The sequence below is a fragment of the Drosophila innubila genome (genome assembly GCF_004354385.1).
Source record: "Drosophila innubila isolate TH190305 chromosome 3L unlocalized genomic scaffold, UK_Dinn_1.0 0_D_3L, whole genome shotgun sequence".
Taxonomy (NCBI): domain Eukaryota; kingdom Metazoa; phylum Arthropoda; class Insecta; order Diptera; family Drosophilidae; genus Drosophila; species Drosophila innubila.
In genome coordinates, this window is record NW_022995376.1 from 8,577,628 (window position 1) to 8,649,716 (window position 72,089).

A 72,089-nucleotide genomic window follows, 5' to 3' on the forward strand; every position below is an offset into this window, starting at 1 on the left:
CCTCTTTTTCTCTCTCTCTCTCTCTCTCTCTCTCTCTCTATGTAACTCGCTCTGCTTTTAATTTTAATTAAATTGTTAGCTGGATCACCGCTTGCTGCTTGTTTGTGTGTGTGCAACACTCGGCAAAGGTTAACTGAATGCAAATTGCTAAATAAACAAAACCACAACGCACAGAGTCTAACAAATGAGGTTCTCTAAAGTTCACCTGCGTCTGTCACTGTCAAACAAGAAAAAAATTTAAAAAAAAAAAAGGAAAAAAAAAAAACAGCGAAAAACGGGATGGGCGACCCTTTTTAGGGCTTCGCATATTTCAGAGTTGCTTTTGAAAAACTGCAGCTGCCAATAAATTGCTGGACACCATAACTCAGAGTCCCTCAGTTTTTACCAACGCTTTTCATTTATTTGTTGGGCAGCGGCCAAAACAAGAATTTTCTTTCAATTCGTTGCGAATTTACCGACCGTTTTTCTACATAATTTTCACGCAGTCCAAAACGGTAATAGTTAGCACCAGTTCTTTCAATCTGTAAGTGTGTTTGTAATGGGAGCTGTGTGTGTGAGTTGTGGGAGGACTGCATGAAATTTGGAGCACAAATTTATGCGCCATGAATGACCATTTTGTGGTCGTGTTTAGTGGGCTTAGTCTGTGTGTGTGTGTGTGTGTGTTTTGGAACTAACCATAACATTTATGGGACTTGCATATGATGCAGCAACAACAAAAGGGCAAACTATGGGAACAAGTGCGCGTAATATGCGCTTTAAATTATGTTTCACTGCAAATTGAGCTGCAATCTGTGATTCCATTTGCGTCTCCATCGAAGCGTGAACACATGTAGCTAATCCATTTGTTTAATGGACAACGCTGATTATGTTACATTAATTTGTCGTGTCGTTTAAAGCATTTAATTGATAACAATAATTGTTATATTGCTGTGATAATATTTATTTATTGCATTCAGTTACATTTTGCTTAATTGAAGACAAATTAATTTAGCATACTTTTAGGCTTAACATAGAATTAAAAACCTTTATTCTTTGCGGCTTTAAAATATATGTAGCATACTTTTAAGCTTTAAATGTTTCTTTATTTTTAGCCTAGCCAAAATGTTTGCTCTTAAAATTTATTTTAGTTTAAATTGAACTTGACATTTGATTTGTAGCGCTGACATTCAAATTTTAAAACTGCTGAATGCACTCATTATTCAATATTACCTTTTGTTCTCATTCCGCATGTCACGTTGCTATCAACCACAATGCAATTTGCCCACTTTATTGCACGATTCCCCTCGAGATTCATACCCGCTGGCATTCACATATCAGAAAGTTACAGCTGCGCCCTGTGCAATAACTGTTTACAGAGAGAGAGAGAGAGAGAGAGAGCGTGAGTGAGACGGGTTGTGAGCGGGTTAACCATGGCCAGACAGAGGCAGCTCAGAGTCAAAACGATTTGTCAGTGCTGTCCAAGTTGCAGCAGTTGTCGTTTCCTGTCCGTTGCCGTTGCCGCATCCTAAACGTGGCCAACGTCACGTGAGCTGCAACTTTTGCACTGTTGGCCCAACACAGACCATGGAGCATGGGGCCAACTGGGCATGCTAGCCATGACAAGTGAATGTCACGTCACATCACATCACATCACGCACACACATCCATTTCCTGCCGATGGCCGTCATAAATAACAATGGAAACTGGAAGGGCCAGGCCAGGATCATATCGAGTAAACGACAGCCAAGGACATCAGTTCCAACTCAATATCCAACGAGATAAATGAAAAACGCTTCGAGTTCACCTCACTGCAAGTACGTTTGACCTTTGCTGAATGCATTTTTGTGGCACGCGCCAAAACTTTGAGGCCATTACAAAATAATCGGCAAGCACTTTGCCACGCATATTTCATAGTTTTAAGCCTAAAAGTAGGCAACAACTGTCAGCAAGGCAGCCAACTAAAATGCATTGCCAACAATTGAGCCATCCAACTTTATGGCAACAAATCTTACCCACAGCCGCCCCTCCCCTACCCCACCACCCCACTCACCACTGTTCCAACTCTGTTCACACCTTTGCTGTCAGCAGTTTTGCTCAAGTGCCAGGTATGCAGGATTAAAACGCAACACTTTATCATTAAAAAATGATAAACGTTGACAGGCAACGAAATAAGTTTCGACGTCAGCAGCAGTTGCCACATGGACTGCGACAAGGACGAAGACGAGGACGAGTTCGAGGCTAAGTACCATGCGGCACCAAAAATTGCGCAACATTATGTTGCGTGTGTGGGCGTGACAACACTGAGCATCTATTAATTCAATTTACAAAGTCTGCAAAACGTGCCAAGAATTATGTGTAATATAGTTTTCTTGGAATCTTCATTTTATAATTATCTATAATTTACACTGATCCTAGAGGGGGTTGTGCTTTTAAAATATTAATACAATTCTATTGTATAATACCAAATGAGGAATAATACCAAATTTGAGAATATCCAAAATATTATGCTAAATACAATTAAATTATACCCGAAATATTCTAAAATTCAGTATGATTCTTATTCAATTGGAAAACTCAATTTATTGTTAAGTTTAAAAGCTGTCATAGCTTTTCCATAACTTAACCGACTTTTAAATCATTTTGATCATATTTTGGCCTCAAAATTGATTCAGCATCAAAACTTTTTTTTTTTTGAAAATTAAATTTTTTGGTCATCACTGACAAATTTTTCCACACACCCCTTGACACTTTATCTCAAACTTCAAACAGTCATAACTTTGCCAAAACTTAGCCGATTTTCATGCGGAATATCATTTTGATCATTATTTGGCCTCTAAATTGATTCTGCATCAAAATAATATACATTTAGAAAATTCAATTTTTTGGTCATCACTGTCAAATTTTTCTATACTTACCCCTTGTCAATTTTCCAAAAACTTCCAACTGTCATAACTTTCCTAAAAATGGACCGATTTTCAAGCGGAATATCGTTTTGATCATTATTTGGCCTCTAAATTGATTCTGCATCAAAATAATATACATTTAGAAAATTCAATTTTTTGGTCATCACTGTCAAATTTTTCTATACTTACCCCTTGTCAATTTTCCAAAAACTTCCAACTGTCATAACTTTCCTAAAAATGGACCGATTTTCAAGCGGAATATCGTTTTGATCATTATTTGGCCTCTAAATTGATTCTGCATCAAAATATTATTCATTTAAAAAATTTAATTTTTTGGTCATCACTGTCAAATTTTTCTATACTTACCCCTTGTCAATTTTTCAAAAACTTCCAACTGTCATAACTTTCCTAAAAATGGACCGATATTCAAGCGGAATATCGTTTTGATCATTATTTGGCCTCAAAATTGATTCTGCATCAAAATATTATTCATTTAAAAAATTCAATTTTGGTCATCACTGTCAAATTTTTCTATACTTACCTTGTCAATTTTCAAAACTTCCAACTGTCATAACTTTCCTAAAATGGACCGATTTTCAAGCGGAATATCGTTTTGATCATTATTTGGTCTCTAAATTGATTCTGCATCAAAATATTATTCATTTAAAAAATTCAATTTTTTGGTCATCACTGTCAAATTTTTCTATACTTACCCCTTGTCAATTTTCCAAAAACTTCCAACTGTCATAACTTTCCTAAAAATGGACCGATTTTCAAGCGGAATATCGTTTTAATCATTATTTGGCCTCAAAATTGATTCTGCATCAAAATATTATTCATTTAAAAAATTCAATTTTTTGGTCATCACTGTCAAATTTTTCTATACTTACCCCTTGTCAATTTTCCAAAAACTTCCAACTGTCATAACTTTCCTAAAAATGGACCGATTTTCAAGCGGAATATCGTTTTGATCATTATTTGGCGTCAAAATTGATTCTGCATCAAAATATTATTCATTTAAAAAATTCAATTTTTTGGTCATCACTGTCAAATTTTTCTATACTTACCCCTTGTCAATTTTTCAAAAACTTCCAACTGTCATAACTTTCCTAAAAATGGACCGATTTTCAAGCGGAATATCGTTTTGATCATTATTTGGCCTCTAAATTGATTCTGCATCAAAATATTATTCATTTAGAAAATTCAATTTTTTGGTCATCACTGTCAAATTTTTCTATACTTACCCCTTGCCAATTTTCAAAAAACTTTCAACTGTCATAACTTTACTAAAAATGGACCGATTTTAAAGCGGAATATGGTTTTGATCATTATTTGACCTCTAATTTGATTCTGCATCAAAATATTATTCATTTAGAAAATTCAATTTTTTGGTCATCATTGTCAAATTTTTCTATACTTACCCCTTGTCAATTTTCCAAAAACTTCCAATTGTCATAACTTCTCTAAAAATGGACCGATTTTCAAGCGGAATATCGTTTTGATCATTATTTGGCCTCTAAATTGATTCTGCATCAAAATATTATTCATTTAAAAAATTCAATTTTTTGGTCATCACTGTCAATTTTTGTCATAACTTTGCTGAAAATGGACCGATTTTCAAGCGGAATATCGTTTTGATCATTATTTGACCTACGTGCCAAGAATTATGTGTAATACATAAAAGCTACGCATATAAAAATCAAAGCAAATGAAAATGGAAAACACACGCATACATTCAAAATAAATTCAATTAAGTTTACTGCAAATTTATGAAGTGTCAACGTTGGTGCTTTAAACTTTCGCCCCAAAACTTTGCCATTTGCTTAATTACAAATGATTTTTGCAGAGTGCAAAGTAATGTATATAAATTCAAGCTGTTATAATGATAAATGATCAATGTCGTTTGCAGCAAATTGTGGAATGGGTTAATGTTGGAGCTGACTTCCGTTTCCTGTATACATTTATGATAAATTAACACAGCGATTAAAATAAATCAGTTAACTATTGACAGCTGGCTCATTGAATTTCCCAAAAATAATCTACATAATGTTTCAATTTTCAATTTTCAGTCGGTTGTCAACTTCAGGCTGTTACGTGACAGGATTTTCGTGGAGCAACTTAGCAACGTGCTGAAAACTTGGCCAATGGCTCAATACTTATGCCTTATTGATATGCCAAAACTGTGGAGCATCAGAGCAGTTTCAAGTGCAGTGCAGCTACGTGGAATGTAACAGCATGTGGCATGTAGCTTGTAGCATGTGGCATATCGTATGTGATGCTTTATGACCGACATTGACTGCGAACAATTGCCATTGTCAATGCACTTTGGACGCCTGCGGTTTATTAGCTATGAGTTATCTGCTGTTCAATCATCAGTTTCAAGCCACCCGCAGTTTCAACTTCCACCTGATTGCAGCTCCTTCATGGCAAAAGGTCGAGCACGTACATTGAGTGTGTGTGCCTAATATTTGTTTGGTCTCTTACAGGTTTCAGAGCATTCCAAAGTTATTAGAAAACACTTTAATGTCGTTACTATGAAGATTTGAATCAAATTCGTATCATTTGATAATCATTATATGAGCTCCACATTCCAATTTTTATTTTTACTAAATTATTCCCAGAATTCATCTGAAACTATATTAAATTAGAAATTAAATCTGATTAAAATTAATAACTAAAAAAAAGTTAATGCTTCATTATTCCTTGTATTTTGAACAATTTGACATGATTTGAAAACAATACATTTACAGATTAAAATCTTATGCGCTTACAACTAAATTTGGTTTACACGTTTGTTCGAAAAATTTGATCTTGTAAACCAGAAGATACAGATACTCTCAAGTAATACCGTAACATCTGTAGGTCGTGAACTCTTTTTCTCTGTTCTTACTTCACTTCTCACTTCTGGTTTCTGGTCGTATTTGAGCTATGAGTATGCACGTTTGGAAAAGCGAAACAATTCTACATTGTGTATACCGTGTGTACAGTTGTGTACTCTGTTTCAGTGTTAGTGAGTGTGTGTGTGTGTGTGTAATATTTGATTGAATCCAAAAATAAATGCAAAAAACTAATAGTCGAAAACCAAGTAAACAAGTCCCTACTTGGGTTCGGGACAGGCCATTTGGTATAGAAATTGGACCAGAGTGCGTGTGGGTCGTCCAGTCATCCGTCCGGCTGCCAGATAAGGAACAAGACCAAATTTACTAATTAATCCTGTGCCACAGGTGTCCAGATGCGCCCAGTCACTGCATGGGACCAATTCATGGAGTACAGCTGCCGCCAGGCACGATGAAGCATGTCCATCTCCATCGTTGGCCAGATCATAGCTAAGATTCTCGGCTACACGATCCTTGTAGAATCTCCAGAGAGGGAAGCGCCACAAACGATCGCCAGTGAGCGATCCGGCTCTTTGGAACTGTTTCCAGATATAATGCGAGTTGGACCATATGCCGGTGGCCCCGCCGCCAACGGCTTTCCGGATTCCAATGCACATTGAGCCGACATCGACCACAAGTCTGGGTTTATACGTCAACTGACCGTACAGCATGGGATCGGCAATGACCACGACACCAGTTCGACTGACATTCCGCACAGCCATCGATTTGGCATTGAGAAGAGTCACCACATCACCCGGCTTGCAGGACATGCCCGAGGGAAGATTCTCGCAGAGCGGCAGGATGGCTGTAATGTTAATGGGCAGCGACAATGCGGCTGCAGCTCGCATGGCTGCCAGGATAACAGCTGCTCCACTTAAATCCCCACGGAACTCATCCATGCCACTGCAGGGACGCAGATTGATGCCGCCGGAGTTGAAGGTGATGCCTTGACCCACCAATAGGATTGGTTTGTCCTCCGGCGAAGTGCCACAGTAAGCGATCTCCAGGAGCACAGGTGGCTCACAAGATCCCTTGGCGATCATGAGGAAGGAGTTGAGACGCTGCTGCTCTATCCATTCCATGGTGCGCACCTCAACAGTGATGCCGCAAGGACACAGTGCATCCACCGCGGCCTGGGCGAAGATCGTTGGCGTCATACAATTGGCAGGTGCATCGGCCAAACGTCTAGCCAGGTTCTGGGCTTCCGCTTTGAACAGACCGCGTGTCCAGGAATCCATATCGGGCGAGGCATGCAGTTCCAGTTTGGGCACCACATCACGCAGTTTCTTATTCAAATTCTCCTCATAGCGCCAAACAGCCAGGGCAGCTCCCTCAGCTGCCTGCTCCGGATAGTCCATGTGATCCACATGCACCTCGATGCACTTGAGCGACTGCAGAGATCGAGCACCAATGCCGGCCGCAATACGAACATTCTCCATGCCCTCATCCAACATCTCGAGCTCGTTGAAGCCAATGCCCTCGAGTCCCACACCGACGACGCATATTGAACGGAAATCGTTGTCCACATTGTTGAATACTTTGCCACGCCCTAATCGTCCCGTGATTTTCGTTTCACAAATCAACTCCGACAATTTACCCTGCACTCGATCGTCGAACTTCTCGCCAGCTGGCGTCAGTCTTGGTCCCTTGCCACTCTCCTTCTCGTAGAGTCCAAGAATGATGCCCTTTCCACCCTGCTTATTGGCCTCACAGGATGCGTACCGCAGTCCAAATCTCTGGGTGTATGGTAAGCGGTCTGTAAATCTCAGGATTCTGCCCAGACTCTGTCCACGCAGCAGACGGATTTGACTACGCATATACATCTTGAAGATGGGTTTTGATCGTTGTGCAAAGAGCTTTAAGAAATTTAATATAGACTTTTAGATTTAAATCGATTAAATTTCGACCGCTGATTGATCACGAATATTTCACGCTATTTGCACAAAATAATAAATATAGAAATATATAAACTAAATAAAGAATTTATGCGATCTCGTCACTGGGTAATATACATAAAAAAAAATAAATTCTGGTTGCCGGAATATTAATAACTTGTGTACTGTCGATGTCGAGAACTAAAAAACGAATGAAAAGAAGATCCATATAATTTCTTTAAAACTGTTTTACTTTTTCAAAGCCTACTGAGCAAAAAACGAATATTTGATGTATTTTGAAATTTTTATCAAATTGTTAATTTTGATTAATTTTGATTTTCTTTTAAGAATTCAAGTCAAGTCATCCATACCACTTTTAAATAATTAAAATATAGAGTATTTATTATAGCATTATCAAACAATAATACCTTTACTACAATATTAGTTCTTATATTGGTATAATACATTGTAGAAGATTTTGTCTTTGATAATAAAATTAAGCTAAACATAATTTATTAACTTGAGTCTGAAATGTGCTACTTTAAAATAATGATTAATTAGGCTTAAGATTGAGTTCATCCATTAAATGAACTGAAAAACTCCGAAAAGGATTAAAAAAGCTTACATATTCCTATAGAAGAAAATTCGTGTCCATTGCACATACTAAATGGAATACTTTAATGAGAGTATTACTGGTAAACGTAAGTGAATTCTTTAAGACCTGGCTAATCTCTAAGGATGCGCACTGCTTTGTCCTCTACTAGGATATTTTTAAGCCTACTTCTATGCAAAAGTGGTCAAAAGTGAAACAACACATAAATTGCAAACTTACCAGAAACTTGAAACGGAAAACTCTAAACAGTGTTTGCGCAAAGAAGCGCTTAAAGTTCTTATACAATTGATAATCCCTTGATTCTTTAAATAAGCCGTATCAGTTGAACGGGTTTATGTAATCACAGCAGAAGTCTTCAGTAATATGTTGTTTTAGTTATGTTTATATTTTGTGTGAAATAATATCGAATATTTGCTGTGATAAATGTGTTGACATTTAGATGAATAAGTTTGTTTGGATTGCTATGTCGAAAAAGTTTTTAAAAGAGCTGAAATCAGAAAATAATCTTATTTATAAAATATTGGGTCATAAGATATATATATATATATATATAGACCTCCAAACTAGTTTTTATACTGATAAAGAAGACAAATTTTACAAATTGCGACTGTTGTTTTAGTTGAAAATAACTGCCAAAATTCTGCGGCAAAAGTTTTTCCAATGCGGTCGAGGGAAAAAAATGCATATTTCCCACGTGACCAAGAAAGTTTTCCTTAGCATCAACTGGCCTTGTGAACTGGCATGTGAAAGCAAAGTAAAGTTAATGGGAAAGTTGTTTTATTATTTTTCAATTCATGACAAATGCAGTTTTATTCCTCAAAACATAATATAATCAAAATAAAGACAAATTTCCAAAGAAAATACGATTTTAAGATTGTTGTAATCTGGGCCCAAACTATTCACCTCCGGCCATCACATCAGTCTGATAGGTAATGAAGTTCGTATGCGTTGCAAATAGAAACTCAAAAGCGCCGTTAAATTGTGACAGATAGTGACCAAAACCTTGAGGCATCCAGTTTTGTAAATAGAGCAGCTGAATGCGGAGATAGAGATTGAGAACATCCAATTGAGAGGCACAAAAGTGTCGCATGACAAGATTAACTGTGGAATATCCGAAGAATGCGTTCATTAGGAACGTCAACAACCATGGCACAGTGAACAAGGCAAAGACACGATGTGGAAACAGTTGCCAGCTGGAGGCAATCTTGCTCCTGTTCCGCAGCCAATTCAATTTGACCTCAGTCGCTGGAGAGATATAGGAGTTACCGGTGCATTTATTATCGATAAGAGAATTCTGCTTTCGCCGATCAACTTCGCGTTCACAACGCCAGAATCCATAGATCACGATCAATGAATTGACTACAGCTTGCCAAAGCAGCCGACAATTATATTCATAGCCCACGCGGAGTTTCAGCTCTCTGGTGTACTCCAAATTGATGGTTTTGATGCTGGCACTGGCCTTAATGATGGGACTCAAGTGGGAGCATATATGCAACGCTGTCAATACCAGAAGAAGGACAGCGTACACAAATTTTGGCAACATTTTTTATCTGAATTTTGTACACAAAATTTAAAGTAATTTACAAATTTTTATAATTTTTATCAAGTGTTGACTTGCCGACTAATATTGAGAGAAGTTAGTTAAGTGCAGTGATTTAAAAATATGATCTGCAATTTCGTTAACCAAAGAATCTCGATTGCCTTTTGTCACCTGGTAAAGTGTTGCGCCAGGCAAACATTTAAGCCGTTCCACCAGCGGAATGGGTTGACGGGTCTGTGAAGGAATCGTTGCCAGCAGGAGTTGCTTTTGTTGTAGCAACTCATTCACGGCAGCCTCAAAACGTTTGCTAAGCAGCTCCATTTTGCCAATCTCGTCCAGAATCATCAGCTGTTGCGCTTGGCCAGGTAATTTAAGCAGTGGCTGCGTCAGCTTCTCAAAATCCTCTACGTAAACCGAGTACTTGCCAACCTTGGGGCGACGTACATTATCTATGGACTTCTCGCGGGCTAATATACCACGTGTGCCACAAATAGTAACCACATCAAATCCAACTCGCTGTCCATTTTCTCGCACTTCTTCGGTATAAAAGCCTTGTAGTTTGTGCTGTTCTCTCAATTTGGCGCATATTTTACGAACCAAAGTTGTCTTGCCAACTCCTACGGGCGAGTCATTAGTTGACAATGTTATATTAATTCAAATTTTTGCTCACCTGGTTGTCCAGTAATCAAAAAAGTCGTTATTTTATGTTTTTCCATGATTTGGTTCAATCAAAACAGCGCTGGTATCGATTTATTTGGCTGCAACAAACAATACTCTATCGATATATCGATATTGTAACAATCGAGTGCCTGCCATATTTTACAGCACTAGCGAAGTAGCATAATCGAACATTTGCCCTGATTTGTGGCGGCAGGTCGATTGCTGTCATATGTTGTAAAACCAAGCAACGCTTCGCGGCTTTTTGACAACGTGAATATTCTTTTTTGGTGATAAAATTTAATTAATATTTGCACATAAATAGCTGAAACGAGCATAAACATGGAGGGCGCCATCGCTCATGTTGTAGCAAGTGGGGAGCAGCGTACAAGTGATGTGGCTGCCGGTTCAACCAGCTTCGAAGATCTCCATGTCAACCGGAACATTTTGAATGGTTTGCAAGAGCACAAATTTCTGACACCAACCAAAATTCAAGCGGCCGCTATTCCAATAGCATTTGCTGGAATGGGTAAGATACTGTATATATTTATGTTTGTTATGTTAACATTGTATGTTATTTATAGATCTGCTGGTGCAGTCCAAGAGTGGAACTGGTAAAACATTGATTTATTTGCTAGCAGCATTTCAGTTGTTGCAAAAGTCAGTGCATAAGCCACAGGTATTAATAATTGTGCCAACTCGAGAATTGGCCATACAGGTTGAAGACACAGCACACTGTCTGACAAGACGTGTGAAAGATAGACGGGACTATAAGACCGCCAGCTCCATTGGCGGCACAGATGTGAAGAAGGATCGCCTCAACATGGCTCATGCCCGCATTGTGGTGGGTACGCCGGGCAGACTGTTGCACCTCATGCGCAACCGGGTTTTCAATTCGTCGTGCATCAAGCTGCTTGTGCTGGACGAGGCAGATCAGTTGTATGCCACTCAATCGCTGCAGAAGGATGTGCAGGCGCTGTTGGAGCCGATTCTACCAGAATGCCAGGTCATTGCCTGCAGCGCGACCTATCCCAATGGCCTGGATGATCGTCTGGCCAAGCTAATGCGCAATCCCATTCTGGTGTCCAACAGTGAGCGTGCAACAGTCTTGCTGGGAATACGCCAATTTGTCTACGAGTTGCCAGAACAACCCAACAGCATGCAGGAGATGGTCGTCAAGCTGGGTGCACTGCGCAAAATCTTTGATCAGTTGCTCTACGAGCAGGCCATACTCTTTGCCAGTTCGCAGAGCCGAGCTGACTCTTTTTGCAACTATTTGATACGCAACAACGTCGAATGTAATCTAATGTCTGGTGCGATGAAGCAGGAAGATCGCCTGGCGAACTTTAAGGTAAGCATTTCTATTAAATACATAACAAAGTCGTTTCCAAATATTTGCCACTCTTTTTCAGGCCTATCGCAATTTCCAAACGCGTACTATGGTCGCCACAGATTTGATGGCACGTGGCGTAGACTCGTCGCATGCTAATCTGGTCGTCAATTTGGATCCGCCCAAGGATCTGGTTACCTATTTGCATCGCATTGGACGCGCGGGTCGCTTTGGATCCAAGGGCATAGCCATTACTTTTATATCCTCGCCGCAACAGTGCCAACATTTTAAACGCATTATCGCTGAAGCTGGCACTGGTATGTCAGTGCTGCAGTTTCCCGACGAACAGCGGGCTGGCTTTGATTTTTGGAATTTTGATTCCTACGATTTTCCATATTTCCAAAAAATTGAGGCCCATGAGCAGGAGGAGGCCGAGCTAAAACGAATTAAGCAACGCTGGAAGGGAAAAGCAGAGCTGACAAGTCCCACAGTCGAATCTCCTATTGAACATTTGGAAAATGAAGTAGTTCAAAAACCTGCTGAGCAGGTAGAAAACTCTGCTGAGCAGGAACCAAAACAAAATGATGAACTCATATCCGCACAGGTTGTAGATATTGCTGATGTGGAACTCGAAAATAAAAAAGATGCATGCCAGTTGGAGGAAATAATGATAAATCCTGAGAAAGACGAGTCACAACGACCCACAGAACTACAGTTGGATGTAATTTTAGCTCAAGAAATGCTATGTGATCTAGAATTTTTACAGAAAGATGAGGTTGACCCTAAGGAATTAGACAACGACAAACCGACACAGCAAGATAATCCGGACAATTTCAAGAGTCCACTAGAAACAAGGACGGAAGAAATCGGGAAGCGTCAAGAATCTTTAAATCAACCCATGGAGCTGACACTTGAAATAATGGAAGATGTCAGCATCTATTTAGAGAGTCCTAACAATATCAAAAGTACGCTAAAATCAAAAACGGAACAAATCGAAAAGCATCAAGAATCTTCAATAGAACCCATGGAGCTGACACCGTCTACCGATATTCCTGCGGCAGCTCCAAATTCAATAAATTCTAAAACCTATTGCCTGATGTTTCCCACTGACCGTAGCTCAACAACATTGCTTCCCTTAGGTATATCAAACACTGTCGATGATGCGAGCAGCATCATTTCGGATAGCACGGATAATAATTACGACAGTGACGCTTCCTACAGCAGCTTCTATTCAATAAGCGATGCACGTCTCATCTGGCGCCGTGCATTGTCCCAGCGAAAGCTGCAAAAACGTCGTCAATTTGCCAAACGGCGCGTATGTCGGTTGAATTTGCGACGTTGGTCGATACAGAAAGGTGTAAAGAAACCGAAGACACCTAGCAAGCGAAGGATTAAAGCTGATTTGGATGGCGAGGAGGACGCCGACGTTTCTACTTTAACCGTAAGTTTATATATCTATCAACTACAAACTGTATTTCAAGGAAAAATTATGTTTCATTTAGGAATGGCAGAATAAGAAGTATAAACAGCTGGAAAATGAAATACATCCCAAGTTGAGCGAAGATCAAATCTATTTCAAAACAACCGTAAGTAATTTTCAGCAATTTTATTTATATAGATCCCTTACAGTGATTTTATTTCAGGATCGCCATCTGTTGGTATACAAGACATTTAATTGTGTGCGTTTGCTGAAAAAGTTTGATAGCTCAACGGAACAGCGTCTAAAAGTCTATTTCGAAAGAACCCATTTGAGTCTTAAGAAAGTTGACCAGTGGATGATTCATCTGTACGATGCAATGCAGCACTTTTATTATGTGGATCATAGCAAGCCAAAGGCACTGCCCAAACCAATCTTGCCTGTATTGTATCCCCATAATTACAATAACCTAATGAAGCTCTTAAATCTCCAACCATGTGCATATGCTCGGCATGAGAAGATTCAAAGAGAGCAGCCAAAACAGAAGCCACAAATCAAATTGACTATACATGTTAATCCACCAGTAAACATAATGCCCATAATTGCTGTAGATGGATATGATAATGCTGAGGATATACAATCAGGTACTTCAAGTTCTGACATGAACAGTGAGAATGAGAGTGTTGGCGCTGATAGCGAGGAACCATACTCTTCCAGCGGATTTGTAGAATCCACTGAGAGCGCATCATCGGGCATTGACACCTCACAGTATGGCAGTAATTCTTCGACAGAAACTTCAGACGATGGAGAAACTTCAGATGATAAAGAAACTTCCTATAATGAAACTGATGATGATGATACTGAGAGTTCGGAAGTCTCTCTCACCCTCACAGCAGATACCGATGAAAGTGATACAGAAGAGGAAGATTGTGATGATGATACTGATACTGATAACACTGTGCAAAATGCTGCCGGTGGTGATCTGGTCTTGGCTCAAGCCCGCTGGCAGCATTTATTTGAGCAACAGTATCAATTTATTGCCAGCTACGTGGATAATTATATGGCAAGCTATGGACACCAAAATTAAACATTTTATCAGGAGTGCCACAGAGATCAAAACCAACAAAACACCATACATTTTTATTTTCTTTTTCAGTTGGTTTGATATTTGTGTGTAACACCCCCTTGTATAATTAAAGATTCCAGCGCTATGGAAGCGCAATTCCTAGTCTTGAAAGTCTGAAAACGATAGAAACTCAGGCATTATATTTTCTTTTTTATTAACGAAATAAAACAAGTTCCAGAAAGGCTGCATCAGCTTTGATATAGTTATTAATGTGAGCATTTCATATATATTCAATATGAAATGTCAGGTACAAACAGAAAAACTCATATTCTAAAAAATTCTTTGAATACTGAAAAAAAAATACGAACTGCATTGTTACTACTTAAAGATTGCAAATGAATTGCATATATGTTTCTCTTTTTAAATCATATAAAATATTGATCTATAAAACAAAGAAACAAAATAAAAACTAAAAAGATACATTTATTTTGTTTGTTGTAAAATCACTTTGTCGCTGCAAGATCTAAAGACTAGCAACAGTGTTGCCAATGTGTCTCCTGCTGCTTTTACAGATGCTATTACAATTTGATTTATCTCTAAGATGTACAGCTTATTTGATAGTTTAGCAAGAGAAATCTCATGAACATACTCGAACTACTGCAGCAGGAACTAACAAATGATGGCGCCAGTGCAATTGGACAACATAAATCATATGTAGACGCATCAGCGACAACATTGTTGCAACTTTGCTGTCTTTGGGGAGACTTTAGAGTGCAGCTGTGGAACTTGCCGGAGTAGAAGCTGGCCTGGCCACATGCCAAGGCGGTTGCGTCGGTGGCAAAGTCAAAACATTCGCCCTACGGTTATTATGCACGCAAAGCGCCAATGCCGACGCCGATGCTGATGCTGATGCCGACGTTGATGTTGATTCCGATGGCAAAGCCGAAACGACGCTCGATCTCCGCTCGCGTGCACTTGCGTTCCAAATCCAATAAGGAGCGTGAGAAACTGACGGCATGAATGCAAAGTGAGCTGCAAGCAGTTGGCAACGACAAAATTTTATAGATGCTAGTTTCAAATGTTGCTGTTGTTGTTGCTGCCGCTGTTGCCCTGACCAAACACAGTTCGATTAGCGATAAACCCAAGATGCGAAAATATGTGCTGTGTGTAGGTATTTGTTGTTATTGGTCGGTCAGCTGGCCTGGCCGACTGCTTGGCTGGCCATTCGGTTGCAGGTGTTAAGCTTTATAATGATGTTAACATTTTTATGGCCCACAACAAAATAAACTACAAAATTTGTTCAGCGCAATCATTTTTTTGCGGTTAACATCTAACCATATATGGGGCCAAGCTATTTAACGCTCATAAGTGCGCCGCGTCCGTAAAACTGGGCCGTGGTCGGGGCCGGGGCCGGGGCACTTCAACAAATAGTCATATTTGTAAAACTAATTAAAATTGCTGAGAGTCGTTTATAATTATAGGCGAATAGCTTTAAAATTAAATAAATATAAAAGTTTTATAATATACACGTGTGGAAAGGAATAGCTAGGAATGTTAATCTATTATTTATACATGAAATAATTTTAATATAAATTGAATTAAGATTCAGGAGGAAGGAAAGAAAATCTATAGAGCATTAAAGATCAAAATATACTTATCTTACAATCATTTTAATGAGAATACTATAATGGAAAATCCATATTTTAATGAGCGTTGTCAGCATGAAGAACTCACTCAGTTTGCCGAACGCCTTCATCTTTATTGGGCGTGGTCAGCCCATATTTATGTGACCAACTGGGTGACGCCTGGGCATGCATACATAAATAAAAGTCATCATTAATTAAATTTAGTATGTATAAACAACATGGCTTGCCTGCAATTATTCACTCATTCTGCGAGCCAAGCCGAGACGAGAGTGTTGAAAACGAATGTGAATGCAAAGGAAAAAAACGCCAGCAAAACGCACGCGACGCTAAGAAATCAACAAAAAAACGCGTGAAAAAAAAATAACAAAACAGAGAAAAACATAAAAAAGCGTTGACAAAAATGATCTGTGGGCAATTATAATGAATTATTTTGACACTTAGGGTTTGCAATGCACAACTAAAAATGCATAAACTTAATTTATGCGCTGCTGTCGACATGAAACGCATTTTATTGCATTTTAAATATGATAAATAAACATGCCTTTTGGGCCAACTACACGTATATTTCGCATTTTGGCCTTTTATTTATGCAATTTATGAAAAATACTTAAAGAAACAACCATTACAAGCAACATAAATTGTAGCCTACGCAAATCTTTGCGTCTAGCTGCAGTGCGGTGAGTGCAACATGCAACAAAGCAAATTGCATTTTTCACTTAACTGCAGCAGCAACAGCAACAACGTCAACAACAACATCAACAACAACGTTTATGCATACAGCTGGGAGCGCCCAGGTCGCCATGGCAATGCCATGAAGAATTGCAGGGAGAATCCGTTTTTAATTGGTGAAAAATAGCTGAAATTGTCTACGCTGATTTTTGCGCTGTCTTCGTTGTTATTATTGTTGCTGTTGTCGGTTGCCCCAAAGGGTATTGCAAGTAGCCACGCTCTGACCATGTATAACTAGCAACAACAACAACAACAAAACCAACAGCACATGAATGGCAAACAATAAAAGCAGCTAGCGACTTGTACGCGATTAACATCGCCCCAAAGATTTGTAATGCTAATAAATTGTGCACATTATAGAGCAAAGCGAAGCAGGAAGAGAGAAAGACTGAGAGAAATGAAGACAGTGAACGAGAAAAATAAAAAAAAGGGGGGAGGGAGTTGGGGGACATCTGGGAGTTAACTTGCAACCGAGACAAAACGGCAGTTGCATGCGTAATTCAATACACTGTGCAAAATCAATACTAGATGTTAATATGATGATCTAGGAGAACTTTAAGAAATTTTTGGTAGAAGAAAGATGCCAAAAAGAAATTAAACTATTGCCTTAATTTACAATACTTGAAACAATCTTCAGGCTGCATCAATTTATATGCGGAATACAATTTAAAGCTCATCAGTTTGATCTTTACGTTGATTAAGGCAATTGGCAATATAAATCAGTGAATGCATGATTAATGCAGGATTAGAATAGATAATCATTGGGGAATTGAGTGGCTTACAAGGTAAAACAATTGCTCATCTAATGATAATTCACAATGGGAATTTAAAACAACTAAGGCTGCACTGTGCGAAATTTTTTGAGCTAAAACTGTTTTGTTGGCAGATATGCTTTAAAAAAAAAAAGAGCAAAGATAATGTGCATATAAAATATAAGATTAATTTTTAATTGCACTTAAGCGAATTTGGCTTAAACCTTAAATTTTAGATTTTATCCGGCTGCCCTTTGCCATTTGTTAACGTGTCAGTTCGCACAGTGCAGGCCGCAATCAAAATGCCGCGTGACTTTTAGAACGTCAAAGCCAGCGAATGTGCAGCTTCGAATGGAGGCTCGAACTCGAGCTCGGAGTCGGTGTCGAAGTCGAACTCGAATCGAGTCGTAAGCTGAAAGTGCGGCTTTTGTGGTTCCCATGCGACTTAGAGCGAAAAACATGCGAGTCGCTTTAATTGTTGCCGCTGCTGCCAACTGATTTTTCTAATGCAATTTTTAAAGGCTTACGCAACAGCAGCAAAACAGTCACCGCAGCAGCAGCAACAGCAACAACAGCAACAACAATGGCAACATGTTGCAATGGGGCAACCTACCGCCGCCTTGAACGTGTTGCGCGCATAATTACCCAACACAGTCGCTGTTATGGCCAAGTCTGCATCTGTTGGCCAGTTGGTAACGTTCTCTCTGTTACCTCTTCACATGCAGTCTCCATTCTCTTTCTCCTCCTCCTTCAATTGCCGCTCAGTGGTAATCATTCCAAGCATACGCGCATATTTTGCATTTTTAAATTGTTGCATTTTGCGCATTTTTATGACAAGCAAAACTTTTGCAGTGACATTCGCCACCACCGAAGCACAGGCGAACCACTACTAGCTACCAGGTGAACCACTCAGAGGAGTCCATTCAAGAGACAGGAATGTCATGCAGCTGGATGCTGCTGACCTGACCAGCTGTCTCCTCTTTCCCTCTCTCTTTCTGTCTGTCTGTCTGCTTATTGATAATTAAAATACATTTTGTAAATCACACTAAATATTTTATGTTGTTGCTAGTGAATATTTTTTTTTAAAGAAATGATTGTGGGAAACAAGGTAACAAAAGCTGAATGGAAAGATGTCTCTTATGCTGAAGAAATAGTTGTTTTTAAATTTCAAAATTATTTATATACATATTTTACTTAAAGTATCTTATATCTATTTTTAAATCAATAATAACAGTTACAACTATATATGAATTTTTTTAAGTCAACATTAAAAAAAAATAATAATATTTTAGATATGATGAATTAAAAATAATTTCTGTCTTTTCGTATACACTATAGCTAAGTGCCACTGTATTTCATATTACAGTTCTACTTCTCAATCTCATAAGCTGTTAAGCTTAAATTTGATTCGTTATTTTAATCGTTATGGCAATCTGTTATTAAAGCAGTCTGATTGCAAATGTTATGCATTATTAAAACTGCAGGTAGAACCCATGCTGTTTCCTGTTAACTCCCACTTATATCAAGTGCCAAATGAACTCGAAATGCTTTAATGATTCAGCATTGCGCCAATTATAGCCCAAAGGCAATTCAATTGCATTGTAATAGTTAAAATGTAAATTGGAGTTTGATGTATATTTTTGCGAAACCTACGTCAATTATATAATTTAAGCGTGAATTAGCAGTAACAACTACAACAAAAAAGAGAAAAAAAAAATAACAAATAAGAAACAACAGCAACAACCTTAGATAGGTACATACATAGATAGATAGTTAGAAAAAGGTGAATTACAAGACGGCAACAACAACAACAACAACAGCAACAACAACATGAGGCGAAAAAGCGAAAACATGTTAAGTGCAGGCGCATTATGTTGCAAAATGTCACTTTTAATTGGGCAACCTTGAAACATCAATGCGAAAAACGAGCGAAAGAACCGCAACAGCAACATGTTGCTGAAGGCCACAACAGCAACAGCAACGGCAATAGCAACGGCAACAGCAACAATGACAAACGGTTAACGAGTGGAGCGGCAGATTTAGATACGAGCGCAAACAGACACATCAAAAGGCCAGGCAAGAGGCGGGAAAGGGACAGACAGACGGATGGACGGACGGACGAGCGGTTAGACGTTGTCGTTTGCCGTTATGTGTTACAATTAGCAAATTGCACATTTATGCTCACATGGCGTTGAGCCACGCCTCTTGACCGCCATCGCCCTCCCTCTACCAGGCTAACTGACATTATAAATCAATCATAGGTACACACAAAAACACGCAAACACACACACACACACACACACACATACATATGTGTGCGCGAGTTCTTATTGGAAAGTTACAGCAACAACCTTGAGAACAGCCGCAAAATGCTTTTGATTGGCGCAACTCGAAGGCTTGCGGCAAGTACGCGTGCTTCTAATGAATATGGCTGAATGTTTCAAACGAGGCAGCATGCAGCATGCAACAAGCGGCTGGCTGGCAGCGTGGTAATAAATGTTAAAGTATAAAATATGGCACATCATTTATAATTTCCGGCGCAGCTTGCATAATTCAATTAATGGGCATTTCCCGTGTTTGCAATTTCCTAAGACTGGCAACAGGAAACCTCTACAAAATGTGGCTGCTTCAAAAAATCGCCACTGGCTGTTGCATAAACGCAAAAGGCAAATCGCAGTGCAAATAATGCAAGTTGCACACACATACACTCACTCACATAATGTGTATATTATGTATGCCCCAATTTATTGCATATTTACTCGTCCAAGTTTTTGGATTTTTAAAGTGTTGCCATGAATGATACGCCCGCTTGTCCAATTGGATTTGCTGTTGCACGTTGCACGTTTGTTTATATTATGCACGCCCCATACCAACAATTGTTGCCTTGTGTTGTGTTGTGTTGCATATTTAGTTCGGCCTCATGAAAAATGCATTCAAACACGATAAACATGATAGCTTTTCAGGCATTTTCCATTTCCAACTCAACGTATATGTTGGTACTTATTTCCAGCTATCATTGCGGTTTGCTCTGTGTGCTTTTGCTTTTGCTTTTAGAAGTGTGACGTGTAGTAAGTATAAGTAGTAGCTACTGTACTACTGAGTACGTCATGTTCGCAGTCAATCGCAAGAGTTCCAGTTGTTTCACGCTGTGTCTGTTTCTCATGTCTAATTGATCTTTAGCGTGTTATTTGTTTTGTACAACACCTTCCACGTCTCCAATGTCTCGAGCTCTCTGCATCTGTGGGTGGTAACTTGGCAAAAAAAAATTAAAAGCCGCAAGCTAAAATTGCTAGCTAATTAATGCCAAATGGCCGACGGCAATTGGCAACAAGGCAAAGCAGGCACCAAGCAGCATAAAATGTGGGCGCAACGGCAACTTTTAACTATATTATTATTATTATTATTGGCTTTGGCTTTGCTGGCATTTGCATGTGACATAAAAGTGATTGGAGTAATTGATAATTGAGCAGAGACACGAAACCAAATGGCCAATTACAGACGCCCCAGACCCAGCCTCAGAGTTAGTCTCAGTCCCGGCATCAGACGGACGGATTTGGTGTGAACCAAAAGGTGGTGACAACAAGTTCGTTGCCTAAGTCTTTTGTTTTTACACTAAACACTACACACTAAAAATGCAAATGATGTAAAACAATGTTCTTTATTAATTTTTAACGGTCAAAAATAATTACTATACTTGTATGTGTATGTAGTTATTTAAAAAAAAAAAAAAGTAATAATATTTATGCTGTAAAGTTGCGGGCAAAATGGGATTGAAAAATGTTTGTACAATTGCAAATGCGAGTTGTTTGCTAGCTTTTTGGCCAATCTCTTGCCATAAATCAAGCCGCACAATATGACCGCAGGCGCCTTGTAAGCGAGTCCCAGTCACCGACCCGACTCTGACTTGCCAGTGACTGTGACTGACAGCCGTACGAGTCAAGATCTTGACCAACAGACCAACAGACCAGCGGACCAAAAAGACCCGAGCTGTGAGAGACAGATAGACCCACGCTAACTTTAACTTTAGCAAATCAAATACAAATTCAAATCTAGCTAATTTCAAAGCCGAAACTCATTTAACTGGACAACTGGACCAATGGACAATCAACTGGACGATTGGCCTCCTCGGCCCCGGCACAAATAGAGCAACAAATCCAAAACCGCAAAGTTAATTTTATTTTCCACCTACTGGCAAAATCAATTTGCTTCGTGTGGCACGTGCGCCAAATAGAATGAAAATTGGGTAGAACGGAGCAGCAGGGGGGTCTCTCTCTCCCTCCCTCTCACTCACTACCTATCTATCTCTATTTCTCCTAAACGTGCGCCCCCACAAACGAAAAACCGAATGGAATTGGTCAGCCTGTACTGTCAGGCAGTCAGTCAGTCAGTCAGTTGGTCAATTCGTGTGCGTCACTCCAGACAAGATGGAGATCAGGCGATCCAACGATTGTCATTCATCGTGGCCCCGATTGGAACATAACGGTAGCCCAGAGTCGAGATCCGAAACACAAAACTTTTTTGGTTTTTATTTGGGTTTTTTTCTGGGCGCCTTTTAAAAGTACATTTCGATGTTGTGGCAACAATTGCAATTACGATTGTTAAAAAATTGCCTCGAGTGTTTGGCTGCTGATGCCAAATTATCAAAGGGGAAGGAAGAGAGCGTAGGAATTAAATTATCCAAAATAAAAATAGTGGAGGAGGAAATGGCTTGATTATTAAATACCCTGTGAATGATTGACTGAAAGTAATTACTACAATTATAAAACTGAGCAGAAATAAGTAGAATAAAATATTTTAAAAAATTATAACTTTATTTTAAATGCTTTTCCACTTTGCAAACTTTTATTGCAGTACACACTGCCGATCGACAGTCTTCGCATTCACAGGATAGGGTATGCAAGTCCCACAAAAAATTGCTCAATTGAAATATGGACGAGGCTGCACGCCTGCAAGAGTGCAACAAATGGGAAATGGCTTCTTGCAACACATAACAAATGCGTATTTAATGTGTCGAGGGGGCGAAGGGGTACCGGGGGGTCGGTGAGGCAGCGCGTTTACTCGATTTCCATTTAACGCCTTAAGTATTTTTTTGTCGCTTTGCTTAGTTTATGGGTGGTCAGCGTTGAGGCCAGAAGCCCTCGGGGCCTCTTGCATTTTAATTTGTTTTTAATAAACGGCGGCAGCAGCAACAGCAACAGCAGAGACAACCATTTTTGTGTGTTGTTTGATATATGCAACAAGATTATAGAGCCTGAGCACTGACCAAGGCGGCAGCTCGGCGAGTTTGTTCGTGTAATTTGGAATTCAACACCCCGAAAAGAGTTGGTTATTAACTGGGAAAACTGTGGCACACTTAATAGCTGGTTGTCAATGCACCAGCTGCTCTGACAGACAGCATAAGAAATAGCCGTAAATGGTTGGAAATGTTAATTTAAACGGATAAAACATGGCTTAAATATGGAAATTCTAAAACGTATTTATCAGAGCTTTCAATCGAAGTGTAGTAACATAGAGATGGTGCCCTGTTTTTGACAATTTCAATTCCCTAAGTCGATGTTACTGTATACATAATTAATTGCATATCAGTTTCCTTGAGAATTGGACATACTTAACTATTGCAAGAGTTCTCTATTTATCGTTAGTCTTGCAACACTACTTTATATAGCTCAGACTCTTGAATAAGTAAAATCTAATGATCTCCCATTTGCACTATCGATCGCATAAATTGCAAAAAAAAAACAAAATAACAGCAACTTAATTATTATTGTTATTATTATTATTGCATATATGCCGCATTTTTTTGAAAAACATAAGAAAAATGCAGTCTAACATTTATTTATAAATAGCACAGAAACTGACAACGGCAATTAACAAGCCTGAGAATTTGGTACGGACTGACTGCATTTCGGCATGTCAGTTCAGTTCAGTTGAGCTCAGTTCGGTTCGGATCAGTTGAGTTCAGTTGGTACCCCCCGTCAGTGGGTAGCCTGCAGCTGTCTATGTGAAATGGAACTGCTCCAATTTACAAGAAATCTCTGTGTGCCCCCTAGGAAATTCCTTCGATCCGAATAATTGAACCGGATTTGCGCCGTTTGTGCAGTTCGCCATTTGTCGCGATATTTTGGTCAGAATTAATTATCACGCCGCGTCCAACTCTCTTAAGTGGCTGTCGAAAAGCCAAATAACAGCCATGAAAAAAAAAACAAATAAATAAAATACAACGGAAAAAATTGAAAAAGGAAAAAGTCTAGAGTCTTAAGAAATCTGTGAGTTTTAGAGCTTTATGTTGTCTTGCACCTGGCGACAGGTCAGCCCCTTGAAAATAAAAAAAAAAATAATAAAAACACAAAAAAAATGTTTACAAACGCGACGCGCATATTGCACAAAAGTTACCGTCAGTTGTGAAAAATTAACTACAAGTGCTCTTTGTTGTTTTTGTTGTTGGTGTTGTTGTTGTTGTTACTGTTGCAGCTTTGTCTCTGCAACAGCTGCAAGTGTCTGGCACTTGTATGCTGCATGCTGCACATATTTTTTCTTCGTTTTTCCCAAACAAGACTTAAAAATTATATGAAAATTTATGATACATTTGCCTGCACTTGGTTGTCAACCCGACAGTGGCTGGTGGCTGGGATTTGGAACGTGGTGTGGGTACAGCAACAGGTTGAGGTTGTGGTAGATATAGAGGTGGAGGTAGAGCTAGAGGTAGTACAGCTGCCAGGTGAGCACCAGCGACAGGGCTGCCTAATGGCCGAATGGGATGCCATGGCTCCGGCTATGTTTTGTAATGGGCCGAACAATTTTGGGTTAATTGGCTTTGGCCCACTTGCTTGCAATGGTCTACCAAAAACAGCTGTCTCTGGCAATTTATTTGACAGTTACCCGGCAATCCCTGAATGACATTTCAGAGCTAGTCGAAGTTAGTAGGCATTAGGTAATCCTATTCAAATACTCACGTTTTACATTGACTTGTGTGATGAGCAGGTCAATTGTGAAAAGTATTGAGTCTCAAAGTGTTGGCTTAGAAGAAGTCGATTAAAAAAAGGAGTCTGCATTAAAATCAACACCAAAATCCAGAGGGCAAAAATTAATTTTAACAAAATTTAATAACATTTGAATGCAGAATCAATTTAGAGGCCATTCCATTTATAAAATGACATTCCGCTTGAAAATCGATCCAGATTTGATAAAGCTATGAAAGTTTGAAGTTGGTCGCACCCTTGACCTAGAAACTTTACAAGTCAAAATTTTTGTTCAATTTCCCATGATTTTTTACAAAAAAATGAAAGGTCTCAGAATCACGTTTAAAGTGTTGTTTAATACTAATTACGATATAAGGAGTCGATTAAAAGTGAAAACTTGAGATTTAAAATTTTCAATTTTCAAAATTTCAAAGGGGGGACCCTTAGCATCGAACCCATGTTTTTAAGAAAAATAATTTTTTTTACAAAATTAATTAAATTTGAATGCAGAATCAATTTGAAGGCCAATCCATCACCAAAATGACATTCCGCTTGAAAATCGGCTAAGTTTTGACAAAGTTATGGAAGTTTGAAGTTGGTCGCACCCTTGACCTAGAAACTTTAAAAGTCAAAATTTTTGTTAAATTTCCCATGATTTTTTACAAAAAAATGAAAGGTCTCAGAATCACGTTTAAAGTGTTGTTTAATACTAATTACGATATAAGGAGTTGATTAAAAGTAAAAACTTGAGATTTAAAATTTTCAATTTTCAAAACTGCAAAGGGGGGACCCTTAGCATCGAACCCATGTTTTTAGGAAAAATAATTTTTTTTACAAAATTAATTAAATTTGAATGCAGAATGAATCAAAAGGCCAAACCAAGATCAAAATGACATTCCGCTTGAAAATCGGTCTAGTTTTGACAAAGTTATGAAAGTTTGAAGTTGGTCGGATTTTGGTTGTGCTATATTGTAATTGTTCCCTGATTTTAAAATTTTCTGATAAAATATAAATTGTATATAATCTTTATTCTCTTCTTACTTTATTAATATGCTACTCAGGAGGATTAAAATCCGATTGATTCTCGTTCAGCTGATGTAGTAATTTAGAATTATTCATTCTAATCACATTTATCTTTTGGTTCAAACGCTTTGATAATTTCTAGTTCAAGAATAATCAATTATAGTCAGTTGAATTTGTTAAATCGTCATTAAAACTATGCCCCAGTTCACACTTCCGTTCACAGGGCAATATAAAGGTCAAGTAATCGTGTAAAAAAATAACAGATTAATCCGATAGCAGAAAAATCATTGAATGATTCAGCTGCTTTTGCCCAGCCGTCTTCGCAAACATTTGTTTATAATCCAAATTTATTTCTTCAGTGGGTAACAAAGTTGCCACAGTTTTTTTTTTTTTGTATTTTTATACCCTGAGCCCATTGAAAATGGGCAAAAAAGGGTATAATGTGTTTGGCAGAATGTATGTAACAGGCAGAAGGAGGGGTGGCAGACCCCATAAAGTATATATATTCTTGATCAGGATCAACAGCCGAGTCGATCTAGCCCTGTCCGTCTGTCCGTCTGTCCGTCTGTCCGTCTGTCTGTCCGTCTGTTTGAACGCGTCGATCTCAGAGACTGTAAGTGCTAGAGACTTCAAATTTGGAATGCAGGTTTGTGAATACCATACGCAGGTCAAGTTTGTTTCCAATTTTTGATGCCACGCCCCCTTCGCCCACAAATTGAAAAAAAACGATTTACAGGCGCAATTTTTGACATAGCACTCCCTAACTGAACAATCAGTTGAGAAGTATGCGTATTAAACGACCCTGAAAATTTCAAAGCGATAGACCCATAAATAAAGAAGTTATTTCGGAATTTAGATTTAGTTGAATAATTACATTTGGATGGCAAATCAAACGTGCGAGCGAGACAGCATGTTCACGTTTGTATGCAAGGCGCGCACAAAGACAGAACGAATTAGTACCCATTTTTTTTTTGGTACCAAATATGAATTAAGCGATAAGCAAAAATATTATCGATATCATGTAATGAAAATGTTAATGTATAATTTATGTATATACAAATATACAATTTGATTAAAATATAATTGTGTTAATATATAAATATGTATTTTTGCATGGCAAAAATCAGCAGAAGCTGATAGCTATGTATGTATGAAATTGCATGAGAGAAATAGCGATCATTTTGCAGCACTACTCTTGCATCTTTGCCGAGCACTGAAAGCTGCAAAATAATAATTTTAATTATTAATATTTTCGATTCCTTACACATATATATAATAAGTATCTGCTTATTATCGTTGTAAAAAAAACTTAGCATTTTCCGCTTTAAGAATCTCGTAAAATTAGACATTGCCTTTATTTCAAATTTCGCGCACTGCAGCAGCCTTTGGCAGGCTTGAATTTGTTGCGTAAGTGGGAGAGAGAGAGAGGAAAATGGGTGCTGCCAGATTGCAGGCTGAGCAAAGTTGTAGTTTGTGGCTACTCTTGACACACGCTACATCGATTGCAAGCGATTACGATTACGACTTGCGATTTACCAATTTATCAATTTCTAATTAATTTTAAATAAGTTTATTATATTAAAGTTTATTATATTAAACTTATTTAAAATTAATTAGAAATTGAAAAATTGGTAAAGCGCAAGTCGTAATCGTAATCGAGTGATGTATTAGTTCAGTGAGGCATTAATAACGTAGTCTGCAGTGATAAGCACAGTGACTTCAGAAAACCGAAAGTTGTTCATAGTTTCGCGTGTGTAATTTTTGATACCCTGAGCCCATTGAAAATGGGCAACAATCAACTTTTATAAAAGAGTACATGGGCTCAGGGTATCCTACTGTCGAGCGTGCTCGACTGTAGCCGCACCTCACCGCGAGCGAAGCGAGCCGGGGGTAGGCGAGCGAAGCGAGCAGGGGGCGGAGCCCCCTTGTTTTTTTTGTGGTGGTGGGCAATTTGCATCGCACCACGACACGTTGCAGATCAGGCGTACAGCTGCCAAGCCTCGGCAGCACCTCCCACAGCTTCCCCCTACACACCCAAAGCTCCACATGTGCAACAACAGCAGCCGTTGTGGCAGCAGCGTTGTTGCAGCTTTGCCTCCCGCTGCCACTTTGCATAACAAACGACTTTATTAATTTTCAAATTACCGAAAGTCAGAGGCCGGCTGAGCATTTTGGTTTGCAGTTTTGTTGGCCTTTATGTAGCACTTGGAAATGAGTTTAAGCCCGTGTTGGGTTTGCGTTGTTGTTGCTGTTGCTGTTGCCTTTTTCGGTGGGCGTTGTGAGAAAATCTCCGTTGCAAGAAAATGCCATGGATCCGCGTAGCGTGTGGGCAGCAGCTGCAACAAGCCCGAGGGGGCACAAAAAAGCGCAAATATCTTATGCTAATATTTGTTAAAAGCAAAATGTCGCTTCGTGCCAACTTGGCTAATAAATCAGCAATTTATAAATGCCCAAAGATTGATGAGTCTTAACGTGGCCAAAGCCAAAGCTGCGGCCGTGTGACAAGCGACAACTACTTAGCCGATGGGGGCAGCTGCTCTAAACGTGATTGTAAGAAGACTGGAAATAGCGGGGAAACGGGGAAAGTGAGGGGAATTAAACACAGAAATGTATAATGATAATTTCTCAATTAAGTTGCGGCGGCATTAGCATTAGTTAACATAGACGAATGCTTTGTGCAATGCGAATAAAACAACAACACTACAAAAAATTACAGTCACTAGCCATAAATCATACAATTAAAAACTAATCAAGCAATGACACAAGACATCAAAAGCTGCAACAACAATCGGCACTTGGCAATGCAACATTAGCAACAACACCGATGATTTTCTCGCCAAGTTTGTCGTCGGTCTTTTAGGCCCACTTCAAAGACAAATTTATGTATTGTCAGCCCAAAATACAAAAAAAAAAAAAGAAAACCTTACAACAACTGCATAATTCAAAAATTATGAGACCCATTAGAGTAACAGAGAACTGACAAAAGCGTCGAGGTTTCAGGCAGCGAGTGCCTCAGGCATTTCCAAAGATCCGGCCAATGGATTGCCTGCCTGCCTGCCTGCAACTGCCCTGTGGGGCAAGGTGTGGCATGAGGTGCAGAGAGAGGGAGAGAGAGAGAGAGGGGCGGCAAGCCACACGCCGCAGCCGTAAAAACTTCAACTTGCACACAAATGGCTAGAAAATTATTTTAAGTTATTTGTTGATTGTTTTCAAAATTGTTGCCATGTAATGCGATGCCAATGTTGCAGCCGCCGCGGAGACTGAAACGACAGGGTGGGCGGAACGGGGGAACAGGGGCAGGGGGAAAGAGACAGCAACTGATGCGAAGACTGAGGCAGTGCGTCAGACAATGCGAAGTTGCGGCTCCAGGCTTTGAACAGGCGAGACAGTTTGGCTGTGACTTTGTTGCAAGTATCTCTGCGTGTGTATGTGTGGCACATTGTTGTTGCTGCAATGCGATGTTACTGCTGCAGGTGTCAGACAGTGCGTCAGCCGCAAAATGCCAGACCTGAAAATGCGGGAAATGCCACAAATAAAGCAAGAGTTGCGGTGAGATTTATATGAGCACTTGTGGCAGAAATAAATGTTAAAGATAAGGAAAAAACAATTAATAAGTATAATAATTTATTATAATTAACACTGAGCTAAAAAAAATAAAAATCATAAATAAAATATTCTATTTAAAATGTATTAACATATATTAACGACTCAACAAATCTGCTTTGTATTTGAACTGACTTAATAGCACACCTATAAATTAATATTATCAACTTTTAGTTAACTTAAAAATATTTCAGATAATGCTTGAGTATTCACTAAATAAAATTTCAATTAGAAAAATTTGTAAATGGAAAATCGCGGCATTTAAACTGTCTAATTATCTCGTTGAAATAACTCTTAAGTCAGTCAATAACTTATGGACGTCTAGGAACAAGTTGTGCTGGGTGCAGTTTGCAACCCGATATCAACCTGATGGCCCACAATTAAACGTTGCGCGGCAAGAGCGTGGACTGTGCCACACTGCCACAATGTGCTGCCTCCACAGGCAGCAAGACGGAGAGCGTAAAAAAAAGAAACAAACAAAAAAAAAAAAAACACTTTGCAATCAAAAATGTCACCATTTAATTACGCACACAAAACAGTTTAAGCAACTTGCAGCCGTCAGCTGACAGCAACAACAGCAGCAACAACAGCAGCAACAGCAACAACTGTGGCAGCAACAACAAACGGCAGCTAAAAGCGTTGCACAAATCTCGTCAGAAATTAACATAAATCCAATCACAAAGCCCGTTGCCAGCTTGGCCAGCTTGGAAACCGTAGGACGGCGGTCGTTTAAGCGATTGAGTATCCCCCCCTCTCTCTCTCTCTCTCTCTATCCCGATGGCACTCACTCTTAACTGAATCTCTGTTGGCCGTCATGTTGCGCCTGCGCCCACGCGACTAATCGCGCAACTGTGCAACTGTGCAACGCCAACTGCAGTTACGTTGTCAGAGATTTTTGCGTTTCTGATTGGTTTTATTTTTCTTTTTATTTTCATTTTTTTTTTGGCTTCAGCCTTGTTGCTGTCTTTCGGCCCGGCTGCTGCCTACGGCGCCCTCATATGACAGCCAGTCTGCAGTGCGACTTGGATGTTGAATAACTGCTGTTGTATCCCCGAATTCCGCTGTAGACTTCGGGACACTTGCATTTTTATTACGTTTTCGAATTGTCATTTGGACAGCGACTGTTGGTCTCATGAGTGTCCGCATAAATGTTGTTTGCTCGTTGCTGGGCAACAATTCAATTATCCACAAAATATATGCAAATGCCAACAATGCGGGCCTTAAAGTGTTTAACTCGGCTATCAATGAAGGTTTTTACCGGTAAGAGGGAGGCAGGGATTCTGAATTGCACTCGTGACATATTTCTTGCAATCTTGATTTAATTTTTCAATTTTCACAATGAGAAGAGCAAACTGGCGACGACAAGCTGAAGACGCAAATTATGCAGACAAAGTTGAAGTAAAGTTAAGGTTGCAACATGTTGCCAAGGCGTGCCAACAACACGTTGCACGTAGCAGCATTTCCGTTTCACAATTAACGTTCTACGTGACAAGTGACACCAATTTTACCACCTTTGCTATGTGTTTTATGCTGTTGTTGGCTTGTTGCCGTGTTGCATGCTGCCTGTTGCAAATACATTTTGTGGACCACCATCGGGCAGCGTTTCTCACTCTAACAACGCTCCCCGTCTCTCTCACTCATTGGCGTGCTGCAGATGCACGTTCTGCGATTGTCTGCGCAGTTTTGTTTAGGTTAATGGAGATGATTTGTTGCCCTATTCTAATGCGACGTATCGTAACGACAACAACGACAACGACAACGGGAATGACAACGACTGCAAGTGCCAGAGAATAGGTTGCTCCAACTCTAATAAAAGTGACCCGCATCCGTAATGGAAGCTGCTGCAACAATTGCTGCCACTGCCGGAGCAGGAGGAGCAACAGTCTGAGTTGGAGTCTGGCTTTTGACTTTCACATGTGACTTTGTTGACTGTTGCCTGTTTGCTGGCCTTCGACTTGGCCTCCATTGGGGCAGCATCACTCTTTCTAAGTATTCTTCTACTTCTCTATTTTTTTTTTTATGGCCACTCTCGTGTGGGGCCGCCTGGAGTTAAAGTCGGAGTCGGACTTCGAGTTGGAGTTGAAGTTGAAGTTGGTAGTTTTAGGGGAATTCTTGCCGCATGCCGCTAGAATTATGAAATTGACAAATTGCCGCAACCGCCGCAATGACCTCTGAGTGCTCCAAGCTGAACCTGACGACGCCTGAGCAACCACCGAGACCAAACAGTGGTGTCCGGCATACAAACATACACACATACACACATAGTCGTATGTGTTGGGGTCAGTGTGTGGGTCGGCACTGACAATGAGCTAAGTTATTGCTGCACAGATGGAAATTGTTTTTCCACTCATATTGCTGTTGCTGTTGTTGTTGTTGTATTTATGTTGTGAAAGAATGTGCAGAATGTAGTGTCAGGTGAATGTTGTAGCTATTTTGTTGCAGTTGTAAAGATGCGATCATGAGCATGTTAGTTGCAATACCAAAACAATTTGGGTAAACTTATGACAGACAGCGAAATTGATAGGCAATATGTTAATAATTTCATTTGAATATTGAAAGAACAAAAATGTAGTTAAATAATATCAGAACTTTTTTTTACTACTAATACAGAAAATAATAAATTTTATTTTAAGCTAACAGATGCTGGTTTCAGCTTTTCATTTAAAGAAATAAGCTTTAAGTTACAACTAATATTAGTTAAGATTCAATCAGATTTCGAAGCTTGACTTTATGGTGCTTTTAAGACATTACATCTGCTTTAATTTAAACAAATCTTAAGCTTCAATTGACGCAATTTATATACAGTCAGTCATAAATGTTTTAATGTGATTTCAAAGCTCTTTTAACAACTGTTCAAATGCTAGTTGGCCAATTGCTTGTGTTTACTCTTAGCTGGCATTCTTTTGCCATTCTAAATGGTGCTGCTCCCATGCTCCATTGGCATCAGCTGTGCTGCCAACAAGCTCGATTTGCGATCCACTTATCGCCACAATTTATCAGCGACAAATACACAAATGCTCAAATCGCTGTGGCATTCTGTTGAAAAATCAACAAATCGACAATAAAATAGCCGCTGCAAACATTTGCCAGGAAAAATCAGTTAACGCTAATCACAAAAAGTGGTGCGAAAAATGCGCAATGCGATCAAATGCGACAGATAAACGGAACAAATTCACACGTTTAACAACAGAAGGAGGAGGAGGAGGAGGTGAGGGAGGTAGGTGATGGAGATGGAGGGGAAGGGTATGGAGGAGAGACAGAGATGCAGTCGCTGACCGGGAAGGTGTCAAATCAGCACACGTTGCGATGCTTGTCAAACTCTTTGCCATGACTTCGCAGCAGCGACAACAGCAACAGCAACATCAACAACAGCAACATCGACAGCGGCAACAGCTGTTGGTTAATTTATGCTGCGACATTTGCATAGCGTTGATTACAAAAATGCCAAACGAACCGCCCCCTTTCTTCTTCTTCTTCTTCCTCACCCAACTCATGTGCAGCAACTTGCAACATTTTTGCATTTAGCCTATTGGCAACATTTGACGGCGATGTTGTTAGTGTTGTTGCTGTTGCTTGGCAACTTTGTGGCTCAAAAGTGTTGAAAAGATTTTTGACAAGCTGAGATTTGTTGTTGTTGTTATTGTCGCTGTTGTTGTTGCTGTGCAGGTTGTTACCTGTTCCATGTTGCCTGTTGCCAATTCAATCATGCGAAAGAGCAAGCCAGGTCAAATGCCACTAATGAGTTGCCCCACACGCAGCTCGACAGCTCTTGACAACAACAGCAACAACAACAACAAGAACGACGACAACAACTACAACACTCAAGGCTATTTTATCAATGTGATAGCTGTGATGTTGCTGTTGGTTTCTCTGCAGTAATTGCAGCATCATCTTGCAACTTATTACATGTCAAGACGACCAACCTATCCTAGCCAAGCCAACAGCAACAACAATGATAAAGCCGTTGCTGATGACAATCGCATAGACATCGGGGGCCTGACTCTTCTTCTTCTTCTTCTTCTTCTTCTTCTTCTTGGAGGCCTTTTGGATCTGCCCGCGCGCCGATGAGTTGAAAAGTGCAGCTGCTTAGATTTATTGGCCTTAAGTAGCAGCAAAATGCGTCTTTTGTCGTGCCTTAACTTATTGGCCACATTATGCGGCAGCAGCAGCAGCAGCAACAACAACTGCAACAGCAGCAAATAGTTCTGTCGGGTTACTGCTGAGTTGTGCAGATAAACATCATTCATTTAGCGACGAGTTTATTTATGCCAACGACGACCACATGAGCGTTTATTACAATGCATTAAATATCAGATTATCGGCAATTATACTAAATAAAATAAAAGGAGAAGCCAACAGAGACTGTGCGTAGATTTGCTGCTGTTGAGAACATGTTGCTGGCAATAACAGCTTACAATATTAGTGAAATAGATTGAGAGTTACTTTTTAAAAAGTATTGCAACAAATTAAGTTCTTAACTTGCTAATTATTAGACAAAAAATATACATGAATGCTAATTATTATTGTGACTATCAATAGAGTTTATTAAATACATTTTCATAAAAAATCGACAGCTTAACTAAAATTAAGTTAACTTGATTATTTTTTTAAATTTTTATTTATATTCTAATTGTAAAAAGTATTAAAAAATTTTGATATGCTCAATTGAACGAATATTGCACAGGTAACAATTCCAACATATTGCTGAAAATGAAGCTATGTTTAGTATATAACATATTTTCTGTGATTTCTCTCATTTTCAACTATTCGTCTTATAGAAATGTCAAGCGATGCAGCATCAAATCTTCATTAATCTTTTGGCATGCCCAAATAAAAATCGAAGAAAAAATAAGATACAGTCAAGGCATTTTCCATAACTTGGCAAAAAAAACTGTGAGTAAAATTCAATTTGGGTCGCAAATATCGTGACGAGTCCGACTAACCAACAACAGCAACAACAAAAACAGCAGCAACATCGCTCCAAATACAAAACACGCTGAGCAGCAGCAACAAAAAACAAAAATCGCCTAAGAAAACCGAATCAAAAATCTAAAAAATCTGAATAAAAATCAACGTCAAATGCTGCTGTTGACCTTTTACAGAAAATGCATTAAAATAAACATTCATAATTTATGCAAAACCATAAAAGAAATAAATACTGATTTTGTATAATATTTTCTATAAAATCAACAAAAACTGTGAAAAGTGCAAGCAGCAACTAATGCTGGTTACTGTTGTTGTTGTTGCTGTTGCTGTTGTTGTCATAAGCAATCAACATAAACTAAGGCAATGTGTTGAGTTCTCCTCCCCTTTCCCACCCCTGCCATGGAGGGAGCTTACACAGAAGCCAATCGAATGACAAGCGTCTTATAGCCTCCAGTTTTTGGAGTTTGTTTTCTGTTTCGGCAGCTTCGACTCAATCGTCAACTCATTGAGATATTGATCTCCCGCTCTTTCTCTATCGCTCTCTTCTCCCTCTCCCTTCGTCTGTCTCGTTTTCTCTATAGGTCTCTGGGTTTGATCTTCCAGCCGTTGGGGCCGATTGTGAACTATTGTTATTTCACGAACTGTGACACGTTGCCTGTTTTTTGCCCCTCATTTTTTGCTACTCCATTTGATGTTGTTGTTGATGTTGTTGTTTTCTTTTGCTATTATTTATTTCTTTATTGTACAATGAGTAAATAAATTTTTTGCTGCTACTGCGCTACTTTTTGTTATTGTAGTTGCTTTAGTTGTCGGTATCCACCCTCGACCTTTTGTGGCAGCCGCAACCCGGCTAAATGTTTAGCTGCGATTTATCATTATCGTGACTTGTGATCTCGTCGCCGTTTGATTTTGTTTTGTTTTGTTTGTTTTTTTTTTTTTTTTCATTTTACAATTCATTTGGCTGCAGTTTTTAGCCATTTTTGGGCAGCTTTGTTGTCTATTGTTGTTGTTGCTGCTGCTGTGTTTTTGGGAGTATTTAAAGTTTTGCCTGTTTTGTAAATTAACATGTTTTTTGCTTTGAGTGACATTTGTAGGTGTATAAAGTGGCACAAATGAAGTGAAGTGTGCAACAAATATGGCCAATAGATCGGATAGCAACTGTTGTATTTTTTTTTTTTTTTTTTATGGGGAGCGCCAGTTGCAACTTGTTGCATGTTGTTGCCGTTGCCATTAGACTGCAAAAGGGAAGTCAAGTGTTGGCTACAAGCTCAGCGCAAGACTTTGCTTTAGGAAAGTAGCTATAATCAGTGTAGCTATAGGATTAGAGTTAATTCATTTTCAAACTGGAGCTGCAACTTGTGGCAATCGCAATTTCCGCAAATTAAAGAGCCATCTCAATCATTCGCCATATCTGTGCTTAGCTCACGTTGACTACTTTTCAATCATTAAACACAGCAATTACCTCAAGGATACTCGGTGTGCTCTCTCTGATCACAGATCTGGCTGCCTGCATATCACACCCAAGGAATGCGGCTCAGATATTTGCCATGCCACAAGCAAGTGGCAAAGAGTGTGGCAGAGTGAGAGGCGATGGAGAATTGGAGGTGAAGATGCCATACAATTAAGTAACCATGGAAAGGTAATGTGCGTCTAACTAGAAATAAATAAACAAGGCGCCCAGCGTTGCCTTGCAACCTTGCAACACACACACACACACACACAATCGATGTGGCAGCAACTCCGCAGGCATCTCCAATCAGTTGGACTTGGGCACAGGTAGAAGGGAGAAGGTAGCGAGGGGCGGCATTGAAATTGTGCTGCTTAATGATAGGCCAGTTGCTGTGGCGTTAGTCCTCAGCCGCGCCGCGCTTACTCAATTACCTTTGACTAAATTATGGCCAATTGTTGCACTGAACATGTGTTGCATAATTACGGGCTGTGTGGCAGCCACCGCGTACGCGTGTACGCGACGTTTGCTAGCTGCAAGCACCAATTTGATTACTGCTTATAGATTAGATTTTGATTTTGATTTTGCTGTGGCGGCTTCTGTTGCACGGGCCTTGAGGCCTTTACTAAATGTGTTGCAAACTTGGCCACGTTGACAGGTTAATGTGGTCGTTGGTCGGCTCGAGGGCGGTGTCGGGTGCCAGCTGACGGAGTGGGGGGTGGGGGGCATCGTGATTAGGCTAAGTTGTGGTTTAGGGCGTTAACACTAGACAAACTTAAATCAATTGTTACCAAAGCAGAAAGCACTTTGCTGCCCACACAACAGACAATTGTTGCTGTTGTTGCTTGTATTGGTTTTTGTTGCTGTTGTTGTCAGTATTTGCTGGGCAATTAGCGTCGCAACATTTACGAGTGCCAGACAAATTACCGGGCAACATGTTGCAATTAAAATAACGGCACGCCAACTTTCGCCGCATTTGCCGGGCACACAAAAATGTTGCGCGCGTGCGCAGCAGCAACCAGCATGTTGCTGTTGTGACTGTTGCTGCTGTGACTGCTGCTGCTGCTGCTGCTGCTGTTACTGGCCAAATTAAGTGCGCGACTTTATGGCGCACAACACTTCGACAAACCTTCTGCACACACGCACACCTAGACACACACACACACATGTATACACACATATTCAATTTGTTTGCATTTTAATTGTCGTTTGTCGCCAGTGCTAAAAAGAAAAATTGCCAACAACTCGTCGTCAGTTGTCGCCGCAGTAAACAGCAACACTGCCAACAACAGCAACAGCAACTACAACTACATCAACAGCAATACACTTTTTATGGCTTTATCCTACGCATTTAACGCTGTTAACAGCTTTGTCAGAGGGTGTGTTAAATATATTTTTATGGTTTAGTTTGCGTGCCTCTCAATTTTTTCTTTTCTGTTTTTAGTTTAAAGTTTTCAGCTTTTCAGCTTTTATTATTTTTTTTTGGTCTTGGTGCGAGAGTTGCATTGACTTTTTATGGCTATTAACACGCTGCTAGCCGCTTTTGGCCTCTTAGCTGATGCTGTTGTTGCTGTTGCTAATACCACAGCAATTGTTGCTGTTGTTGTTGCTGTTGCTGCTGCTGCTGGCGTAGGCGCGTTTAACAAAATGCTTTTGCGATAATTATGCGCTAAAAGTCAAGTGACAAAGCGCTTAAGATAAGCTGGAATTCAGGGGCATGACATAAACATTTCAACATGAAAAAAAATGTATAAAATATAATAAAATATATAAGATTTAGTTTTTATTTAATTCTTTTTATTCAGAGCGTTAGAAGCATAAAATTATATGGCAGCTACTGGATTTCAAGCCATTTCATTTTAAAAAAGGAAAACACAGAATGCGAAGAATTCTATAACAATTAAGCTAGGTAATAAAATCAATTAAATTAGTTAATTTAATACTTTTTAAAATTTTTTGAAGCAGATCTAATGCAACCTACAAGTCTTAAAATTTGTAAGCTAAGAAACATTATGTGAAATTGAATGCATATTAAAAGTAACCTAAATAAGTAAAGTGATTCGAATCATTTTGTATTTATCTTTTCAATCTTTTTCAGTGGCATTATTTTATTAATAAAAATTTAAAGCTCTTTTTATCTTATTATGTTTTGACATCTCACTCATATTTTATTCGTTTATATTTCAAAATTTTATAGTTTCTTTTTTCTTTCTTTTTCAACTAATGTCGTTATAATAATAAGTTTGCAGACCTGATCACAGCCAAATAAAGACACAGAAGCTGAGCTCAGCAATAAAAATAAAATGTAAAATAAACATAAATTGAAAAGACGGCAACACCTGCAGCCAAACGCTTGCCAATTGTCGGCAATCAATCAACAATTGTTGTTGTTGTTTGTTGTTGAGTTGCCGTTTTCAAATATCTGGTTTTTATGGCCAAATGCATTGACCATAAACACAAACGCAGAAAATATGACAAAAAGAACAACAAACGACCAAAAAAGAAACAAACAAAAAACCAAAAAAAATGTCAGTCAGTTGGGTACATGTTGCATGTGGCATGTTGCACTTGTTGCCAACGATATTTGCATCTGCCAATCGAAAGCAACAAGAGCAATCAGTTGATGTACTGAATTTGATTTGCCAGCTTGTTTGCTGTTTCTGTTGCTGTTGCTGCTGATGATGTTGCTGTTGTGATTGCTGTTGCTGCCTGTTATGCAAGCGGCAAAATGTCAGCCACTTGGCAACATGCGGCTTGCCAATGAATGTCAAACATATTGGACCGTTGCAAATGTCAGCAATTGACAGCCAACACACACACACACACATTCACACGCACATGCATATAGCTCATTTGGATGTTGTTATTGTTGTTGATGTTGTTGATGTTGTCGCTGTTGCTGCACTTGTTTAAGCTATGTTACCGGCAACATGTTGCTGCTGACTGCCTGATTGGCCTGGCAAGCGACAAATTAGGCGCACAATCGCTTGACTTTTACCGTAGCAATGTTTATGGCCCATTAACTTGGCTTGCACAGAGTTCAAGCTGGCCAATAGCCAAACGGCCAACGCCTTTAAACATACGAGCCATTCGCCTACTCTCTGATTAAGCAATTTTTTGCTCAATTTCGACTCAGCAGCAACTATTTTATGATATCCAATTAATTTTAATGCATACGCTTGTCTAGGCCCAGACATCGTATAGATAGTACGAATACGCCTCTCCCCAACCGCTCAAGGGTCAGCAATTTTTTGATTAACCCCGGTCACGCTAATAACTTGGCCAATGGCCAATCTACAATGATGAAACCATTATCACTGACCACTGCGAAAATAAAGAGAACTGTGACCCGATAACTTTCTCAATTCTCTCAGCAATTGCAAATCGAAGCTTGCAGTTTTGACCCATTTAACCAAATCTCTGGCATTAGTTTTGGTGGATTGGCCTGATGCGAAAATTATAATGACCAACTGTTTGGTCCACTCCCTCAATCGATCGATTGGTGAATTATTGTCTTTGGCACCGTCCACCATATAATTTATGTTTGCCCCTAAAAGTCAATTGATATGGCCAATGCGATAACAAAAATTTAAGTGTTTTCCTATGCCCAAAGCAGACGGCCAACTTATAGCAATGAGTTGAGGCTCAAGTTACTGATTGACCGATGGCAGATGGAGGAGCTTCGTCTGGTTGTCTGGTTGAATGTCTGAATTGTCCGATCTTTTGGCATTTGGCATGACGCGACTTCGAATGTTGCCCAGAGACTGTGTCTATCTATCTAACTATCTATCTATTGGGGAGTATGACTAAGAGGACTGTGTGATAAAGTTGTAGACGTTTTGGCAAATTGATTTTACGGCTACAGTTTCAACTCTGACTGCGAAATAACTCAACTGTTGCTCTGGGGCATACTTAGACTTTAAACAGATCGTTGGGCTACGATTTGTTTGGTGCTGTTGCTGGTTAGATACTTACCTGAACAACTGCAGGGGGTCTCCCTCCACAGTCTCTATGTCTCTCTGTCTCTGTGTCTCTATGTCTCTCTGTCTGTCTCTCTATGATGTGGCGATAAGTAACTGGTAGATGATTGTTATTTTAATGTTATGGCCAAGTTTTATGGTTGGCTGCACACAAAAGTGGGTGTCGAATTGTGTGGGCGTTACTAACGGATTGACAAGAACGAAGAAGGAGTGAAAGAGAAATGACCTTTCAAATCGAAACTGTTTGAAAGTGGAGCACGTTTACATATATTAAGATAAATGAAAAGTTTATCTGAATAGAAAACCTATCAAAGGGAAACTTTCACTTTTAGAAAAGTCTTAAAGTTCGTAGCTTAATCTTAGCTATTCTGTTTACATTTAATTGCAATTCTGTAGTTTTAATCTCGTATCGAAAATAACTCAACCCACACAAAATGCAACTGGACCGAACCCAGCACAGCCCACAACAGACTTCAAATCTCTAATCTTCTAACCTTGCGCCGATTTCTCAGCAATATCAGCAGCAGCAACAACAACAGCAACAACAACAACAACAACGGCAACCCATACAATTGCGCTGGCATTTGAGTGCATTATTGGCGGCAGAACAAAATTATAAATTAAGTACTAATTATATAAAATGCAACAACAATAAAATCAACTCAACAGCTCAGTCAAAGTAAATCAAACGAAGCCGCCTCCAAAAAGGTAAAAAAAAGCAAACACAACAAAAAGAACAAACTATCAAGTAAAAATACTTTGAGAGAGAACGTGTGCGGATTGTGGACACGCCCACCTAATGCTAACTGCGTGGGCGTAACGCTAATGAACAAAACTTTTGCATATTGCATTGCTTGGATGGAAGGTTTGATTATTGTTGCTGTATTTATTGCAATTGTTGCTGTTGCTGTTGCAGTTGCATTTGCTGCTTGCTGTTGCGTCTTGAATGGGTGATAAATTATTTCCCGCCATTTGCATAAATGCTTTGAATGCATTAATTAAAGTCCAAAGGCACACAAGCTTGTAACGCCCTCGACACGCCCCTTCCCACACACCCGTCATTTGTTGCCATTGCGTGCAATGCAGCTCAGTTGTCGATCTAATCAATTGCAGTTTATTGTTGGCCAGGCCCATAGAGAACCCATAGAGAGGCCCATTAACCATGTGTGCGATACACTTGTATTCCATATACGTATTGCATTCGCTAACTATCCATATCTGTCTATCTGTATCTATGTATCTGTAGCTGTATCTGCGTATCTGTATCTCAATATATTCGCCTCTTTAAGTGGCTGCCGCCTAATTGTTCATAAAAGTCAACAGTCAATAGCTCTTTATGTTTGCCTTTGAAATTTATATTTATTTATCGTCATTTTCAAATACAATGGATATCGCATATTGTTGTTGTTGCTGCTGCTGCTGTTGTTCTTGCTGCTGTTGTTGTTGTTGCTGCTGTTGCTTTTTGTAGATTTGTGTAGCTTCATAATTTTGCAAGACATTTGCTTAGCAGTAGCCATTGGCTGACTGAGCCGTTGATTTGAATTCAAGGTCTGCCATTCTTTACAATTAGTGACAGAATTTATGAGCGATTTCAATTTTAAATTGTTTGCAATTGCTGTTGCTGCTGTTTTTGTTACTGCTGTGGGTTAACGAGTTTCAAATGTTGTAGCAGAGTTGGCCAAAATTAACCTTACATAACTTAAATTCAATCTCAGTCAATATCTAAGGTCAGATATTAGTTAAGAAGTTGATTTCTTAAATACCAAACATTTAAAAAAAAAATAGAAATAAAATTTAAATTATTTTTAGATATTTTCAAAAAGAATAAAATGTATTTTTTTTTTCTCCATTTTTAAGTACTAAGCTGTTAAATATTAGTGGTAATAACTTGTTAATAATCTCTACATGCCATCTAGCTGACATAATTTCTTACATCAGCGCTGAATTTAGCGTTCATTTATTCAATTGAATAATATTTGCCTCTTGGCCATGCAATTTTTATTAGAAATAACTATGACACTTAGCTACGGGGCGGTCACGTTAGAACAACCCAACCGACCCCCAACCATCAGTACAAGTCCCAGCAGCTAACAATTACGCGGTCGTGGTCAAGGGGCCATTTGGTAGATGAGCGATAAGGCCCAGTTGAGTTGACTTGGCTGACAGACTGAGGCTGGGAGCAACCGGTCAAGCACGACTTGAACTTGGATGTAAATATGTACTCGGCGATTGATTGAATCGCCTAACTGTAATTGCCATTAGATCTGATAAGAATCAATAGGCAACATTAAAACTAAACTGGCTGCAGTCAAACAGGCATAGTGTCCTTTAAACGGGCTGCGAGGATTGACTGTTCTCGCTGAGAACTATCTAAATATATAAATTCAAAATATCATAAATTAAAATTTTACTATATCTACTCTACATCTTTTGTAACTACAATGCAGTCGCTTCTTCTAATGCTTACACTTCTTTTGACAAATGAACCTCCAATATCTGGAATAACACAAGTATTGCAGCAACTCAACGCTGCATACAAGATTAATCTAAACATTTTTATTAATTTGGAGGATGTCTCTAAGGATATATTGGATCTAAAACTACTTGAAACGCCTGCAATTCAAGTGCAGCCATCAATCAACAAATTTAATAGGTTTCGCATATTCGGAAACTTTACTGAAAAAACGTTAATTATTGTAAACATAAAGACGCCTCCACTTGATCCAGCAGTTACTCACATTTTGCCATATCTTCTGAATCAACTTCATGAACTTCATATAGTTTTCATTACGGAAAAGGATCCCAGCAGCTGGCAGGAGGATCTCCACAGATTCTGCTTTGGAGAAGGCTTTATAAATACGCTACTAATTTATCATCAAAATCGAACCCAGTCACTTTACAGCTATAATCCGTATCCGGTACTGCAAACCCTGAGAATGATAGGGATTGAAGATTATCTTAATAGGTGGCAGCAACTTCAGAACTTTCATCATAAGCCACTTCGCACGTTACCTGATATAGTGGAACCTCGTTCAGTGCGTTTCGTGAATCGTCAGGGTGAAATGGTCCATGCAGGATATATTTATAATGCCTTTATGGAGTTCATCCGGCGGCACAATGGCACTTTGGAGTTCGCACAACATTTGCCTGCGGATGGAGCATTTATTGAGGGTTTTGCTGTGATTCGCCGCAAGGAAATAGACTTCGTTTGCTATCCCAAGGAGCTCATGTGGATAATACCGAGCACTGCACCACTTCATCTGCTTAAGAAATACATTATAATGCCACATCCTCGACCCATCGACAGTTATCTATACTTTGCACGTCCTTTCACCTGGACCTTGTGGCTAGCTGTGATTGTCACTGTCGGATATGGTATGGTAATGCTCTACGCCAGCTACAGATCTGAAAGATCGGATATTGGCGTGCACTTCTTAAGGAGCTTGTGTCATCTATTGTTCCTGCCACAATCTCAATTCACCGTCAACAATTGGCAACAGTTTGCAATCCATCTAATACTAATTCTCAGTGGATTTATATTAACCACATTGTATTTGGCGCTGTTATCGAGCATGTTGACATCGGGATTGTTTGAGCCAAAGTTGAATACTTTAAGGGATCTTATATATTCTCCGTATCCTTTGCTCGTGGATGACTACTACATCGATTATTTCCAGACTTCAGTTTCCCTTCCAGCTGAAGTCAAAAGTCGCATGCGCTTCGATAGCCCGATAAACCTTAATACTGCACGAATTGGTCTTAATTCTAGCTATATGTATTCATTAACGGAAGATCGAATGGAGGGTATTCTGTATCAACAACACTTGTTAAAAGTGCCTCGATTCACTGTGGTCCCAGAGAGCTTTCTGGATCTATTAATGGCGTATCCAGTGGCACCATCCTTGCCCTATCTAAATATGCTTAATGCCTATTTAAGACGGATTTTCGAGTGCGGCATTTTGTCCAAGATGAAGAGCGATGCCTACAGGGATACAATCGACAGTGGCATTTACAAGCTGATGAGGAAGGAGGGCGAGCAACAGAAACCCTACGATTTGGAATTCTATTTCTTCGCATTTTTACTTTGGGCATTAGGATTGACATTGGCGGCTCTGTGTTTCCTCCTGGAGTTGCTCAGGTGGCGTCTGTCTTAAGAAACAGCTGGTTAAAATTTGCTAAAATTATCGCAATCAGTATATTCTATCAATTTAAATGTTATTAAGATGTTAGAGTCGCTGACCTATCACATAACTCGAACTACAGTTTAAAAAATAAGTGGGTTCGAACCCTGCCATGTTTAAAAATCTGTAACTTAGCTGTTCTGTAAATTCTTAAAATTGCACTGAAAATGCTTTAAGTAGCATGTAGCGTGCTGCAAATATAAATAAAATGTATAAAAACAAATTTAAAAAATAAAAAAGAAATTTAAATCAAGTGTTTCATTTATTTAAATATTAACACAGTGGGTCTAACATTATTGACCCCTTTGTAAATAGTATTACTAATTGAACAGTTTTTGTGACTTATTGTGCTCAAACCACTTAAGATATATTATTAAACACATGGGTTAATGTGGTTTGCCCATTCCACTGGCTTTAATCAAATGTCTCCAGTTATTCTTAGGCGGCATTTAGGCACATTTCTGCATATTTTTACTAATTAATCTTGAAGTCAGCCGGTAATTCTTACATTTCATTTGTTTTAATTGTCACACGTTACAAGTCAATTGTCGATTTTGTTTCCTGAGGTCATGTAACTTCAGTTCGGGTCATGGTTCACTCTTTCAGTACTCTCAGTCTTTGCAATGCAGTCGCTTCGTGTTCTTACACTTCTCTTATCAAGTGGACTATTCACAGTCTATTCCGAGCGGTCTCCTATATCAGGAATAACACAAGTATTGCTACAACTTAACGCTAAATACGAGTTAAATCTCAACATATTTATCAACATGGAGAATTTCTCTAAGGATACATTAAGTTTTAAACAACTCGAAACGCCTGCAATTCACATTCAGCCAACAATCAGCACTTTTCAAAACTTTCGCATACTCGGAAGCTTTAGTGAAAAAACATTAATTATAGTAAACATAGAGACACCAACACTTGAAACTGCAGTAAATCATATATTGCCTTACCTTTTGACGAAACTACATGAACTTCACATAGTTTTCCTTACGAAGGAGGATCCCAGCACCTGGCAGCAGAATCTGTTTATCTACTGCTTTAGAGAAGGTTTCGTCAACACTCTACTCATTCATCATCAATACCAGCAGCTGTCCTTTTATAGCTACAATCCATACCCCGTAGTTCGAATACTGAGATTAACACAAGTCGAAGATTACTTTAATAGTCGGAGACAGCTTCGCAACCTTCACCAATTCCAAATTCGTACAGTAGCTCTGAGTGCTGAACCACGTATGTTGTATTACGAAGATGAAAACGGTCAACTCGTCTATGCGGGGTATATTCATAATGCCATGAAGGAGTTCATAAAACGTCACAATGCGACACTGTCAATATTGGCGGAGAAAGTCAAATGGGAAGTAAGCAGCATTGGTCCCATTATGGGACGTAGGGAAATAGACTATGCCTGCTTTCCCACAGAGCTCATGTGGGATATATCACATACAGCACCACTTTATCTCATGAAGACCTATATTGCTGTTCCACATGCTCGACCCATTGCCAGATATTGGTACTTTGCAAATCCCTTCGCCTGGACAACTTGGCTGGCTGTGATTGCGACTGTAGGATATGGTATGGTAATGCTCTACGTCAGCTATGGATCTGAAAGATCGGATTTAGGCGTGCACTTCTTGAGGAGCTGGTGTCATCTATTGTTCCTGCCACAATCTCAATTCACCGTCAACAATTGGCAACAGTTTGCAATCCATCTAATACTAATTCTCAGTGGCTTTATATTGACCACCTTGTACATATCTCTGTTAAAAAGCATGCTCACTTCTGGTTTATTCGAAGCTCAGTATAATACCCTGGATGATCTAAAACATGCTCCATATCCGCTGCTAACGAATGAGTACTTTGGAGAAGTCCATACAAATTCAGGGTCTCTTCCAGCTTCTGTGACTAGCAATGCTCACGTGGTTACTTCAGATATTCTTGATTATCATCGGAATAATCTGAATACAAGTTACATGTACATTGCCTATGAAGATCGAATGGAAGCAATTCTATATCAACAACACCTGCTGAAAGTGCCTCGTTTCAAATTGATACCAGAGACTATAACGATCGGACTGTTTGCGTTTCCAGTAATTCCATCCTTGCCTTATCTGAATATGTTGAACGCCTTTTTAAGGCGCATTTTCGAGTGCGGTATTTTGTCCAAGATGAAGAGCGATTCCTGGAGGGACACAATCGATAGTGGGATTTTCAAGCTGATGAGTAATGATGGCACGGAAATGATACCCTACGATATGGAATTATATTTATTCGCCTTTGTTTTGTGGGCAGTGGGAATGACGTTGGCCGGACTGAGTTTCCTCCTCGAGTTGCTCATGAAGTAATAACGCTGACGAGCCCAATTTCTATTGTATTGGTAATTATGCACCTGTCAAGTCGTGCTAGCACTTTAGTTAGATGTCATAATGATGGTTCTATCCTTAACTATTTGGCTATAAAAGCAACCGCTTAAATCTATTCTTATTCAGATACTCGTAAGCTCGATGGATTCGCTTTACTTAAACACGCTTCAGAACTTTACATTGGTACCAAGTACCTTTATCAGTCAATGTATTGACCAACTTAATGCATTGTATTTCATAGAACTCAATGTCTATCTACAGTTTGGCAACCGATTGGCCTATGAGAGTCTGATACCAGCTAGAGAACCTGTCCTGCCGACTCTTCGGCCGAACAGTGAGACGCAACAGCTCGTCCTCGCGGGCAACTTCAGTGAACGGACCTTGACCATTATCTATCTGGAGGATTCGCAGGAAAGCAGAATGTTTAAGTATCTAACCACCTGGCTGTGGCGTGCTCAGCAGCTCCAAGTGCTCATCGTTTACCCGAAGGCAACGACCGGCAAATTGTTTCAGCTCTTTTCGCATTGTTGGCATCAGGGAATGGTTCACGTCTTGGTGTTGCTGCCGGAGTCTCAAGCACTTTATAGCTATATGCCGTATCCGAAACTAGAGTTACTAATCATGGAGAATACCCTGCAGTATTTTCACAGGACTCGTGCTCTGCTCTGGGACTTTCACGGGTTTAAGATTACATGCGGCATTTTGCCCAGTGGCGCTCCGAGAGCCTTTCTGTTCAGGGATCATCGGAATCGTTTGATATACGCTGGATATATGCTGAGAATGGCCTTGGATTTCATTAAGCACTTCAATGGCAGCATTAGAACTCACACTCTGGAGACCTTGAGGGAAGCCAATGAAGCGTTGACCACTCGAATTGTTGACTTTCTGCCGTATTTGCTGGCGGAGACTCCGAATTTCACAGGCAGCGTTGTGTTGTGGCACGAGAACAGCTTCTTGATGGCGCCATCGGCCAGATTGTTGCCCAGGTATATGTCTCTGCTGAAGACCTTCAGTTGGACAACTTGGCTGGCTTGCTTGTTAATGTGGATCTACTGCAGCGGAGCTTGGTTTCTGCTCTCTGAAGGAAGACTGAATTTGAGTGCCGCCTTTCTGCAAATACTCCGACTGGCGCTGTTCCTGTCTCCTGGCGAGGGTTTGGCTGCTCCTCCTGCACCTCGACGTCTGCTGATGTACAGCATAATGACCATAGCTGGCTTAATGCTGACCAATCTCTACCTGGCCAAGCTCTCGAGTAATTTGGCGGCTGGAGTCTATGACAAGCAGCTCAACACCTTCGATGACTTGGAGGGCACGGATTACAAGTTACCCCAAGATGAGGTCGAGTTCAATTACTTGCGTCAATTGCCCGATTTGCATCCACAGCTGGCGAAGCGACTGCTCCTCACACCGGAGCAACTTGTCGACAGTTATCGACGAGACCTCAACACCAGCATGTTGCACAATGGCTTCGAGGATAGCATCGAGTTTACCTTATATCAGCAAAAGTTTCTGCGCGTCCCACTGTTCCACAAGCTCTCGAAGATCATCTACCAGCAGCCCTTCTTTATGCCCTCCGCCTTTGGTCGTCCCTACCTCAAGATCTTCAATTTCTATGTGCGTCGCATGTTTGAGGCGGGAATTCTGCTAAAGATGAAAAGCGATGGATTTGGTCATGGCATTCAGAGCGGACGTCTACGATTTGTGAGCCGCGCCAGGTATCAGGAGGTGAACTCCAATGATCTGGAATATTATTATGTGGCAGCTTGTGTTTGGTTGAGTGGCATGTTGCTGGGCGCCATCTGTTTCTGCTGCGAGTGCTGGCTGGGAATATAAGGAGAAGGACTATAAATTTTTCCAAATAAAGTATTTTTTTTTTGCAGAAATTTACTAGTCTTTATTTTGTTTTCAAAAGCAATAAGTTCAATTAATAAAATTTGAATTAATAGTATAAATAAAGTAGCGCTAGAGTTTTAATTTATTCGTGGTACTCCCATTGCCCTCTTTTTGGTTAACCATGCTTGCAACCTGTGGCCAACAATTGCAAATGCCTCATTTGCATGGCCGCCGGGCGCACTTGTCGAATTGGCTTAGAGAGAAGGCGACCTGGCGATCAGCCAACTGCCAACTGCCAACTTGAAATTGCCAACCTGCAATTGCCAATTGCCAATTGCCAACTTGCTGGCTCTGAAGGTGTCTTCGATTATTGCCAAACATTAATTATTTGCTCGCGCGCGGTTTGCGACTCTGCCACCTTCTGTGCCACAGACTATGTATTTTTATTGTTGTAGTTGTTGTTAGTGTTGGTGTTGTTGTTAGTGTTGTTGTCTTTGTGAAAGGCTCGGGCAAGTAGTTCAAATGTTTATTTTTTGGTGTATCTTTGATTGCAGACTCGCTGCACAGACAGACCACAAAATTTGCGCAATGAATGTGCCCAGGCTCGGTCAGACCTGAGCTCAGGTCTCTCTTCGAGCCTTTTGACTATTTATTTTTTGGCCAAAATTGCACATTTTCCCATGCTGCCGTTGTCGCTGTTGCAGTTGTTGTTGTTGTTGCTGCTGTTGTTGTTGTTGTCGTTACGGCGTCGCGTCTAATCAAGGAGCGGAGTCGTTGCTGCAGCTGCCTCTGCCACAGCCAATGTTGCAGCCTCCATCCTCTGTCGTCTGTCCAACTGACTGTCTGTCCGTCTGTCCGTCTGTCCGTCTGTCCGTCTGTCTGTCTGTCTGTCTGTCTGTCTGTCTGTCTGTGAGTGTGTTAGCCTGGCCGGGCTGTGCCGGGGCCGCCCGTTGCCATTTAGACCCCGAGGCAGCCAAAACGATGAATATTGATTTAATTGAAAGTCATTGAGCCGCACGTACTCATAGACTCTATAGACTGTATAGTCTCTATAGACTGTAAACTCATAGGCACATCGATAGACACACGCGCGTTTTTCCATTTGGCGTGGCTCCAACTCCAACTCCAAATCCAAAGGCGACGCTTCAACTCCAACGCCAATCGCTGCATTGCCCTCCCACATGCCACCAACATCTTCTACACACACAAACACACACAACGCCCCAGCATTTGTTGTTGCTGTAGTGGTTGTTGTTGGCACATTGACACAGTTTCTATGCAGCGGCAGATGTGCCTCATTCCCTGCTTCTTGCCACTCCCCGCAGCACAACGCCCTCCCCGCTTGTTATTGCCACCATGTTGGAATTTTGTCGACTTGTTTTTCTTTTGGTTGGCGACGTTGCTGCCAAATGTCAAGAGGTTAATACGTGAATTAACAGCAAATTTCTTTGACTTGTGTGTGCCTGTATGTCGCTTGTTGTTGTTGCTGTTGTTATTGCTGCTGTTGTTGTTGCTCTTCGTGCAGCTGCTGGCGCTTTCATTGGAATGCGGGCGTTGCTCAGTTTGTTGTTTTTGTGGCTTTTCTGGCAGAGAAGTTGGAAATGCATTAGGCAAACGGAACCGAAAACCAGCATGTGGCCAATGATGTTTAGCGAGGGATTTGCCTATATGTTTAAAGATATTACATTAACATTTTTGATGCTTTTAGTAAATCCAAATAGCCCCTAATAAATCAAATGGTATTTCACTTAATCGAATACTTGGCATTTCACACAGCCTACAAATGTATGCTGGGATTAAATATAATTTTGGGAAGTGAAATAATTAATGGTTGGCCATTAAAAATGTTAATAAACTATGATTTTCTTTAATATTATTATTTTTTGTTTTTTTGGGAATTCCCTTAACTGAAAAAAGAGCTTTATTCCTCAACTGTTATATGCCTAAGTAAAAGCGTAAGTGAGTCAATGTCCTGGCTTTTAGTCAAGACAACAACCCAACATCCTTGCTTCGGTGCGCTGTCTATGCGCCAGATGGCGCCACAAATGCGCTGAGCGCGCGTTACATTTCAAAACCATAACTATAAAAGTTAATTTTCAATTACGAATTCCATGTCGCACGCTTGTTCGCCTCATAGTGGGTCGCTAGGCATATCTAACCCACATAGATGACCAAAGTGCGATTAAACAATTACAAATACACATACAAATGAAAACTATGCACACACACACAGACAGACAGACATAACGAAAATAGAGTCGTACGTCTATGCAAATTTTTGCTGTCCAGCTCTTGCCGGCAAGTGCATAATATTTATTAAATATTTTTTGTCGTATTTTATTTATGTGGCGCTTGGTTGAGTCTGGACAGACAGACATACGGTAAGAGACCGACCACGCCAAATGTGACAATCTTGAGGAGATCAAAAAGCGCAAAGCCTACGAAGCAACAGCGGCTACCCACTGGCTGCCCAGTTGGGGAACTGAAACTGAACTGGAACTGGCACTAAGTACGAATACGAGCATGAGTATGAGTGTGAGTGCGAGTACTCGTAATACTGGTACTCACTGGGGGCCGGTGCGGACTCCGTTTTCGCTTTGACTCTGGCTCTGTCTTGGACTCGAACTCGATCTCGAACTCAGAGTCGGAGTCGGAGTCGGACTCTGTTTGTCTGGCGATAGCGAAAAAATTCAATTCAATTCATTAACAGCGCACAGCAAGCGATTAAATCGCACCACATCTATATTTGTATTGCATATATATTAATACATATACATATATTCATATATATTCATATTTATTTCTCATTTATTTATTTTTTCTCAATAATTATTTGTAGTTTTGCGGTTAATGGAGCAGCAAAGTTGCGCATACGCCGCATGGGCCGGCCCGGCGTAATCTGCTGACAATTTATTGGCGTTTTCATGTAAATTATGTTATTTCAATACAAAATGCATTTTTCTTTTATTGCCCACACTTACGGCTTTATCTTTATCTTGTGTGAAAAGTGGTTCAATCGCGATAACTTCATCTCAACAACAGCAAAAGCAACAATAACAATAACAGCAATTTTGCTTTATTTTTATGATCGATTTTTGCATTTTAATTGATTCTTAATGGAAAACTTTTCTTATCACGATTATAAATTTATGAAATGTTAATTACAAGTCGCGTTATTTCGATTTGTGCAAGTGCAACTCGGTAATTTGAGTTGATATTTTTTTGAAAGTTGTCAAACCTTTGAGTTATTGCCAACTGATATTGTGCACTAATTGAACAGTTTCGTTTATGCGATATTCAATATTCGATACATACACGTATACAAACAGCAGGTGGTTGAAATTGACAGCAAGTCGTTACTAGACTGAATTCTGATTGCAATTACGATCACAGGGAAGATATTGCAATTTAAATATTGACAATAATCAGGTTATACACTTTATTCTACAGATAAGCCACTTAAATAGAAACATTAGGTATACTAATTACTAATCAGCTGATATTGACATTTTCTAAATGTATATTCGACAGATTTATCGCATATATTAAAAAATAAACAATTTTAGACACATTAAATTGCAAGCTCTGTTTTAGAAAAGAGCTGTAAATTTAGATTAAATGCGCTCTAATACTTATTTATTAATAAATACAGACACGAAAGGCATTTTAAATATAAATCTACATTTTTATACTTAATTAAATTGAAATGCTTTCAACTTTGTGTTCCATTAACTGCAGCAATTTTTATGATCTTCACATCTGACCAGAATTTCCATCAGCACGATCGCTATAAACTTAATTCTATTGCTCAATATAAATGCCATCTGCTGTTCTGAAATTACTCCACTTGACTAAATTAAATATCATAATTTAATTTAACAACATTTTAATGCACTTGGCTCAAATATTTTATGGTTATTTTGTCTAAAGTTTTCTATTTTATTAATGTGCCGCCTTCTAGCAAACAGCTGTGCCACATGCTGCAGTTGCTTGGTTGCATGTAAGTCCATATGTTGTTGTTATTCTTGCTATTGTTGTTGTTGTTGCTATGTCGCGTTGCTTTGACGCCATTGTTGCAGCAACGACGACGACGGCGACAAACAAAATGAATTTTCATATTTTCTTATTGCAAAAAATGTTGTAATGCCGCCAGGCAGCGAGACGGAGACTTCATTTAATATACTCCGCCCCCGGAGGAGCTGGTCGAAGGGGTGGGGTGGGCGAAAAATACACTGGGACAGTCGCAATTGCAGACCATGGCCAAAAGCAACGTCGCAGTCGCAGTCGCATCCTTTTGGTTTTGTGAAATCCTTTTTGTGTCTGCGGCGCGTCGCTTCTCGTTTTGGGCCTTAATATTAAAATGCATGTAAAAATGCAAACGTGGCAAGTGGGAGTTGAAGTGCCCAGCGAAACACAGCGAAAGGATGAGACAAAGAATAAAAATGCAGAACAGTGGTTAGAGCTGAAGTAGATGCATATGAGACGAGGCGCAGTTTCGTTGGGTTGATAGTCGCTATAAGAAATTATGATACGTTTAATTACCAAGCAGCCGACTGACGTGCAGCACGTGACTTGCAGGCAGCAAGTAACCCCAAACCCCCAACCCCCCAATCCCCCTACCACCACCATCCCCTGCTTCCCCTCTCTGCCACATTTCAGCTCGTTCATTAACAGCTGTCAGCTTTTGGCAGCACTTGGCTCTGCGTCGTGGTTCGCGGCATTCCCGACGCGCCGCTCGGCGCTTTTTACAATTTGCACCTTTTTAATTAACGTGATTGCAGCGGCACTCACACACACACACACACACACACACACACACACACACACACATATATACACACATAGTCAAAGTGTTGAATGTTGATCTATGCATTACGTGCTGAATGCATCTCTCAACATTCTCAGTTGAGGCTTAGTTACCTGCCGCGCATGGAGTCGTCTCCATGTCTCAAGTGTGCACTTGCAGCAGCCTCGCTCCCAAAAAAAAACCCACCTGATATAACCCCTGCAAAACAGAAGCCACAGCTGAATTGGAATTGGGATTGGGATTGGGATTTCCAGCCAAATTTGAAGCTGGAGCTGGAGCTGGAGGCGTTGCTTTGTCTTTTGCATAAAACGAAAGTCGTTGCGGGTTTTTGGCGCTTTGGAGCGTCATCTTCCAGCTCAATGATGTCACACAATGTCACGTGCTGATTTGACAGCTGCTTCAGAGGCAACCTTAGAATAAAAGCTGCACAGATTGAGAGATAGAGGGGTAGAGGGCAGAATGAATCCTGTGTACTCAACATTTACGCACTTCAGCGCGTTCCGTGCACAAAGAACATCGAGTTGTGGAAACTAAGGGGAAGTCTTCTTGAAATGTCAACAGAACTGACAGCTTTAAACTTCGCTAAAATGTATTTATCAAATTTTTAGAATTTAGTATGCGAGACACGAGTTCACGATGTTTAATTCGTGATATGTGAATTATGCACATAAGTTGAAAATTACATACAAAACGGTTTTAGATGATCTCAAAAGGTGAATCGCAATATTCAAGGTATATTAAAAAACTTAAATGCTGAAATACTGTTAAGAAAATAAATGTTATTAACATTTTATTTTGTTAAATTAAGTCAAGCACTGTTCACATGCAAATTAAATTTCTTAATATTTACTGAAAATCACGGCTTGTTTTTTACGTAAAGATCACATCATTTATATTTCAAGTATACCATTATCTTTATTGTTGGCTTTCCTAATCTATGTACAACTTTTACCCCTTGAGGTCAACTCAGTTGTATCTTTTGGCAATGTTGAAAAGCCACGTCAATTTATTATTTATTCAATCTTAATTGACTGTCACTAACTCAACGCCCGCAGTGGGAACTGAGCTTATGCCATATCGCCTGACTTGGCAACTTTAAGCGATATTCGTGTTTGAACCCTTTCGTGAACCCTTTCACACCTGAAAAAAGCGATCGACGTTTGAGTACAGTCTACACTACTCTCTCACTCATTCCGTCTCTTTCTGTTGCATTCTTATTTTTTTTTTTTTTTGGGGTTGCAGTCAAAACAATTTATAATTTCAACGCCTTGAGATAACAAATAGCCCCGACGGAGTGCACGATTCGACAATTAATCACCGCGTCGCATTTTGCTTGCCTCGTGTTACTTTTTCGGGCATAATTACGGCAAATGCATTTGCAGCACACGGCACAAATGGCCGTATTTGATGCCGCCTTCGAGTGCCAAGACAGTTAAAAATGACGACTAAGCCCAAAAACCAAACTAAAATGAAATGACAAAAGCCAAGTCAGGTCGCATTCAGGCTGGCAGGCTGGTTGGCTGGCTGGTTGGCTCAAAACATGGCCGAGATGATCGATTAGCAATCCAAATGCAGTCCAAGCCAAGAGCGAGTCATGCAAAACAATTGCGGCCACAAATATTGGGACAGCAAAATATTGCCAATGCAAAAGTATTGCCATAATTTGGCAATTGAATTGATTTTTTGTTTTTTGGCTTTTTGGCTGTTTCACTCTGTCTAACTGTCTGGCTGTCTGGCTGCTTTCTGGCCAAGCCCTAGAGCAAATTTGGTTACGCTCACGTTTGTGCAGGAAATCGAAATCGTTAGCCTAAACTTTATGTTCATGAAAAAGGGTTTGGCTGTGTGATATTTCATGTTTGCCGCCGCCAACGCCATCGACAATATCGCTGCCGACGCTGCTGCTGCCTCTGATTGATTGAGCGTCGACTTCGGCGTCGGCGTCAACGTTGCGGCGCCTGCAGCGGCCCCTTGGACGACACGTACTCCTAATGCCAAGCATACTCCCCTCCACTTCACTTCCCGTTAAGACGTTGCAGTTCAAAGGTGCCACCGTTTTCTCCTATAATGAATGATCATTTGATATGCCGCCATCGTAGATACAGATACGATTTATGACCAAGAAGTTGCCGTTTGCTGTTTAATGTGCATTTCCCAAATTGTTGACGAATTTCAACATACAAATAAAAAAAAAAAAAGAGTCTTAAAGCGACAAACATTTTGTGGCTCGCATTGTTGTCGCATTGTTCGCCCAGCTGCTTCCCCATATTTGTTCCATGTGCAATTTTTGCATACTTCAGCAAACGCGTCATATTTTCGAGTGGTTTCGCTAACATGCAAAGGACACTTGAGAGCCCAGGCACACAAGTGGATCCTTAAAGAGCATTTCTTCTGCTGCCGCTGCCTCTGCCGCTGCTGCCTCTGCCGCTGCTGCTGCTACCGTCCAGGCAGCGACTTGAGTGTAGCTACATTTTGAATGGGAACAGACCCTGTGTACTATATATGTCTTGCCAAGGGGCATGAGATGTTGTTGTTGATAATGTTGATGATGATGACGATGATGATGATGTTGCGATGTGCCTTGATTGTGTTATATAATACATACGCATGCATAACGGATGATGATGATTGCTGCTGCTTCAGCAAAATGTGGCAAGGTAAGAGTTTTGAATTGTTGGAAAATCAATCAATTTTATTTAAACAGTTGCGCTACACTTGCTCTGCAAATTGTTGACTTACAGTTGAGCTAAAAGCAAAACATTTAAACAAGTAAAACACATTAGATTGGTCATTAAACATGCAGTAGCAACAACAACAACTTGCCGGTCAATCTCATCGCACAATGCAATCACAATCGAAATGCGTTCAATGTGGCACAGACAGACAATGCTTGCCATTTCCGCTTCCTGTTTGCACTGCAGCTTACACACACGCACACACACGTACACACACGTACGCAGATACTCAGGCAATGACAGCGCCATATCCTGCAAATAATGTCCATATCATTTACGGTGTCAATCAGGATCTGGCCACAGTCAGTCGGCCACAAAAATCAACAGCAGGACACTTCAAACAGCGCTTCGTGCGCAATATCCTGTGTGTGTTTGTTTGTGTGTGTGTGATGTCCTAGGCGCCATTCGGCCATAAAATGTATTGCGGTCATTTTAATATAAAATAATTAATTTCAACGCAAATATTTATAGCAGCAAGAATATGCCGCATAATTGATTCGTTGTCAGCTATCACGTATCACGGCTGGAAGGGGTCATTGTTGAATCAGAAAGAGACTCCCAGTTGTGGACAGTGTCCATCATTCGTATTGGCATTCAATGCAATTCAATCATTACAATGAAATAAACATAATGAAATACAATATAAATACATTAAATGCCAGGCAAACAGTTATGACTGCGTTTGCTGCATTAAAATATTGATAACAGTATCCCGGTATTTCATCTCATCTCATAAAAAGCGAGGGCTTGTTTATTGGAACCCAAGAGAGAGAGAGAGAGAGAGAGAGATTGCGAGAGAGGGGAGGAACAAGGCCTACGCCATTTTGCAATTATAAGCTTTACACTTTGCAATCAATATATGAAATAATTAAATAAAATGATGCTTAATTAAATTGTCACGACCTTTTGCGCAAAAACAACAAATTCAACGAAAAAATTGTCGCCGTGCTGATGATGCAAATGATAAGCTGCCAACAGAGAAAGATAGAGAGAGAGAGGGAGAGGGAAACAGACAGAGAGAGCAACACTAACAAAACGCAGAACTGAGGAATGCGTTTAATTTGTGTCATGAGCTGGAATTGCGAATATACTCGACAATCACAAGGCAAGAGGTATAATGATTATTGTTATCAATGTGCAGCGACCATAAAAATAATATATAAATTGTTAGACAAAAGCAGCAGAGTAGTTTATTTTTAAATAATACAAATTTTAATAATATGAAATATGTTGGAAAAAAAATTATAAAGTAGCACTTTAAGTTTAAGAAACTGCTTTTTATTCATTATTAAATCATCATTATTAAAATAATTTTACTGCCAAGTTTCTGATTGTCATGCTCTTTCTTTATTTTAATTAATTGCTGTAGTCAATTTATTCAGTTAGGGTATTTCATATTCTGTTTTAAATAGCCTTTCATCATCACTTGTTCTTCTTGTTGGTTTTTTCTAAATTGAGTTTCTTAGCGCGCATATCACAGAAATGTGACAGCTAGTTAATGTGCGACCTCCCCTCCACACCGCACCCCTTCTTTCCCCTCCTTATCCTCATTCCCAACCCGCTCACTCGGCTCTTATTCAACTGTCTTTTGGCCGACCGCCTTCAATTAAATTCAATTGGGTTTTGTGCCGCTTTAAACGCCTGCGCGCGTGCTTCAATTTAGTTAGAGTTTTGAGTTTGAGATGTAGAAGTAGTAGAAGAGAATGCTGAGGAGAAGGGAGATGGGAGGAGGCAGATGATCAGCAGCCATCTACAGTGCCAGCTAACAAAATGCACTTTGCAGCTGCTTCTGCGAGCGATAGGCAAATGAGTTTGCGCATTAGAAGACGTTACATTGGCTGGGGAGAAGAGTAAAGGGGTGGCTGCTGGAGGAGGGAGGGTGGGGAGTTTGGCCCGCTGTGCGCCGCCTGTCAGCATATCAACGCAATTTGTGCACTCGCCAATAGACGGCGGCAAATTATGGCCAGCGAAGCACGGCGACTGCGCAAAGTGCCTCATAAATTCACGTCGCTGATGAAGTGATAGTGAGCCGCATCCACAACTGCAACCAGAGGTGGATGCAGTGGCAGGAGCAACTGCCGCAACTGCCGCAACTGCCGCAACTGTTGCGTCTTACGGCAGCCTGAGCTCGTGTCCGCAGATTGTTTATGGCAGCGGCGAAATTTGCTCAATGGCTCAACTAATGTGCCACAGATAGGCTGAGTGCTGCCACCGCCAACTGGAGGCAATTAGAAAGTACCTACAAATTGACAAGCCCAGTGATAACTACAAATTACTGTACTTCAGTTTGTTAAAGTCCAAGTATTTATGAACATTATCAATTATAAAAATTCTCAGCTGTTGTTTATTGACACAGTTTTTAGCTCGATGAGAAACTGCATCATCCAGAGCTTAAAACACTTCCGTGTCCTCATTGTGAAGTCGACTGACCTTCGTCTGAACTGGAAACTGAACAGATTCAAGGACAATGCGGTGTAATTGAAAGAACGCGACTAAATCGTAAAGCAAATTTAACAACATGAAGTGCCTGACAACGAAAATGATAAGGAAAACGAGGACAACGAAAGGCGGAGGCAAAAATATGCCATAATAGAAAATGCTAAAGCCGGGCCAAGAAATTCGCCAAGACGCTGCCCTAAGCACAAAAACAAACTGTAGATAAAAATTTCAATAAGCTGCCCCAAGAGCGCACCAGGAGCTGTGTGGTAGACACTCGAAGGACGCAGGACACGAACTGTGACCGCTAAGCTGCCACTGCGGCTGTGGCAAGGACAGGGGAAGGGACAGGGGAAGGGGCAGCAACTGTGGCTAAGAGCGAGGCCAATAAATAAAATTAATAGGAACTCACTCGAACAGCTTGACCAGACTGTTGCTGGGAATGGAAGCAGCACTTTGGCAGGATCTATTTTTATTATATTGTTGACTTGTTGAATGTGGCAGGCGATGGCAACTGTTGAATGGTACTTGGTTGCCCCAAGAACACAGCGGATTCCCTAGTTGATGCCAAATATGAAATTAAAGTTACTTGAAGCTCTGTTAAAGTGCAAAATTTATGTAAAATATGAAGTGATTGAAAATTGTAGACGAAACCTAAATTTTATCATAGGAAATATTAAAATGCAAAAGCAGTAAGCTTATTTAAAGAGCTTTTAAAGTTTATCAAAGCTTGGTAACATAATAAATATAATCAGCAAAAATATGGCTAAAATAAAAGTGCTTTTTTAAGATAATTCTTAGAGCAGTTTTCACGTGAAACAGCAGGTGTCACTGACTTTTAAATGACTTACATTATTGAGTTACTCTTTATTGCATTTAATCAGTTAATCAATTGGCTAAATTCCATACCGTTGGAATGTTATAGCCTTTTAATTGCCGCAATACTTGTATGCAATCAGTTAGACATTCTCCTGGCTTGGGCGTTCCCACACTACAAGCCTCTGAATTGGCCAATACACGTAGCTACAGTTGCATCTGCCACGTCGCTGACCTCGCATTGAACTGCCATAAGAAATCACTCTGCAAGTGTGCAAATGGCAGCAATTCGATGGTCGATGGGAGGCAAGGTGGGTGATGGGTTGCTGCCGCAACGCCCACTTTCAACACTTGCCACAACAATGGCGCGCAAATATTTGCGGGACCCAAATGCTAAAAAAGTCCAAACAAAAACACAAACACAAAACCAGACTCAACAGTCAGGAGATCAATGAGCGACTGTCTGACTGGCTGACTGCCTGGCAGCCTCAATTTGAAATCCAATAAAATTTAATTGGAAACTTCATCACGGGTGCGAAAATTCACACTTGGCCAGGCTAAGACGGGGCCAGGCTAGCCTAAACCTGGCCAGGCCAGGCCAGAGCAGGGAGCAGTCTCGGGCACGACTTGGCTGCCGTTTGCCGTAAATCTCGTGCACCTGGCGGCGACTGGCAACTGCCAAGTGGCAACTTCGACTTCGACTCTCTGCAGCGCATCGCGATAAGGAAATATTTTTCATATGAAAACGCTGCGCATGCGCCGCACCGCACCGCACCGAACCGATCCGAACCGAACAGAGCCGTCTCAATGTTCCGTTTCGTTCCGTTATTGGCCATGGCTCAATAGCTTATTTATGCTTTTCCTTTAGCCATGCCATATCTTGTGGCATTGTCGACATTAATCGCTTTGTTGCGCCAAAAAGTATAACACAAAATTGGATTGATTTATGTTATAATTACAAAAGCTACACACTCACTCACACACACACACACACACACACACACACAAACAAGCTCAATACAAATAATGATGGCAAGTTGATAGCCTGTCTCAGTCTCTCTGTTTCACTCTAAAGTGTTGGCCTTAAAGTCATTAAGATAGCAAACTCTAAAGGTAACAGATGATTGGACATTCCATTTTGAATTGAGAAGAAAAGATTGAATGTAAAATGTTTAAATGATTTAAGATGAGTACTTTTGTCGGCCATAAAAACAGAGTTGTTAACAGACTTTGACTAAATGTTTAGTATCTTGTTGATTGCAAATAAAACACATCGTTATTCCTGTGGCATTATGTGACTGTAGAATTTTGATGTCTCTGGCTGTTAACCAGAGAGCTAGCCAAAAGCAGTTGTTGTGACTTTTTAATAGCTCAAACCGAAATGCAATAAAAATATAAAGTCTTCAGAGAAATGCGTGTCGTGTCGTGTCGTATCGTGTCGTGTCGTGTCGTGACATGTTGTGTCGTGACGTGACGTGTCTGTTATGCCAATCAAAGAGGATCGATCAATGGCGTGTCACCATCTATAGCCGTTTACAGCCGTACAGTCTATTCGGGATTGAATCGGTTCTTATTCAATGAAATCCCACCAGTCCTTTTCGTAACCCTCCCGCACATGACACAGGAGGACGGTGCGACGCTTGCGGCAATAATGCGACAGATCGAGCACTTTCTGCTTCACCTCGTACAGATTCTGCACGGTGATCTCACGCTCCAGGCACTCGGAGATCTTCTCGGTGGCCATCTCCATGTCGCGCTGATTGTCCTCGAAGATGATCTTCTGATTGTTGTTGCGCAGATAGAACGCAAACACATAGCTGTACATGAGTGTGGCACGACACTGGCAAAGGACATCGACGGCCTCCTTGAGGAACTGCACCTCAATCCAGCTCATGTTCTCCTGCATGTCGTTCATCTTGGCCTGAACATTCGCATACAGTTTGTTCTCCATGCGCATGCTCAACATGTGATTCATATATCGATTGTAATAGTGCAGATATCGGGCCATCGAGGATCGATAGCGTTCCTGTGCCTGCCTCGCCTGTTTGCCCTCCTCCTCGTCGAATCGATTGCAGCTGTACCAGGAGGAGCCATGTGGCTCCCAGGAGCCCAGGCACACCCAGCAGAAGTCATAGCGACACGAGGGATTCTTGCAGACCATGTGATTGCATCCGCCATCCTTTTCGATCGTCACATTGCACTTGGGACACTCCTTCGTATGCTGTGCTATCCAGTTGGATGTCTCCGAGTCCTCGTTGTTCTTCTTCAGCCATCGCTTCAGCCAGGAGCAGCTGACGGGCTCATGCCAGTTCTCGCCACATCCGAAGCAGAACTCGTGGCCACAGGCGCATCTCACGGCCCGCGGCTCACAGTAGCTGGCCTTGATGGCATGGGTGCAACTTGGAGCGGGACACCAGCGCATCAGGGAGTTGCACTCGACGAAGGTGTTGGTGATCAGCTGCTGGTAGCGGGCAATCACCTCTGGGTTATCGGCCAGCTTGACGAAGGACACGTCATCGACCAGGATGTCACAGTCGGTGGCGGGGCAGGTGATGCTGTGGGCCAATCCCTCGCTGAATGTCTTGTTGGTCAAATACTGTTTCCAGCACACGGCACAGAAGGCGTGACCGCAGGGCAGACCCTTCAGCTCATCGCAGGGACAATAACAGATGCCGCAGACTTGCTCCTGTCCACTCACACTCGGCACCGACTTGAGACTGAGCTTGGAGGGCGTGGCAAAGGGATTTACCACATGGGCGCGACGAAAGAACTCCTGTGGACTGCTCTCAAAGTACCGCTCGAACAGCGTCTCCTTGTCCCATTTGTAGTGATTGAGAATGATCCGTGTGACCTGCGGCGATAGATGCAACACATTGTTGACCTCGTCGATGATGTTGCGCTGGTGTTGCACTATCTGATCCGCCGTTAGCACCTTGTACACAAACTCATCGACCTCGACGCTGCGCCTGGGACGCTCGGGTAGATCGATTTCCGTGCAGGTGTCCTCATCGCTCTCCACACTCGTCATGAACGAGCAAGTGCTGTTTATTGAACGATGCGAATCGCCGTGATCTTCATCCGAGTATTCGTCGTCAGAGTTCATATTCGAATTGAAATAAGAAAAGTTCAAACAGCGGATTCTCGGACTACTTCGATATAGTTCAAAAATGAAACAAACCAATTGCTTCTTCTCTCTCTCCTCTTACAGTCAACTGAAGATTTCGCTGTGAGTCTCTGGCTCGGACTCGGACTCTGTCTCTGGCCTCTCTGGTCTTCTCCACGACTAGGAAAACTGCAACATTCGTCTTTTGGTTGGCTGCCACAAAACTTGTTTCAGAATTGCTTAAAAAATTGAACACGTTTGGTCTAATGAAATGTTCTGAGTACTTCGTATTCCTACTGAAGACTAAACTCTGGCCTGACAGTTTTATTCTTTTTCCAAAAATTTACAATTTGATTAATTTTGCAAAGGTAATTTTAATATAAAATGACAATTTCATATATCAATTTACACGAAGAAAGAATTGTGTGAATGAAATGAATAAATAATAATATTAAATAAGATTAGTCAATTAAGCATTTCTCATTTAAATTAATTATTACATATTTTGATTCAAAAATAATAATTAAATACAAATAAATATTTTTCTTTTGTCTTATTTATTTATTAAAGTGTTGTTTTATACTAATTACGATAAGAAATTGATTAAAAGTGAAAACTTGAGTTTTAAAATTTTGAACTGTCCAAATTTTAATTACCATTAAACCATGGCTATGATCGAAAAATATAAAATTTTCTTAATAATACAAATTGAATGGCAGAAGAATTTAGAAGCCAAACCATGATCAAAATGACATGCCGTTTGAAAATCGGTTAATTTCTGACAAAGTTATGACAGTTCAAAGTTAGTCAAGCCTCCGAACTAGCAACTTTACAAGTCAAAATTTTTGTTCATTTTGACATGATTTTCTACAAAAAAAATGAAAGGTCTCGAAATCAAGTTTAAAGTGTTTTTTTATACTAATTACGATATAAGGAGTCGATTAAAAGTGAAAACTTGAGATTTAAAATTTTAAATTTTCAAAATTCCAAAGGGGGGACCCTTAGCATCGAACCCATGTTTTTGAGGAATATAATTTTTTTTACAAAATTAATTAAATTTGAATGCAGAATGAATGAAGAGGCCAAACTAAGATCAAAATGACATTACGCTTGAAAATCGGTCCAGTTTTGATAAAGCTATGAAAGTTTGAAGTTGGTCATAACTTGACCTAGCAAGTTTACAAGTCAAAATTTTTGTTCAATTTCCCATGATTTTTTACAGAAAAATGAAAGGTCTCAGAATTATATTTAAAGTGTTCTTTTATACTAATTACGATATAAGGAGTTGATAAAAGTGAAAACTTGAGATTTAAAATTTTAAATTTTCAAAATTTCAAAGGGGGGACCCTTAGCATCGAACCCATGATTTGGAGGAAAATAATTTTTTTTCCAAAATTAATTAAATTTGAATGCAGAATGAATTGGGAGGCCAAAACATGATCAAAATGACATTCCGCTGAAGAATCGGTTAAGATATGCCAAAGTTATGACAGTTCAAAGTTAGTCAAGCCTCCGAACTAGTAACTTTACAAGTCAAAATTTTTTTTCATTTTGACATGATTTTCTACAGAAAAATGAAAGGTCTCGAAATCAAGTTTAATGTGTTGCTTTATACTAATTACGATATAAGGAGTTGATTAAAAATGAAAACTTGAGATTTAAAGTTTTGAATTTTCAAAATATCAAAGGGGGGACCCTTAGCATCGAACCCATGATTTGGAGGAAAATATATTTTTTTACAAAGTTAATTAAATTTGAATGCAGAATGAATTGGGAGGCCAAACCATGATCAAAATGACATTCCGCTGAAGAATCGGTTAAGATATGCCAAAGTTATGACAGTTCAAAGTTAATCAAGCCTCCGAACTAGCAACTTTACAAGTCAAAATTTTTGTTCATTTTGACATGATTTTCTACAGAAAAATGAAAGGTCTCGAAATCAAGTTTAAAGTGTTGTTTTATACTAATTACGATATAAGGAGTCGATTAAAAGTGAAAAGTTGAGATTTAAAATTTTGAATTTTCAAAATATCAAAGGGGGGACCCTTAGCATCGAACCCATGATTTGGAGGAAAGTAATTTTTTTTACAAAATTAATTAAATTTGAATGCAGAATGAATTGGGAGGCCAAACCATGATCAAAATGACATTCCGCTTAAGAATCGGTTAAGATATGCCAAAGTTATGACAGTTCAAAGTTAATCAAGCCTCCGAACTAGCAACTTTACAAGTCAAAATACTTCTTAATTTTGACATGATTTATACAGAAAAAGAAAGGTCTCAGAATCAAATTCAAAGTGTTGTTGTATACTAATTAGATGTAAGAAGTTGATTAAAATTTAAAACATAAGATTTAAAATATTCACTTTTCAAAATCTCTTTTAGTTGAAAATCGAAACCAAGATCTAGAGGGAAAATGTTTCTTAGCCAGTTCGGTACCCATTTCGATATTATTCCCTAGTTATAATATCACTATTTGAACACATGCTTATAGTATGTAAATAACGTGAAATTGGTAAATTTCAAAAGAATCTTTTTAAAAATCTAAAAAGCTTTGCTTCCACATTTTGACCAACTGCAATATTAATATTTTTTTTTTGCCTCTGAATATGGAATTTTCAACACTTTTCGCACATCAAAATGCATTGGATTTACTCTTTCACTCAACTTTCAGGACACCAAAAAAAAAAAAGGAAAAAAATAAATAAATACAGCGCCTAAAAGCTTTCATAGCCATAACCCCTTCATTTTTAGAGCAGACCAGAGCTGAGCTGAGCTGAGCAGAACAAAGCAATGTCTCAAGTGGCAAGGGTAAGGCACTAAAATTGCGATAACAACAACAACAACGACAACAACATCTAGAAATATAACAGCAATGAGAGAATCAAAAGCAGCAGCAAAATTGCGATATAAAAGTACAGTGCAACACACATAAAAAACACAATCTACACAACGAGGCGAATGAGTATGCGAAATGAAAGTGAACGAGCGCACAAGGATAATGGCAAACGGCGGAGTGGGTAATGAGTGTGCATAATGCATATGCAGCAGGAGCAGCAGCAGAAGGAGCAGGAGCAGAGCAGGAGTCGGAGTCGAAGTCGTAGCCTTTCCCATTGAACGCGGCGAATACCGCGAATGGATTCAATCTGCCGTGTGCTGCATATGCATATAGAAATGCGAATACAAATACGAATACGAATACGAATACAAGCACAAGTACATACATATGTATTTATGTGCACTCGTATTGCGATGCCTTTTAAAACAAAAGCTGCCTGCTAACCCGCCAAAACCAGCAGCCAGCAATAACAACAACAGCAAAAAGCATTACAAATAAAAATGCAAAGTCGCCAAAAGCAGCAGCAGCAGCATCGGTGGCAGCCACAAATCCCTTTCATCAGCATAGCATCTGAGGAAGAGGCTGAGTTTGAGGCTGAGGCTGAGAACCCTTTCCAGCTGCTTTTCAAGTCTCAGCCAAATTACAAGAAATCCTTTCGTGCGCGTGAATGCTTTGGAAAAGCAAAAAAAAAAACAAAAAGGAATAAAAATGCGAGAAAAAAACATGAAAAAATGGAACGAAAAGCGAGCCAAAAGCCGGGCAAAGAAATACGGAAAAGGAAATAATTTGACCATTTGCAGCAAATGCACAAAAACAGCCGGCAAATGACAACAAAAGGCAGTCAGCCACATTGCCACAGGGACATTAAGGGGATACCGAACGGTGGGCAGAATCTAGAGATTGAGAGGGTGATTCGGCAGGGGGAGGGAGGGTGTTGGAGTGTCATGTCATGTGTGGGCGGTTTTGGGTCGTTTGAGCATTACAAGAATTTCTACGCTGCCGATGCAAATGAGGACGCGCCACTTGTTGGCCACGACTTTTTATCATTGACAATCGGGTTCAGGCACTGCCTCCGACTGTGCCCCAGACTGTGGCATTAGCTGAGGCGCAGGCTCTGGCCACGTCCGGCATTTGCTGATGGTCAGCAACGATGGCCAAGTTCATGGCCCTGACGTGACCACGCCATGCCATGCCAAGCCTGCAACTGCCTCAATGCCTACACCATAATAATAATAATGATGATGGTGATGATGATGATGATGATGATGATGCCACTTGGCTGATAGGCCAACTCAACGAACGTCGCGTCGTCGCATTTTTCTGCGCCTACTTTGGCACACAACTATTTGCGGTAAATTTTCTTGAGAATTTTTTTCTGTATTTTTTCCTGTATTTTTTCTGCTGGTTCAGCTTGACTTGGCCTCTTCTTGCTCTCTCTCTCTCTCTCTCTTTCGGAGCGGTCACAGCAGCGGCCAGCTGATTAAGTGCACTCACACTCTGAGTCACACATTTATTTGTAAGGATGTTCGCTTGAATATCATGTAAATTAGCTAGCTAATTACAAAAGCTTCTACACACAGAATACACAATCGCAATACAGAATACAGTGAAACAGAGGGAACTGAACGGATGTGTGTTGATCGTGGCGATAAATGTGCCGCATCGTATTATAATTATTGTCCATTGTGTGTGTAGTCAGTTTTCGAAATGCTACACAAAATTAGCTGGAAATCAACGAGCATGAAGCGCCACACACACACACACACTCATACTCACACACACGCACAACAACTGTAAGAAAATCAACGCTTGGAACTAATTTGATTTTGATGCGACGCTTTAAAATGATATAGAAATAAGTATGACTTAGTTTTAAGCTGCGAGTTGAGTGATTACATTAACGGTTTCTATAGACAATAAAATTTATGTGCGCTGCTTCATTCCACTCCGTTCCATCCCGTTTTGCTCTGCTTTCGACCTTGAGCCATGATTTTTTAGCGGTTTTCAGGTTCCGGTAGCTCTAGCAATCGCTTAGGCGCCGCATCATACTATATAATTAAAAAATTAATTTTAGATTTTAGCATTGTGGCAAAGATTTATTATATTTCTTTTTTGTTAAGTTTTTCAGTCTAGACTTAAATTGCAATTAAATGTGAAGCGATCATTTATCAAATGTCGGAGGAATGTAGTCCGATCTGGAGTTAAGATTTGTGTAGAAAATACTTACTCAAAGACGGTGAAGAATATATTCATAGATTTAATATAGATTAAAGAAAAACTGTTGAATAATTTCAGTCTTTCATATGTTAACTCAAATAAGATATGAAATTTTTTTAATTTTTCCTTGAATTTAGTATCTTTATATCATGTACTTACGTATCCCTTTCATATTCTTTGAACATTTTCGATTGTCATCCCATTTGTGTCTTTATTTGGCTGCTTTTTGAAGTCGAAGTCAAACCTTTGTCAAATTTGCTTTGATACACTGCCATTGCCGTTGCTACCCCTAAGGCAATGAGACAGAGCGAGCCCAAGCTTCACCCCCAATCCCAGGACTTCCAATCAAATGCCAACAACACAAATAAATTGCTGCCAAAAATAAAAAAAAATGATAAAATGAGGAGGAAAAATCAATGCGACAAACATACAATAACTTCTGGTGTGAAGAAAAGTGAAAGTGCCCCTGTGACTCACACAAACACACACATGCGAGAAAGCAACCCCCAAAACGGGGGAAAAAAAAGTGATACACCCCACACACACACACACACACATGAGATATGCAAGTGTATGTCTATCTCACTCACTCTCCACACATGCTTATCACATGTGTTGTTAGCGCGGCTTTTTGCCTTTGATATTTAAGCATTTCCGCCATCTTGAGGATGGAAGCGGGAGAAAATGGGCAAAGAGAAGAATTGGGGTGTGTGGGGGTTGGGGGGTTGCATAAGAAAGTGCGTTAAGAGGCGAAAACTACGCCACTTCAAAAGGAAAAACAGTTTTTCATATGAAGTGGTAAATCGGTTTTGGCCCGGCTCAGTTAGTTTTGGCCAGACTTCAAAGCGGGTTTTGCATTTCGCCAATATTCTCGCGCTTTTGTGGCTTCACATCGACTGCGACGGCGACTGCGACGTCGACTGCGACGGCGACAGCGACTTCTTCTCGCACAGGGACATTGACTTGGTTGGGCGTCAGTTGGACGCTGCCACATGCCGCATGCCACATGGAAGTACACATTGTATGCTATTTCAGTTACGACATTGAGCAGTGAAAGTTCTACACTGGAATTTTTCGTATTTCGCGTGTTTAGTTGACATTTAGCCGGCTTGACATGTTCACACTCGCACAAAAGGGGCGGCTACCTTTTTATGTGCTCTGTAATTATGGAAAATACCTTATTAAAGAGGGTATTATTTTTTTATTATTATTATTGTTTTCTGTTTTCTTTTTTTCTCTTTTTTTTTTGGCTAATTCTCTTGAAGGTGCGCCAGAGTTTATTAGCTGTACAGCTGAACTAAGATAACTTGTTAAATGGAAAGGGTATTATTAAGCAGATCTTTCTTAGATCGTATATTAACTTCTTTGTGGTAAAGGGTAGCTTGTTTTATATTCCACTGTTTGGCTCTAACAATGTTCCACTGATTATAGGGAATTTATTTGTCGCTTATTCTTAGCTTATTTTGTTAATTCCTTCTTGACGTTCTTTAATTGTTTGTCGTTTCGTTTGGTTATTTTATTTTTTGTTTGGACTGCGGCACGTCTTAGTTGCCTCTCCCACTGTGTCTCTCTCTCTGTGTGTGTGTGTGTGTTTCTAATGCATGTCACGTGACAAAATTGTATAATTTCCAAACGGGCAGCGGGCCGCACGTCGCCCATTGTGACATTTCCGGTTAATTTGGCGCCAGCTCAGCCAGGGAGAGACTTGGGATTGGGATTGGGGACGACGGACAGACGGCGGTGACTGTTACAATGTCTCTGAAGCTAACTCAGTTGCTGCCACACATTTTTGACACTTGGCCAAGCAAATCACAAGAAGAAGTAGCAGAAGAAACAGTAAAAATAAAAGAGAGAGAGAAAAAAACCAACCTTTCCCTTTTTGCCTTTGCTGTTGTTGCTGTTGCTGGTACATAAATGCAATTACCTTTCCCTCTGGTTACCCGTTAAGTACTCGTTACTTGACAAAGTCGTAACTTACTTTTCCTTTCATTTTGTGCCCACAAGCGAAGGCGAACAGCAGACGCAAAGATCAATGCCAGTCGCAGTCAGTTGGCTGGAGAGTCAGAAATTAGTAAGTGCAACTAAGCAACCAGGGCGCCCACTCGCAAACCACTCACCTGGTGTTGCCCCCCCGCCTGTCCACCTGCCCCACCAGCTCTCCTACTCCATCTCCCTCTACTTCTCAGAGCAGCATTAACAGCAGCAGCAGCAGCAGCTATGCCATGAGTAACTGACATTAATTCAAATTGTTAATTCATGCCTGTCACGCTTTGGTACAGCGGTGTCCCCACAACATTTCCTATAGACCCCGCAACGACTTTGACTGTGGTGCTCTGTGGTGCTGTGGTGCAGAGTGCGGTGCGGTGCGGTGGGCTTTGCTCTCGGTGTGTGGTGATTGTGTTGACGGCAACAGCTTGTTGTTGTTACTTCAACTGTCGATGTTTTGTTGCTGCTAATCCAGATCACTGACCAGTTCCACTTAGTAAGTACAATGCTAAGGGCGAAAGGGAATGGGAATGGAAAAGGGGAAACCCCCCTGAACTCAATAAGAAATTAATTTAATTATGCGACTTCAACTTAATTACAATCAGCTACAGTTTTCAGTTCCTCTCTTCCGGCCTTTAAAATCAATTTCATTCTCAATTGGAATTTTCAACAAATTCTTTGTGGGCTTTATTTTCGTTCTCTGCTCAAGTTACTCAACTGTTGTTGGTATCGGGAATGCTATCGATATCGGTATCGGTTTCTATGCGATACAAGTACAAAATGAAAGTTGTTTTTAGAAGTTGTTTCTTGTTTATAATTCTTACAACAACAATCAAATTGCAAGTGCTGCGATTTTTGTTGTAACGCAAACTTGGTCTTGAGTTATTTTGGCAGCTGTTTCTCTCCTCGTTCTTGTTGTAGTTGTTGTTGTTGTTGTCGCACAATTGACGTCATATCTCTCTATGAGAATTCTGCAACTAACTTTATTAAATATCTCTCTATTGAAGTTTGTATATAACTTTGTATATATGTATTTATTTATTGATTGCTATTTGCTGCCTGACAATTTATGTGCACGGCTTGACTTTTTTAATAACATTTTAAATGCCATGGCATTTATTACCATATTTTGTTAGTCATGTTTTTTTTCTCTCTCTTCTGTTTATAACTTTATAAAGCGCGCGATAAACATATATTTGTACATGTGCAAACACACACATATATAGAGATAACTGTGTCACTGCACAGATTTTATAATTGCAACGTTTAAATACAAAATAAAGCTCGTAAGAGTCACATGACTCAATTCTGCATTGACATTTATTTATAGATTTCATATTTTATTACCCAAAGATTATAGAATGTGTGGTTCAATGGTATCTGATTAAAGAAACTCATTAGCTTTTTTTTTTAAACACATCAGCTATTGAGATTGTTTATAAAATAACTAATGATGATTTAAAGATTAGAATAACATAAAATGTTGTTTTTAAGTGCATTATACCATTAATAATATTTGAAAAATGTATAAATTTAAAATACGAGTTATTCAACCATTGACATATGAGTTTATTCAATCGCTGTAGTTTTATATCTTCATACTGTTTAAGTTCTCCAACCTCCTTTGCCATTATATTTCATCCATGGCATACCACACTTGTGCCATTGCAACCCACCGCTGTCTCTTCACAATCTCCATTCAATTTTTTGCCCTTTTTGCTAATTAGCAAGCCGGGCTCTGCCCCCAATGCAGTTGCTGCAACGCTGCATCATTACAATCAGTCAAGAAACTGCACGCTACTTGATAATGAGCATGAAGACGAGACACTAGGCACAAGAAGAGAGTGCCAGGCATACGTGTATGCAAAAAACAGGAAAGGAGGCAAAAGAGAAGGGCCAAAGAAAAACACTTCAACCAATAAATGCAACGCTGCGCGCTGCAAGCTAAATGAAGTGTAGGCTCAAGTAAAATACAAAAAAAGGAAAATGTAAAAAAAAAAAAAAACCCAAACCAAAATGCAAAAATGTGCACACACAAAAAGGATAACCGAGGTGGCAGTTTGCAATTGCATGCCGCATACACGTACGTGTATGTACCTTCTGCCTCCTGCTGCCAGCTCCTGATGATGACGACGCGGCTCGCAGCTTGCAACTCGCAGCTTCTGCCTGACTGAGGCACAAGTACACGAGGCGGCACTTGAAAATGAATTTATGCTTCATGCATGATACATCATCATCATCGTCGTCAGCATCCCCAGCACATTTTGGTAATGGAATTGTATGGGCAAGTCGCTTGAATGGCTGCCAGCAAGCACGCATGACGCCAGCTCTTCTCTCTTTCTCTCACTCTCTTATTCTCTAGCAGTCTCTCTCACTATGTTGCTTATCTACTCGTTGTGGCCTGCTCCATTGTCATCATGAGTGTCGTGATATCCCAGGCACAGTCACAGTCCCAGTCCCAATCCCAGGCTGGAGCACTTGCAGCATGTAATGCCTGGCCATAAGTGTTGCTACGTGCTCAAAAGCGTTTCATATTAATACGTCAGACAGCGCTTGTTGATGGCATATTCCATATACTCCATATATTCCACATACAAACCATGACTGCTGACTCCTGCCGATGTTCTATGGCGTCGACTCTGTGCAAGCAATCAAGTCATGTGATCCCTCTATTTAAGCGAGGGTAGAAAGTGACTTTAGCGCTATCCCGAAATAACAAAAACTCACACTTGCACTCACACTCACATGCACACACATGTGACTAACTCGAAGAACATCTTGGCACTGCATTCATTTTCATTGCATATTCATATGACAGCTAGGGCAACTCCTTCTCCTTCTCCCTTTCCTTCCTTCTCACTCCAAGGCGAACTTAAAACCCTTCTCAATGCTCAGCGTTCGCCAAGTTTGTTGACTTTTCATTTTGTTTGGCTGGCTGGAAACTTCATTGCGCCTTGTTTACTTTTAGCGCTTGGCATGCTGAAAACAAAACGCTTTTCACTCGCCTCTTCAAGTCCCTCTCCACGCCACGCCTCACGTTGCTCGGCATCCACGGCGTATGAATAATTTAGTGAGTCATTAAAACGAACGAGGCATCCTCAGCCAGCTGTGATTGTTATGACACTTTTCATTTCGCTCACTCAATGGCCTCCCCAAAGACCGCATTAATATCGCCGCACATGAAGCTCAGCTGCATTTTCCATTCTATTTATCGCTAGCAAATATGATAACTATGGCCTTGCATTTTCATCTTTTGACTTTGGCTTTGACTTCATCTTCAGTTACGGCTTTTCATTCATTCCTTCGACGCACCCACTCAAATAATTTCGCTAATTGCAGTTCACTCCCACCCATAAAAAGTGTGTGGCCTCTGTGGGGAATTTTCTCTTTGGTGGCTTTTCGCTGTCATTTAGGCACTTATTTCTCAAACTGTGTGAACGCCTTTAAAAATATCCC

General features: G+C 40.1%; 5 protein-coding genes across 6 annotated transcripts; 1 reads left to right on the plus strand and 4 right to left on the minus strand.

Annotated features, from left to right (window-relative positions):
- Window positions 1-5,567: 5,567 nt before the first annotated feature.
- Window positions 5,568-8,559, minus strand: LOC117788192 (cytosol aminopeptidase). The gene is made up of 2 exons (XM_034626870.1): window positions 8,465-8,559; window positions 5,568-7,614 (listed from the first exon to the last, which is right to left on the minus strand). The coding sequence occupies exon 2, from the start codon at window positions 7,579-7,581 to the stop codon at window positions 5,980-5,982; it is 1,602 nt and encodes a 533-aa protein (XP_034482761.1). The 5' UTR covers window positions 7,582-7,614; window positions 8,465-8,559; the 3' UTR covers window positions 5,568-5,979.
- Window positions 8,560-9,005: 446 nt separating this feature from the next.
- On the minus strand, window positions 9,006-9,819 carry LOC117787474. Its single transcript, XM_034626016.1, has one exon. The coding sequence runs from the start codon at window positions 9,786-9,788 to the stop codon at window positions 9,141-9,143; it is 648 nt and encodes a 215-aa protein (XP_034481907.1). The 5' UTR covers window positions 9,789-9,819; the 3' UTR covers window positions 9,006-9,140.
- A 22-nt stretch (window positions 9,820-9,841) lies between these two features.
- Window positions 9,842-10,543, minus strand: LOC117787475 (nucleoside-triphosphatase THEP1). The gene is made up of 2 exons (XM_034626017.1): window positions 10,456-10,543; window positions 9,842-10,402 (listed from the first exon to the last, which is right to left on the minus strand). Exons 1-2 carry the CDS (start codon window positions 10,499-10,501, stop codon window positions 9,867-9,869), a joined length of 582 nt encoding a protein of 193 aa, XP_034481908.1. The 5' UTR covers window positions 10,502-10,543; the 3' UTR covers window positions 9,842-9,866.
- Window positions 10,544-10,653: 110 nt separating this feature from the next.
- Window positions 10,654-14,735, plus strand: LOC117788418 (probable ATP-dependent RNA helicase DDX20). The gene is made up of 5 exons (XM_034627182.1): window positions 10,654-10,971; window positions 11,027-11,793; window positions 11,855-13,213; window positions 13,275-13,358; window positions 13,416-14,735. Exons 1-5 carry the CDS (start codon window positions 10,785-10,787, stop codon window positions 14,274-14,276), a joined length of 3,258 nt encoding a protein of 1,085 aa, XP_034483073.1. The 5' UTR covers window positions 10,654-10,784; the 3' UTR covers window positions 14,277-14,735.
- Window positions 14,736-59,717: 44,982 nt separating this feature from the next.
- Window positions 59,718-61,887, minus strand: LOC117788739 (E3 ubiquitin-protein ligase ariadne-1). 2 transcript variants are annotated; one of them, XM_034627582.1, is made up of 2 exons: window positions 61,667-61,887; window positions 59,718-61,560 (listed from the first exon to the last, which is right to left on the minus strand). In XM_034627582.1, exon 2 carries the CDS (start codon window positions 61,514-61,516, stop codon window positions 60,059-60,061), a length of 1,458 nt encoding a protein of 485 aa, XP_034483473.1. In that variant the 5' UTR covers window positions 61,517-61,560; window positions 61,667-61,887; the 3' UTR covers window positions 59,718-60,058. The 2 variants fall into 2 exon arrangements, with proteins under 2 accessions (XP_034483473.1, XP_034483472.1); XM_034627581.1 differs by having other exon boundaries at window positions 59,718-61,887.
- Window positions 61,888-72,089: the final 10,202 nt, after the last annotated feature.

Bases quoted from the DNA above. Each gene is read 5' to 3' on its own strand.
- LOC117787475 (XM_034626017.1), bottom strand. From the start codon at position 10,501: ATGGAAAAACATAAAATAACGACTTTTTTGATTACTGGACAACCAG. The intron at 10,403-10,455 runs GTGAGCAAAAAT...ACTCGCCCGTAG, and splicing joins TTTGATTACTGGACAACCAG to GAGTTGGCAAGACAACTTTG.
- LOC117788192 (XM_034626870.1), bottom strand. From the start codon at position 7,581: ATGTATATGCGTAGTCAAATCCGTCTGCTGCGTGGACAGAGTCTGGGC.
- LOC117787474 (XM_034626016.1), bottom strand. From the start codon at position 9,788: ATGTTGCCAAAATTTGTGTACGCTGTCCTTCTTCTGGTATTGACAGCG.
- LOC117788739 (XM_034627581.1), bottom strand. From the start codon at position 61,591: ATGAACTCTGACGACGAATACTCGGATGAAGATCACGGCGATTCGCAT.
- LOC117788418 (XM_034627182.1), top strand. From the start codon at position 10,785: ATGGAGGGCGCCATCGCTCATGTTGTAGCAAGTGGGGAGCAGCGTACA. The intron at 10,972-11,026 runs GTAAGATACTGT...TGTTATTTATAG, and splicing joins AATAGCATTTGCTGGAATGG to ATCTGCTGGTGCAGTCCAAG. The intron at 13,214-13,274 runs GTAAGTTTATAT...TGTTTCATTTAG, and splicing joins CCGACGTTTCTACTTTAACC to GAATGGCAGAATAAGAAGTA.